General features: G+C 39.6%; 2 protein-coding genes across 3 annotated transcripts in view; both read right to left on the reverse strand.

Moving 5' to 3' along the window:
* Window positions 1–15,278: 15,278 nt before the first annotated feature.
* Window positions 15,279–45,178, reverse strand: LOC111158487 (cyclin dependent kinase like 4). Its single transcript, XM_022520535.1, has 9 exons — window positions 44,955–45,178; window positions 41,828–41,949; window positions 33,056–33,128; window positions 27,294–27,384; window positions 26,183–26,380; window positions 24,682–24,764; window positions 23,770–23,826; window positions 18,200–18,334; window positions 15,279–16,004 (listed from the first exon to the last, which is right to left on the reverse strand). Exons 1-9 carry the CDS (start codon window positions 45,120–45,122, stop codon window positions 15,903–15,905), a joined length of 1,029 nt encoding a protein of 342 aa, XP_022376243.1. The 5' UTR covers window positions 45,123–45,178; the 3' UTR covers window positions 15,279–15,902.
* A 15,845-nt stretch (window positions 45,179–61,023) lies between these two features.
* LOC111158411 (mitogen-activated protein kinase kinase kinase kinase 3) overlaps window positions 61,024–72,089 on the reverse strand; it is a 199,121-nt gene continuing 188,055 nt past the window's right edge. For both annotated transcript variants that reach the window (XM_022520409.1, XM_022520408.1), the window contains 6 exons: window positions 72,059–72,089; window positions 69,887–69,955; window positions 69,710–69,802; window positions 66,440–66,510; window positions 63,393–63,448; window positions 61,024–62,745 (listed from right to left, as the gene is read on the reverse strand). The exon at window positions 72,059–72,089 is cut by the window's right edge and continues 141 nt beyond it. In XM_022520409.1, coding sequence (XP_022376117.1) covers window positions 62,658–62,745; window positions 63,393–63,448; window positions 66,440–66,510; window positions 69,710–69,802; window positions 69,887–69,955; window positions 72,059–72,089 — 408 coding nt within the window. In that variant the 3' untranslated portion in view covers window positions 61,024–62,657. The remainder of the gene's footprint in view (window positions 62,746–63,392; window positions 63,449–66,439; window positions 66,511–69,709; window positions 69,803–69,886; window positions 69,956–72,058) is intronic.

Below are 72,089 nucleotides of genomic sequence, written 5' to 3' on the forward strand. Positions count from 1 at the left end.
CACACACACACACATCCTTTTAGTTAAAAGTAATAGCCTTGTTTAAGTAAAGGGGTTGGGTCAGTACTTATGCTTTTAGCAAAGTTGACTGCCTCTGTGACAGGGAATACAGACCCCTCTAGGGATTCCTAATGAATAAAAGAACAGGGACTCTAAAAAAGACAGTATAATCTCAGCTCTGCCACATATTAGCTATATTAACAAGGGCAAGTTTCTTAATCTCTCAGTTTTTCTTTTTAAAAAATGTACATATTATTTATTAAAAATACTGTGTAGGGGTACCTGGCTGGCTCAGTCGGTAGAGCATGTGATCCTTGATCCTGAGGTTGTTAAGTTCGAGCCCCACGTGGGTGTAGAGATTACTTAAACATAAAATCTTTAAAAAATACTATTTATAGAGGCATTTAATAAGGTAATTTAAATGCATAGCATAAGGTCTAATGAATAGTTAATGCTTAATAAATATTAGTGTTATTTATTACATGATTTGATTTTATTAAGTATATATGTAATATGCATATGGATACACACCTACACAAAGAATCAGTGGTTGATGACTTTCATTTTCTTCTCTCTGCTTGTTTGTACATTTTAAATTTTCTTCCCTTTTTTTTTTAAAGATTTTATTTATTTATTTGACAGACAGAGATCACAAATAGGCAGAGAGGCAGGCAGAGGGAGAGGAAGGGAAGCAGGCTCCCTGCTGAGCAGAGAGCCCGATGATGCGGGATGCAGGGCTCCATCCCAGGACCCTGGGATCATGACCTGAGCTGAAGGCAAAGGCTTTAACCCACTGAGCCACCCAAGTGCCCCTTTTAAATTTTCTATAATAAACATTTGTTTACTTTCCTAGTAAGAGAAAAAAATAATAAAAGTTTCCAGATAAATAACACCTGCCTCTGCCAGAAGTATGGAAAATGACCACGTTCTCATATCACTGCTGGGGAGAAGACTTGCTAAATCTTTTCTGAAGAATGTATTGGCAATAACTAGCAGAAGCACTAAAATTTTGCAGACTGTCTAACTCAGTAATTCCATTTCTAGCTATTTATCAGATGAAGATACTGTACAGAATATATACACAAAGATTTATCCTTATAAATGTTTAGTACATCAATTACAAAAGCAAAAACTGGCAGTAACTAAATCCTATGTATGCATTACAGTCTTGGGTAGCCAAAAGATCATTTTGTAGAAAATTATTTAATAAAATTATTAATATGTTGACAAAATATTTAAGTGACAAAGGGCAAAAATTATGACCAGTACAATTTCATTTTTGTAAAACACACACAAAGTTGTTTAAAAAATATATCTAAGTGGTGACAGTTATTATCTCTGTGTTGTTGGATCATGAGCAACTTCCTATTTTCTTATTTGGGTTTATCTGCATTTTCCAGATTGCTTACAAGGAACCTAAATTATTTTTGGAAATAGAAAAAGCCAATGCTATTTTTAACATGCTCATCATAGACAATTTAGAAACTATAAAATTTTATGTAGAAGGAAGTAAAGTAACAATCTTACCACTTAGGCCTATTACTAATAATGTATTGTATTTCTTTAATTCTTTTATGTAAATGTGTGTATAATCTTTGTTTGCCACCATCCCCCCACCCCCTGCCCAGGTTAGGATCATACCATATGGAATGTTTTATATTGCTTTTTTTTTTTTTTTTTTTTTAAGTAACACCGTATCATAAACATCGCCTTAAGTCTTGAATACTTTTAAAAACAATGTTAAAAAAAAATAGCAAACTAGTGGGGCAAAGGTACAGGAACTGATGTACAAAGATTCATTACAAAGTGCACAAAGCAGTTGCAAAGTCATTAAGGGGTGATCATACAAGATAGTCACCAAGCACATAGTTTTGATTATCTTAGGAGGAGGAATTATGGGGAAATAGTTGGAGGTTTAATATTTTAAAATAATGTGTATATTGTTATCTCTGTAATCGGAAAAATAATACAGATTTTAAAATAAAAACATTTTTAAAGGGCTGTACAATATTCCACTATACCGTAAAATTTCCTGTTGGACATTCAGATTTGTTTCCACCTTTTCATTATATACGTAATGATCATCCTAAGATGATACCTTTGCTTTCAAGCCCTTTCCTGAGCTCTTTATATCCTATGATAAATTTGAAGAAAAATTCCTAGGTCGATTTGTGTGTACTGATCTTAAAGGATTTTGCTTGAAACCTATGCTTATAGATAAATGTATGCCTGTATATAAAGAATAATAGATTTAACTTTCTGTTTCTTAATAGAATTCAGCAAGCCCACTTAGTTTATAGCCTCTGGTTTACTTAGAGAATTTCTCACGGGAAAAATGTACTCTCTTTTGAAATATATTCCAGAGTCTTATTTGAAAACTCCAGTAGAAACTTTGAAAAGTGGCTGAGAATCTACAACAGAGAAATGGAGACAATAGATTGATGTTCTAGATTCATTAAGCTAATGTGATGCAGGCCAATTCACCAAGAGTACTCTGACATGGAATTCATGAGAGACTGTAAAAAATAAATATAAAAAATTTAAAAAGTCATTACTCCATGGTCTTACCCTCTCTGCTATTTTAAAAAGTAAATATAGGGGTGCCTGGGGGGCTTGGTCTGTTAAGTGTCTGACTCTTGATTTTGTCTCAGGTCATGATCTTGGGGTCCTGGTATGGAACCCCCCTCCCCAGTTGAGCTCTTTCTCTCTCTCTCAAGTAAATAAATAATTTTAAAGTATATATAGCCCTACTCTTCTCAAAAAGTAAGTTTTATTGAGGAATAATTCATAGATCATAAAATTTAGCCTTTTAGAGTATAACATTTGATGGTTTTAGTATGCTATTACTGTGCAACCATCGCAATTGTATTTTAGAACATTTTCATCCTTCTTGCTTTTGGAAATTGTTTCCCCATTTTATGTTATAATTATTATATATAGAAGCTGCTTCAAATCCATTATCAAATGAGACAACAAGGAGATACCTGTAGGTAAATAAACTAATAACAGTTTTATTTTTTTTAATTTTTTTTTTATTTGACAGAGATCACAAGTAGGCAGGAGGCAGGCAGAGGGGCTGGGGGGGTGCGGGGGAGGGGGGAAGCAGGCCGAGCAGAGAGCCTGATGCAGGATCTATCCCAGGACCCTGAGATCATGACCTGAGCCAAAGGCAGAGGCTTTAACCCACTGAGCCACCCAGGCGCCCCCTAATAACAATTTTGACTACCCAGTTAATCTGTGTTTAACATTTCTTTGGGGCCTTGAACTTTTTCAAGGCCTTGGTTTTCTCATCTGTAAAATCAGATGTTTGGTGTGCCTCTCATCAAGGACTCTGATTTGCATTCTTTTTGCGTAGCACTCATATGACTTCATATTTCATGATAACTTCTGTCTCATCACTGGTTAGAGCCATGCCTTGCATATGCAGGGGAGGAATACACAGATGCCTTCATTACCAAAATCGGATGAGATGGACCCAAAAGAGACAACAGCTTGTTACAGTTTGGGGCTAGCCAGTTAGCTAAGGACACGTTTCTACATGGTTACTTTAGTTAGGATTGGCCTTAGAGAAATTACAAGTGTCATGATTTAAGAATTTAGTGAAATTTGAAAATGACTCAGTGTAAGGGACCTGGCTTCAGACAACTAATGCTTGCCTTTATTTATTTATTTATTTTTTTAAAGATTTTATTTATTTTTTGGACAGAGACACAGCAAGAGAGGGAACACAAGCAGGGGGAGTGGGAGGGGAGAAGCAGGCTTCCCGCTGAGCAGGGAGCCCGATGAGCGGCCGGATCCCAGGACCCTGGAATCATGACCTGAGCTGAAACGACCAAGCCACCCAGGCATCGCTGTTTGCCACCTTCAAATACAAGAATAAGTGAAAAGTTTGGTGGAAGTTTTCTGAAAATTTTAAAGCCAGCTCGGCCAGTTCCTGGCTACCTCTCTGAACCTGAGATTTCTTACTTGTAAAATGGGGCTAACAGTCCCTATTTGCTCCTGTGTTTGGGAGAGTGTGAGAGAGCAGGGGCGAAGCATCTGGTGTGACATCTGGGGAGGGGCTCACTGTAGTTTAGTTCCCTTGGACCAGTTAATCTACCAAGACCATAAAGGTCATCAGAAAAGAAGTGATGATACATAATGTAAATACATGACACATGTATAAATCAGTGAAATTAAGGATTAATTGAAAAAGCCATGGGGGCACCTGGGTGGCTCCGTTGGCTATCTGCCTTTGGCTCAGGTCCTGATCCCAGGGTCTTGGGATCGAACGTGGCATCAGCCCCCCTGCTCAGAGGGGAGCCTGCTTGTCTCTGTCCCTCTGCTTCTCCCCCACCCACCCTCCTGCTCGGGTTCGCACCCTCTCTCTCTTAAATAAATAAATGATATATTTTTTAAGGTAAAGCTGTTATTTGCCTCTGTAATGCATCAATCATTTGTATTTCAAGTATGATAGCTTCTTTATATTTAGAATATTGATTTAAAATATTTCTTTCCTTTCTACTACATAAGGTTTGAGATTTCTGTTATTACTTAATGTTTCTCTCTTGCTTTGATCCTATCAAATTTCCTAAAATATCCAACTGCTTTGGTCATTATTGCTCCCTTGTGGGTTTAGAAATTCTGAAAATTAAGGGGTGCCTGGCTGGCTCAGTCAGTAGAGCATGTGACTCTTGATCTTGGGGTCGTGAATTCCAGTAGGATGTATTAAAAAAAAACTTTAAAAAAAACCCCTCCAAGTTCTGACAATTAAAAAACAAACGGGCGCCTGGGTGGCTCAGTGGGTTAACCCTTTGCCTTCGGCTCAGGTCGTGATCTCAGGGTCATGGGATCGAGCCCCACATCGGGCTCTCTGCTCAGTAGGGAGCCTGCTTCATCCTCTCTCTCTGCCTGCCTCCCTGCCTACTTGTGATCTCCTTCTCTGTCAAAGAAATAAATAAAATCTTTAAAAACAAAAACACTTTGTAAATTTGTGAAGATAGGGTCTGATGGTTAACAAGTTGAGATAAAATAAAAATACTGTAAAAAATGTTCTAGGATTTTATATACTGAGAGCCCTGGAAGATCTCCTAGCAATGTAACTAAATGGAGTGTTCTTGGGGATCTTGGCCAAAGACTTACTTTAATCCTTAGGAATTGTGCAATTTGAAAATTGGAGTTTCAGTTTCACTTGTACTTAACGGCTGCCTTTCAGCCATACGTATTCCTCCTTGTCGATGTTATTGATCAAAGGGCATGTTGTGCACTTATTGGGCAAAAATGATATGCCTCCTCTTCAGAGCGGCATCCAGCTTATCTATTCATGGTGTGCCCTAATCTGTGGCAACAAGGAGTTTGAGGTGCTTACAAAGGCAAAACAAAACAACACAACAGCAATAACAAAACCAATACCAAGCCCACTGTCGAATCACATAAACGCTCTAATGCCTCCTATATATTTTTGGTTTGCTGAAAAATTGACAGCTGGGCTCTTGCAAAAGCACCTGCTCCGTCAGGATTTTGCGCTCGTCACCACGGAGCTGGCTCTCTGTAGCAGACAGGTTGGAGAAAGGAGACCTTAGAGCAGAGCGGGGAAGGTGGTGGAAGGACACAGGACTAGTCCCTTCCTTGTGCATCAGACAGAGCAGGATCCCTAGCTGGGCTCTGGCTCTGTCCTCACCTCTCTAGTCCGTCTGTGACAGACCTGAGAAAAGGAGGGAGGGAGGACACAGGTACAGGACAAGAGAACGGTGACAGCTGTTTGTCTATATCATTTCACCAGTGATCATAGCCAGAAGGAACCTTAAAAGCACGGAGCTGGCTACTCCTTATTACAGACTGAGGGGCCAGAGAGACACGAGAGAGGAAGCTCAGCACAGAGCAGTTTGCCGCAGCGTTGGCTCTACAGCCCTGCCCACGCTGCTGCTCCTGGCCTGCGAGGCTCTGTAAGAAATGATGGCTGGGAGTGGCACTAGTACATTTTTGAAGCCCACAGTTTGCTGTTGGCCTCTTTTCACCTCCATTTCTTACCCCCTGTGGTGGCCTTTCCTCCCAAGCCCTAAGGAGAGTGGGGGCTCTGATGTTGCCCTCCAGCCACTCAGTAGTGCCACCCACCGCAGCCCACACGCCCATTTTCTAGCTTACTGATAACCAGCAGCTCTTGGGAAAGCTATTCCTTTAAACAAATTCACATAAAAGTCAGAGCTGGAACTTTATCTCCTTAATCTTCTCAGTGGGATTACTCTGGAACCCAGATGGATTTCTTTTTTTTTTTTTTATTTAATTATTTGTCAGAGAGAGAGAGGGGGAGAGAGCAAGCACAGGCAGACAGAATGGCAGGCAGAGGCAGAGGGAGAAGCAGGCTCCCTGATGAGCAAGGAGCCCGATGTGGGACTCGATCCCAGGACGCTGGGATCATGACCTGAGCCGAAGGCAGCTGCTTAACCAACTGAGCCACCCAGGCGTCCCATCCCAGATGGATTTCTAAATGTTAAATATTTAAGTAGAATGAGGAAGAGATTTTTATCTCTTCTAGGCCAGTCAGCCTCTGGGCCGAATTAGTCATGTTCTTGCTCTATTTCAACTGTAAAGGCTCTAGATGCAGGGAAAGGCAAACTTGAAAGGCTCTAGATGCTGGGAAAGGCAAACTGGGGAGTACCAAGGCAAGAGGGAAGAGGTGCTTTGTCCTGGGTTGGAAGTGCTAGGAGCTGTCTAGATCTTAACCCAGAAGAGCTTTCTAGAGTTTGGCGCAACAGTAGCCCTGAGTTACATTATAGAATCTGGATTTGGAAATGGAAGAGGGGACCTCCAGTGGATCCCTTGAAGCCAACTCCTGGCTGAGAACCTGTGATTTAGAGGGAACATTTGATGGAATAGATTTTGGTGAGGGTTTTTTTCTTCTAAATGTGGTCACATTAAAGGAAGAATGAAGAGTATGGCATCTAAAGAGAAGTCAGAAGTCAGTCTCTAAAACAAATGTGTGTGTGTGTGTGTGTGTGTGTGTGTGTGTGTGTGTATTTATTTTAAAGTAAGCTCTACACCCAATGTGGGACTTGAAGTCATGACCCTTAGATCAAGATGCTCTACTGACCAAGCCAGCCAGTTGTCCCTCTAAAACAAATACATTTTAAAGATTTATTTGAATTCAATCTAAGATTATTTTCAAATTGAGTTTATATAAGGTAGTGCTGTTTTACAGGGGGTTCTTATACTTGTAAGATTAAATACAGTATGATGTTCTCTGACCTGAAAATTACAAGTAATAGAAGATTAGCCAAATCCAAGAGGAAGGAAATTGGATAATGGAGCAATTTCTGCTCTTTTCTGGCAGAGCAGAAAGTGATGTGATGGGTGCTTGGTGAAGGAAGAAACGAATGACGTAGGATAGGGATTTAAATCCAAGAAAAAGTAAACGTGTGGCTAGAAAGGAGGATAATTATGAAAGAGGAAGGGAGGAACTGTGGAAGGGTGCTCTTGAGACGGGGATGGTGGCAGGACAAGTGACAAATACGTTTTTCCCCTAGATGCACTTCTGACAGTTTCTCTCCTTTTTTTTCTTCTCACTGCAAGCATTTCTCAAAAATTAAGACTGACTTTTCTCCTCACTCACAGTACTTCCTCACTGCTTCATAAATATAAATTGTTCGTAGGATTTCAATTGCCAAAACACACACATTAAGACTTGTGTCTCTAGCATAAGTGTCTTGCTTTTTTCTCTAGTTGAGTTTCTAATAGCTAATCATGCTGGACAAACATGATATTCAATTTGTTTTGTGTATTCCCATACCTAAAACGCTTTTTCATCAACATATAGTTGTACCTCCCCAGCCAATTTTTCTATCTTTGATGATTCCAGCCCCTCAGGAAATCTCTTGGAGTTATGGTCAGATTATCTCATGGTGCTGATGTTGGTGTCTTCTCTAAGTTTTCTGGTGAGGTCTTAAATTGTGGTTAACCTCATCAGGCTGTTTCTTCTTGGTGGCTGTATATTCCTTTGAGGGCTTGTTTTCTTCTGTGTCTGCCCAGCATTTGATAACTTGATAGTGTTTGCTAGACAATAAGCAAACATTTTAAATAATGTCAATAAATTCAACTGATAGAAAAAAGAAAAACTTGACATTTTGTCTGCTGGAAGATAAGGGTCTTTTCATGTTGGAAATGCAAAAGCCACTACAGGAAGATATGAACGGTTAAGGAGGACGAGTTCTCATACTTTTTTGGGAGGTAACATGGCAACCACTGTATTAAAAAAAAAAAAGTCTAGATTGTTGCCAGAGGGGAGCATGGTGGAAGATGGACAAAACAGGTGAAGGGGATTAAGAAGTATAAATTTCTAGCTACAAAATAAATAAATCAGGGGGATGAAAAGTACAGCATAGGGAATATAGTAATAATATTATAATGACTTTATGGTGACAGCTGGTAATACACTTACTGTGGTGAACATTTCGAACTGTATATAAATGTCAAATCACTGTTATTGTACACCCAAGACTAATATAGTATTGTATGTCAACCATACTTCAATTTAAAAATAATAAGTGAAATAGTCAAACTAAAAAATATTCTATGGATTTCTTTCAAAGGACCACCTATAACTGTAGAAGTTAATACCTTCCCAAAGTTCTAGAGGGTAATAAAAGTAATAATCAATCACTATATATCTTGCTGTCACAAAGCACATTAACATCATCGTTTCATGTAATAGTTTTAACAACCTCAGGTGTTAAGATTCTCATTTCAGGTCAGTGTTATTCTCACTGTAGAGTTGGAGGCACTGATGATCAAAGGTCATGACCTGGAAGTGGCAAAGCCAAAATATGACCTGTGGTCAGATGTCTTTCTGGTTCAGAGAGAGGGAAAATGTGGAAAGACAGTGAAACCAGTCATCCTGAGTCCTCAAAGGTGCTAGAGACCTTTTTGAATGAGGAGACCTTTTCCTGCAATTAGATAAGCCTTTTCCCTAAGAGCAGAGATGATGATCGCTAGCCGAGGTCTGCTGAACCGGAGGGTACATGAGGAGCACTGGTTAAAAACACCTACCAGGACCCAAAACTGATTGATTCTTTTTTGGGGCAAAAGATAGAAAATGAATAGTTTGGCGCCTACCCAGTTGTCTAACACAGACATGAATATTTTTCTTGCAAGAAGAGGGGTAGTTTCCTCTTCTTAAAGTTTCCTCTCCTTGAAAGAGATCAGGTAAATTTCTACCAAGAATGTGTTCATGTATTTTGTAAAATCCAACGTTTGGGTCATTTCTTCATTATGTTGTTTTAGATTTCCTCCACAGGATACACATGTTTTACGAGAAGATGATGTCCTCGTTGGAAGCATAGTAGCTTTGACTAAAATAAATAATATCCAAAGAGAGGGGCCAAAGAGAGAGGGAAGAATGGTTTTCAGATTCCCTACAGTGTATTTATAGTTCTAGGCTAAATAATATCAGATCCCTGCCTTACGTTAAGTGTGCGTATTATTTGAGAACATGCTTCTCAACTTCAGTGATATACAATTGAACAGCATACTCTTTTCAGTCATCCACTGCTACAAAACAAATCACCCCAAAATGTAGTGGCTTAAAACAATTTATTCTCATAATTTTGTGGTTGAGCTGGGCACAGCTGGGCCGTTATGCTGTTCTACTTGACACTTACTTGGCTATATTCGGCTGGTGGCTGCACTGAGTTGGAAGGTCCAAGAAGGCTTTACTGGCCCCTTGGTGCTCCTCTGGTGGCCTCTTTCTCTTCACACCATATCTTGTCATCTGGAGGTCTAGCCTAAGCTGCTTTACAGCATGGTGGCTGGCTTACCCAGAGAGAGAAAGCAGAAGTTGCCAGGCCTTTTAAAGAGACCTAAGCTCCAAAATGGCACAGTGGGACAAGGGCTGCATTCTATTTGTCTCAGGAAGTCACTGGTCACAAGGTAGGGAGGAGGGAGGGAGACTTCACCTCTTGATAAAAGGAATGGCAAAGGGTCATTGCAAAAGGACCGTGGGATGGGAGAAACTTTTGCAGTCAGCACTGGAAAGAATCTTCTGCACTCTTCCAACATAGCACTACTAAAAATACTAACAGCAGAAAGGTTAATTCAAGAGAAAATAAAAGAATTGAAGCATCTTTAACAATGACCTCATTCCGTATTTTACTAATTGTTATTCTCTCTTTTGATCTCTGGTCTAAATTTGGTCTTGAGCCGCTTCAACCTTTGAAACCTACAACAGAAACTACTGTGATGACCTGGAATTGAAGTTGCAAGAAAATTTTGTGTTTTGTAGTTTATGTATTAGGAAGGGCCAGAGAAATATTTTGATGAGTTGGAAGAAAAAGAAACTTAACAACTTCAAAGTAAATGTTCTTGGGGATAAACATCTACTGGGTTGGACTGGAAAAGATTTTCTTAGTTTTTCTGTTTGTGAAAATTGCCAACCTAAGACACAAAAAGGAAGAGGTGCTGTATCAACTGTTCATATAGTCCAACTGGGAGGAAATGAAATAAGTTCTGAAAAAAATTTTTTAAATTTATTTTTAAAGATTATTTGTCAGAGAGAGAGAGAAAGAGAGAGAGAGCACAAGCAGAGGGAGAAGTAGGCAGAGGGAGAAGCAAGTGGGCCCCCCGCCGAACAGGGAGCCTGATGAGGGACTTGATCCCCGGACCCCGGGACCATGACCCAGGCCAAAGGCAGACACTTAACCGACTGAACCACCCAGGCGTCCCACAAGTTCTGAATATGTGAATACGACAGTTTTTCTCATTTAAATACAAAGTATATGGCAATGGACTAAGAGGTGAGTTGAATAGAAATAAGGAGACAGAAATATTTCTAACTTTTATTAAAATAAGCTAAAGAACGTATTCAGGTTAAGTTATATACACAAATATAAGATCACCAAAGTATTTAAGCCCATATTTAGGTTTTATAAATATCTGAAGCTAAATTTTAAAAATATTGTGTATATTTAACATAATAATAACTAAAACTGCTTTGTAGTGAATTGTTTTTATAGTTTAAGTTGCTGTTATGCTAATTATTGTGTGCTAATTAATATTACAGCTACAGTTTCATGTGATTTGTAATAGACCTGCTTCTATACTAATATATTCTAAAATCCTAAGTAGACACAACATCTTCAATGTGACAGTATTGAGAGACATGGTCAGTGACAAGTGTTCACAACAGAAAAGAAAATTTTAACTTTAATAAATACAAGTTGTTTCTACTCCTATTAAGTAGGATAACCAATTCTCAGCTTGAGTAGATTACAGGTTAAATATAAAGTAGACTGAAACTGAGTCTCTGCTACTCAAATATAAAACGAGTATAATTCAGATACATTTGTAGAATTCCCTTAAGTTACCATTTACTGAAAGCATTAAAAGTTTTGTTGAAGTTAGAAATGTCCTCAATGTTCTTTGCCTTAATGGATATCTTAAATTAGTGTTTCACAGCATATGTGTCATTTCCCAGCTAATTAGAGTTAGATTAAAACTTCAAAGAATGATTACATATTACTCTGCATTTTAAAAGCACACCTGTTTTATTTACATTAATTAAAATTTAGTGACAATTAGCTTTAAAATCCACTTTAGTTTATAAAATTTATAAATTTATAAAATGGAACCTCCACTAGACAGTTGTCTGCAAACTACTGTTGAAGTGATAGGACTAGGAGGGAGTGGTTGTGTGTGTGTTTGTGTGAGTGTGAAAGCAAGCAATCGAGGGAGAGATGAGAGACAGGGAGGCAGGGGGAGAGAGAGAGAGAGATCCATCTAGCCCCTGGTTAGATCATAAAACCCAAAATCTATCTTGCTGTTGTTAATGAAAAACAATCTCTGGAAAGCCTCTTCTAATGGGAGTAACGTCCAGCACAGATATGCCATGTGCTTTGGAGAATCACAGAAATCCACAGCTGAATGGGAGCCCTAGAAAACACCTAACTTATCTCTTCTACTTTTCAAATGAGAAAATGAAGGCACAGAACAGTTACACATTGTGACAAGGCTACACGGAGAATTGTAAGCCAGTCAAGAACCTGGTGTCCTAACGCCCAGACCAAATGCTAAGTCTATTATTCCTTAACCTACCACTCATACTTTGTCTTCTACCAGAACAAGAATGAAGTTGTTGAGTTCATGATTTTAATAGAAAACAAACACCCACACTCATACACACTTACATACACCTCCCCCCAAACATTACCTTATTATTGTATGGCATTTTTTTCTTTGTTTTAATTGCATGCATCACAAATTTATATGTAATGCATACATATACATTATAAATCAGAATCTGATTCAGCTAATATCTTATACTGACTCCCCAGTTTTTTCAAGATTTTAAGGTTTGTGCAGTTGTAGGATCATTCCTCTTCTGGTAGTTTGGTAGTATGTTTTAATTAACAAAAAGAGATTTTTGGTCTTTTCGCTGTTGTTGTTGTTGTTGTATTGTTTTGTTTTTTTTTTGTTTTGAGAATTCTGTGCCATTCAGGTTGTTCCAAAACCAGGAATGGAAGTCATTGGTGGTGACAAATGATTAAGAAAATACCATCTTTTTGAAAAACTAGAATTCTATGACAAGTAAGCTAAAGAACCGTAACAAATCTTCAGAGTCGAGAATTTTTTCAAAATAACATTAATTTTCTTAGGTCTTAGAGTTGGGAGATCTTCAGGAGCAATGAGGAGCAGTGATATGGCTGACTGAGAAGGGGGATAATCTGCTCTCTGCTCATCTCTTTCTTTCCTGTTCGAGAACTTTCTTTGCACCCCTTCTTCAGTTATCTCCCTAAGCCAAAGCAGGAAAAGCCTCCTGAATACAACTTTTTAATCATTCAGTCTAGTTAAAATAATCTTCAAAAAGTGAATCCATGGGGCACCTGGGTGGCTCAGTCGGTTAAGCACCTGCCTTCGGCTCAGGTCATGATCCTGGGGTCCTGGGAGTGAGCCCTGCATTGAGCACCCTGCTCAGCGGGGAGCCTGGTTCTCCTTCTCCCTCTGCTGCTCCCCCTGTTTGTGCTCTCTCCCTCTCCCAAATAAATAAAATTTTAAAAACAAAGTGGCCCCCTCGAAGGGCTTTGTGGTTGGGGGCAAATGGAATAAGTGCATCCAAATATCACTAGGACTGAAAGGGAGTTCAAAGGCAGAGTCCCAGCAAATAGCCTTCCAGGGCTGATAAAGGTCTAATGAAATGTCCTTTTCTGTGGTGTTATTTCCTTCTTCCCTGAAGAAGCAGCAGAAGCACAAAGAACTAAAGTCTACATTTTCGGTTCTCTATAAAGTGCTCTAAAAACAAAACAAAAATAACAAAACGAACTGCTTGGAGATTCTCAGGTACAATGTGATAAGTCGGGGGAAATCAGGGTGTGAAGAGATCACGCCCGGGGTGGAGAGAAGGGGTGCATTCAGGTGGTGCCGCTTACCACGATGGCGCAGTATTTGGATGGCAGCAGGAAAGAGCTGTATATAATAAATTTAAAAGCCTGGAAGCTGGCATGGGTGAGACAAGTCACAAGTGAGCCAGAAACCTTACTAGGATGTAAAGGAAACACGTGGTTACAGAATTGTGTGGGCTTCTGTAAAGAGCCTGATAGGGTTCACAGAAGTCAGTACTTAATTTGGGCACTAGATGTTCCAGCACAGCTGTCTTCTGTGTGGCTGAGAAATGCAAGGGAGTTTGTGTGCAGCTCCGAAGTGAGAAACAGGTACTTCAATCAGAGTAGAGTTGCAGGTTGAGGTCTGTGGGCTTGTGTGGTTCAGAGGCCGGTTGCCCAGGGAAAGGGCCAATGTGCAAGTGTTACTCAGATGATTTTCTTCATGGTAAAAGGACTGCAGCAGAGCATTTTCCTAAAGCATTAGATGCTTTCTCCCCCTGCTGCCCCGCCCACCCCGTGATCTCTAAATGATGGATTTGTCTATGGAAAAAAAAATTGAGAGAGAAAAATGCCAGTTTGCGTTAGTTCTTAAATGTAAGCAAAAATAAGGAAAGACAGTCACCCTATCAACCCTTGCCAAAAAGTCCATCGCTGTCTGAAGCATGATTATAAGCAAAATGGGAAGTGGAGTTGTGTGCTGTATTCTGAATTTCTACGTGTGCGTGTGTGTGTTATGTAGATACACAGGAGAGCTGGAGCAGGAGGAGTAGCCTGGCAATGAGAAGGCTTACCTGGTAAAAAAACACTATGAAAGTTAAAAAAAAATGTTTCAGCAAAGTTGCCTTTTGTCTTTTATTTCTCATTTTCCTTGTTCCTGTGGCCTCATTTAATTAAAAATGCGAGAAACATACAAATCTGAAGAGGCACATTCTTGATGATAAGATGACAAGAAGACCACCTTAGAAGCTTATAGTCACACTAAGCGTGTTAAATGGCCAAATAAGCCCACTTAGAACATCATTCCAGTGAGCAGGAAACTATTGTTGAGATACCGTAATTCCTAAGTAAAGAGATGCTCCTCCCAAATTACTGAAGATTCTCTAGAAGTTTCCATGGCCCTGTTTATAGGTGCAATAAACTTTTAGAGGTGAACAGAAGATGGTACTGTGTTTTCCTAAAAACAATTTATGCTTGGTGTAGGTGGGAGATAGCTGGTGTTTCTTGGAATTACGTGTATTTGCAAAATTTAACAACGTTCGGGTAAGCATGCCAGACCCAGGAGCAGAAAAGAGTTAATGCAATAATCTTAATATTTATTGAAACATCACTATTTTGTGCCTTTATGCCAGACAGCGATAGACAACCCCATATTATTTTACATGAGTTCCTTGCTAGCAAACGAAAAGCCCTTTAAACAGACTGCACCATTCTTCCATGTCTAGGATAAAAGGCATCTACTATGTTGTTTCAAAACTTTTAATTATAAACATATATATATATATATATATATATATAGATGGGTACATATGTGTATATGTAGGTGTATCTGTCAGGTTTACTCGAGAAAATATCCCAGTGTAAACTGGGCTCACCTATTGTGGTGTTTTGTTTGTTTGCTTCTTTTTTTTGGTAGGAGACACAAAGAAGGTAACTGAAAGATAATCTTTTTGCTGTTGGAAGCATTTATAAACCTGATCTGATCATGATACACAAGTTTAGGGCTGCACAAGTTCACAGAGGCTATGGATTCAAATGTTTGGAAGTGTATTGACCTTGAACCAAATATTTAGGACATACACCCAACAGGATATATCTAGACACTGAGGTGATCAAGCCAGGAAAAAGAAAAAGAAACCACGATGTTCTAAAGGACAGCATTAGAGTCAGCAGTCAATTATCACAGGGTATTATGTTCTGAGGATGGTAATTCCTCGTAGTTCCTTATTTGCTATGTAAATGTATGGAATTTTCTCTGGCTTGCTTTAAAATTGGAATCATCAATGTCTCATGAGACAGAGAAAGTAGAGTCTTCCCTGGAATCGAGGGATAAACCTACATGACATTTCCAGGTTCCCTTCCTACACCAATATAAAATCCAGCATTACTCAACAGACCTGGTTACAATAACTATGAATTAAAATGCAGAAACATAATGTCATTCCTTATACAAACAATAGTTAGGCAAGCTATTTGGTAATGCTCTAAGACATTATGTAGTCAGGTAAACCAAAATGACATATGTAACTCTTTTCCAAAAATCAACGTACAGGCCCACAAATTCTCTAAATTGCCTCTGGAAGGGCTGCTCTGATGAAATGGAAAATGTCTCCTCCATATGTGCAGTTTCAGACTCTAACATTTAAAGAAAATGTTCTAAAAGATAAAGTTGGCATGTAAAAAGCATGGGCAGAGGAATCAGTAATGATCAGAGCAAAACAATTCTAGAAGGCATCTTAATTTTCATATGGCTCATTTGCATTTGAAACACTGAGAATCCCTATCTCTCTTGTACAAAAATGTGTACATATTAAATTACTTTCCACTTGAAAGAACATTTTCCTAAATGTTTGGAAGATGATCAAATTTTAACTGGAGGACTTGTTTTCTTCCATCAGGTGTGGGGGAGATGTGGCTTCCTGGTATGAGAGGCAACAGTTGATTCTAATAGCAGAACAAGACAAAAATAAGAAAGTAAATGGAAAAGAACTCCTATTTGTATAGTTTGATTTAATGATGGTAAAACAAAAAGGATACATATGATACAAAGATGTCAGAAGAGATCAATTTAAAAATCAAGCAGGGTTACCTTTCCTAAAATTGTGATATGCTGATACTTGAAAATTAGGTTCTATTACTTATTCTAGGATTCTCATGGATATAGTTGATTTATTTCAGAATGTTCTTTTCTGAGTATCTAGTCAGTGTTTAAAAGCTAGATACCCACCAGCTATTAGACAATAATTTCTGAGCATCTACATTCTACCTATCTTAAATTATTAATTTTAGGATATTTGGCAAAACAGTAAAGATTTAATACCTCTTTACTAACAATACTAAACAATATTTAGTGTTAAGGAAATTGTTGGGTTACTCACTCAGAGATCTAGAAGTTGGTATCCAGGGGGGAATTTGAACTCACAAAGTGAAAGCACATTGGATGAAAAGATCTTTTTGAATTTTTAGTTTATTTTCTGATAACGGTAAAACGTTTAGGGAAGAGGCCCATGTTTTGAAAGAAAACCAGAACCTGAAAGACATCCCTGCCTTCCTCTTGGCCTTGCTCTCCAGAGAGTTCACCTGGTGGCGGGAGAGGGTTAGGCATGGTCTCAATGGTGGGGGCTCTAGTAAGTCTTCCTCATGAAGTGGGGACAGGATGCAGTTGACTAAGGACAGATAACATGACCTAAGTTCTGTAAATGAGATTATTTAGGTCTATGCTGCTCTTTGTGCTCCTTTTCCTTTGGGAGAAATAAAGTCCCTGAACTGTATCAGCTGGGCTACCGGGTTTTAAGGAATGGGGAACACAGCTGTGTAAGTCTCCAGACTTACAGGAAGGGCAGCATTCTCCACCCCACCCTCCAGGCCAGGCTGGGAGAACGGCCATTAGGAACCTAGGGGCAGGATGGGGCAGTGCTGCTGTTCACCCTCCCAGGCCGAGCATGGGGAATCTGGTGAGATGTTTCCAAGGGGACAGTGTTTTTACACACAGCTCACCCTGCATTTCGAACAGCTGGCTCAGACTTACTTGAGCAAACCCTAATCTTTTGGTTAAGCAAAGCGCATTGGGTTTGACCTGCAAACACATAACTTAAAACAGTAGAAGATAAAATGGTCTATGTAGTAAAAATTTGAAAATCATCTTAACATGTCATCTTATTAATTTGATCTTTCTCAATAAACTTTGATTTTAATGATCAAAAGGTTGAAAAATAAACCCCTGCTTTCTTCCTTTATGGTAGACATGCTAATAAGAAGATAAATGACCAATAAGTAGATCCAAGGTGGACCCTGAAGCAAACAGAATGGGATGATTGTCCGTCTGCTAACTTGAAAGTTACATTTTTTTTTTTATTAATAAGCAGCGTTCAGCTATTTATTTGGATAATATTTACTGAGTACCTTCTATAGGTCAGACACTGTTTTAGGTGCTGGGACACAAGATAAAAAGTAACACCCAAACCAAAACAAATCTACTTCCATGGGGCTTATGTTTTAATTTCAAAGTTTTTCTGAAACCAAGTAAAGCAATAGTAAACCGAGAAACTGCAGAATCAAGGCTTGTCATATTCATCATGTTGTTCTATGATGTTGATATTGGCTACATTTTAGGATAGAATTTGGTTCTCAGACCTTTGAGTTTCATCTCTTAGTATCTGCCAGAGCTTGTCCTTGGTTTTTGAGGAAAAGCCTAGGGAAGGCAGGCTTAGGTGCCTGCCATCAGTAAGAAGAAGGGAAGAGTTGAGTTTTCTTTATGGTGTGTCTGGAGGCGACAGAGGGTCCTGGAATTCCTTGGTAACATTCAAACTCAGTCCTGCTGTTTTGGGGGGTTTTATTGTATGAAGTTGCTGTATTTTGCGTCCGTGATCTGGCAGGTGAACTATCCAATCAGCATAGCAAAAAGTTGAGCAATACTTTGATTCAAGTATATTTGGAATAAGATTTTGCAACAAATTTGTATATTTTCATAGTTTTTATGGTTTTATTACATCAATCACCAAAATTTATTAAGATAAACAAATACAACTAACCCAGTGCAAAGAAAGGTCTTGGTGTCCATCTAGTCTCACTTTGAAAGGCAGAAAAAGAAAAAAAAAAAGAATAATTTTTATAGCGCTTTAACTTTTGAACAGAGGTACCTGCTGGCGTCTTCTGTTTCTTCCTTCAGTACGTGCTTTTCTTTTAATTTGGTCTTCATGAAAAGAATCAAAGTAGGGGCTCTCCAGGAGTTGGGCACAGGTTAATCTGTCATCAGGATTCATCTTTAGACACTCCTTTGGAAAAAAATAAAGTGTGAAAAGAGCGGCCTGTTTTTGTTTTTTTTTTGTTACTATGACCTGAAACTGAATAACTTGTTAGAACAAATATGAGCTTAGAAAATTTTCAGGTTTGGGGTGCCTGGGTGGCTCAGTGGGTTAAGCCTCTGCCTTCGGCTCAGGTCATGATCTCAGGGTCTTGGGATTGAGCCCCGCATTGGGCTCTCTGCTCAGCAGGGAGCCTGCTTCCCCCTCTCTCTGCCTGCTTCTCTGCCTACTTGTGATCTCTGTCTGTCAAATAAATAAAATCTTAAAAAAAAAGAAAATTTTCAGGTTTGTATATTATCAAGTACTTGAAACTCGTTAATAACTATAATTACTTTTTTTGTTTTTGCCATTCAAAGTCTTGAGGGTGGAATTGAATATTCAATGTCTCTGGAAGGGGGCTACAAGTACAGCAGGTGTTTCTTTCCTTTTTTTTTTTCTTCAAAGACTTGATTTGTCAGAGAGAAAGAGAGAGATACAGAGCACAAGCAGGGGGAGTGGCAGGCAGAGGCAGAAGGAGGAAATGACTCCCTGCTGAGCACGGAGCCTGATATGGGATGTGATCCCAGGACCCTGAGATCATGACCTGAGCCAAAGGCAGATGCTTAACTGAGCCACCCAGGCATCCCATAGATCAGGTGTTTCTACCAATGACATCTTTTCACTACTTGTCAAAGCAAATAGTTTGTGGGACACTTTAAGTGTGATACTGGGTGTGATCCCAGGACCAGCTGCATTAGCATTCTGGAGCAACTTCTTGTAAATGCAGTTCCTGCTCCATCAAAAGCACTGGGGTGGGAGCCCACCAGTCTGCATTTGATAAGCTCTCTGGGTGATTCTGATACCTGCTCAAGTTTGAGAACCACCGGTTTAGGGAGATGGCTAAAGTATCTGTCTTTAAAGTCTTCATAATCGGGGCGCCTGGGTGGCTCCGTGGGTTAAGCCTCTGAGCCTCAGTGGGTTAAGCCTCACTGCTCAGTGGGGAGCCTGCTTCCTCCTCTCTCTGTCTGCCTGCCTCTCTGCTTACTTGTGATCTTTGTCTAATAAATACATAAAACCTTTTAAAAAATTAAAAAAATAAAGTCTTCATAATGAAACAAATCTAAAACCTGGATAATTGGTATATATTTATATAAGAATAACTAGAGGCAAAAAGGAAAAGGTAGCATCATGACCCTTTATATTAGAGACTACTGCAAGCCTCTAGCTTTGCCTCCAAGAGAGGGGAGGACTCTGGCAGCAGCAGGGTTGGTGGAATCCTGTCGCAGAGATTTTCAAGAAGCCCTGATACTCTTTGGCCCGAGAATGGGGCTTTTCCCATGGAGAAAGATCGTGATCCCTAAGGAATTAGAACCGCCTTAGAACATCCAGGCACAGGAGCCCTGAAATTTCTTGCCTTATGACCATAATAGAGAATTAACACTTACAACATAACAGACTTATTTTTGAGGCATTTGGGTGTCCAGATAATTATGCCGACTGTGGCTGCCCCAGCCACGGCTGCCCTGTGGTGTCTGGGCCTCCCTAACCCCAGCTGACAGGTCTCTGAGACCCTTGCGAATGCCACCACCCCTACAGTCTCACCTGCCCCTTAGAGCCATGTCTGATTAGACCTGGTTTTAGGAAACAGTCCTGCTCGGCATACTCAAGTTCACTTGTCCCTCCAGAGCTGCCGCCTGCTCCAAGCAGGTCCCACCCACGCCCATGTTGATGATCCCTACCAGAATTAAGTATAACTGCTACTGGGGTCTGTCTCCTCAAACCCTAACACTGTCGGGACTATAACCAGCACAGAAAGACTTATATTCAAAGATTCTGTGTATAAACTGTGGTAGTCTATTTCTTCATCACTCTGTTCTGGCTTTTGCCTCCATCATTCCACTTAAGTGACTTCTGTTATTCATACCTAGACTTCCATATTCATACATCCAGTGGGTAGATCATGTTCTCATCTCCACAATGTTAGACACTACTGACCACATCCTCCTCCTTGAATCTCCCTTTGGCTTCTTGATGCCTCCCTTTCCTTCTTCTTACCTCGTGACCACCCCTTCTCAAACCAGCCTGTGTTAGTTTACCTTCTTCTTTACAGTGGGTGGGTGGGACTCCTCCAGGCTCAGTCCTAGGTTCTCCTTTCTCCTCTCTGTTTCCAGATAATCTCACTGATTCTTAAGTCTTCAATTACTAAGGTTTATCAGAGACTTCCACATGTATATTTCTAGTCCAGACCTCTCCTTTGAACTCCAGACCCACATATGCTGTGGTCTACTTAACAGTTCTATCTCAAGGGCACTGTTACTGATTGACTTGCGTTCCCACCAAACCATGTTGAAGCCCTAAGCCCCAGAACTGTATCATGTTGACCTTGTTTGGAAATAGGGTCTTTGCAAATGTAAATTGTTAACATGAGATCATACTGGAACAGGTTGGGCCCTAACCCAATGGGATGGTGTTCTTATAAGAGAGAAGGTAGTGCAAAGACAGACACAGAGAAAACACCAGAAGACAGAAGCAGAAGTTGAAGTTCTGCTTTCACAAGCTCAAGAATGTCTGGAGCTACCAGAAGCTGGTAGAGGCCAGGAAGGACCCACCCTGAAGACTTCAGAGAGAGCATCAACACCTATCAACACCTTGGTTTGAGACCTCTAGTTTCCAGAACTGTGAGAATAAATTTCTGTTGCTTGCAGTCACCCAGCTGGTGGTACTTTGTTACAATAGCTCTAGGAAACTGGAACAGATATCTCATGGTTGCGGCCCTCCTCTACTTACTCCCCAGATCTGAATTATAACTAAGTCCTATCAGTTTAATTTCCAATAATTTGTTGAATTCATCAACTTTCTTTAACGGGCTTTCAATCTATTGAAATACAGTCTATTAAATACCTATTGGTTTTTACTTTAAAGAACATTTTTAGATTCTAAAAAGAGGCTGCTAATGCTGAGCTGTTCCATGGGACCTGGGCGAGAATGACCTCCTATTTTGTCAGTTCTAGAAGTAATGAGATGAATTGGGTGGAGTTGAGGCTTCTGAGTTATTGGCTGCCTAGATTAATACCTTTCTATACACCAGGAGGCCGATGAATTTTCAGAGGTGTTCCCTGATCAGAGTGTCCCCAACAAGAGAAAGGTTTTTAAGATGAGGGATAAGAAATTGGAACTGCGGGGGCACCTGGGTGGCTCAGTTGGTTAAGCCTCTACCTTTGGCTCATGGTCATGGTCTCAGGGTCTTGGGATCGAGCCCCGTATCAGGCTCTCTGCTCAGCAGGGAGACTGCTTCCCCCTTTCCCTCTGCCTGCTGCTCTGCCTACTTGTGATCTCTCTCTGTCAAATAAATAAATAAAACCTTAAAAAAAAAAAAGAAAGAAATTGGAACTGCAAAGTACATGTCAAGATCCTTTTCTTGAAACTTCAGATTTCACAGAAAAGCCTTAAAAATATTTCCAGGAGCCTACAGACTTCTTCTCTGGCCAGATTAAACTGAGAGAGTGATAAGATGTTACTGCTATGAAAGCAACTGAGAAATAAATAATACTGTGTCTGCTGTCTCATTTAAAACCTACTAAAAAGAAACACACAAGCTCTGCTGTAGATTGGCTACTCCAAGCCACCACTGGCTTTGGCACTGTCATTGGCTGGCACTTCACCCATTTGAGCAGATGCCTGCATAGATGATGCCCTAGTCCCATGGGATGACTACCTGTTATGGGACCTGGGTCTTATTTGTTATTAAAGATGTCTCAATTGCAATTAGTGAAAGAAAGCCTTTCTTCATCTAGCCTGGAGCAGGAATCTAGGAGATAGGGTGTGACCCATGCAGCAGTGCAACCCCTGATGCACTTAGAGAATCCTTGGGTCTGGTCAGACATTACAGGTATAAATCAAATGGTTGAGTGACAAAACTAGCTTCATCCAGAATTGGGCAGACAAATAAGGCACTTCACCTTTGGAACTAATGACAGGGGGTTTGTCCTAGACCTTGGAGTTTTTCTGCCCTGGAATTGCCTTCCAGGAAGTTTTCTCTGTCCTTGGTTAGAGGAGTAACCAGCAGAAGGTTTGGCCGGCACCTGAGAATGGGTTGGGATTGCAGTGCTGGACAGACAGACACCCTCACCGCAGGAGGTCTTGCTAAAGTGCAGGTGGGTCAGAACGGCCTGTCCAGAACAAGGCTGGGAAACTGGAGTTCTAGGACAGGGCATGCAGAGTGCTGGGTTAAGGTAGGTCAGAGCAGGGAGACAGAGAGAAGGCAGCTGAGGGCCAGTAAAGTTCTGGTAAGTGCTGTCTGAGGGTACAGACGTCAGGCTTTCAGGAGGACTCAGACCAAAGGAATCCAGCACCCTGGATAGCACCTTGGCAGCGACCACCACTAGCACAACGGCTAGTCTACACAATGGACTCTAGGTCATCCAGGTGGCTCTACCTTCTAGATCAGGTAACTTCTGAGCTAGGCTGTGTATCATAATCACCTAGGGGGATGTTTAAAGATACAAATTCCAAGGTCCTATACAGAGATTTTGCTTCTGTAGCTCTTGAGGTTAGATACTGGAATGTATATTTTTGAAAAGCCCATTTTGATGAGTAGTCATTTTGATGAATAATATGGAAACCACTGCTATAGATAGAACTTAATTGGTTGCTAAAAATAGACACTGTTACTGATATCTTCATCTGTATCCCAGTAAGAGCTTTCAGTATCCACAGTGGTTTTAAGAGTCACATCTTCTAGCATGGGACAGTTGGTTAAGCATGAATGGCAGACTAGTCATAGGTGAATTTCTTCTGCTTTTTATTAGAATTTGTGCTTTGTTTGACTATTTCTTTCAGGCCTAGTGAAAGAGCTATATCTGGTGTCTGCATGTTTCTGAGTTTGCCTGGTCTACCAATTTTTTTAAAATAATGATTTTAAAGTTTATTTAACCCAATGTATCTAAAATGTAATCAGTTCAACATGTAATTAATATCATAAAACTTCTGAGTGAAATATTTAATATTCTTTATTATAGCAATTTTCTTAGAAATCTAGTACATCTTCATTCTAATTAGCCATATTTCAAGTGTTCAATAGTAATATATAACTACTGACTACGATATTGGACAGTACTGTTCTAGACCTTCATCCTCATAAATTTACGGACTTAACAGTTAAATTTCTTAATAAATGCAAAAGAAGTAATAGTGTTCATGACAGCAAATGCTAATTTACTCTTCTGTCTTTGACTAGTTTTAATGGATATGTTAGAAAGATTAGTCTTTCACTTACTGATGTTCTTTAACTATAATTATTTTATAGTTCCTTATTATTTTCAGTGACTACTTGGCATTATCTGCCCTGTTGTCAATCCCTCCCAGAGCTACTAGCTACAATTACTACATTTTGCAGGCAGCAATGGTTATAATTGATTCTTAAGTACCTTCATGAAATTCAAAGACATGGGATGAGCATCTGAGAACTTTTCTTCAAGAGTTTCCTAGAAAACAAAATAAAGAATTTCAGTTTACATGACAACAAAGTTATGTTTATTCTGACTATATTAGAAATAAGAACACTTTGGAGAAAGACCTCCCCTAGTAGGTTAGATGATTCCTTTTAAGGACTTTTTAAAAGTTCTATTTTTATATAATTTTACACTATAGTATAAGATTTAAAAGACAAAAACTGGAATTATTTTTTAAATTTCACAATGTCTTGCAATTGATGCTTGGTAAATGTGAGCTCCAAGTGTCCCTGAAATCCTACAACAGTACTTTATTTTATTTTATTTTTTAGAGATTTTATTTATTTGACAGAGAGAGAGAGAGAGCGAGTGAGCAGGGGGAATGACAAGCAGAGGGAGAGGGAGAAGCCGGTTTGGAGTTTTGATTTTGGATACAATGAAGATCATTTTGTAGAATGACTTTCCACTTGAAAATATCCATTACCAAGAAATTGTTTTTATGGACTTGAGCTTTGTTTTATAAGCCAAAAAAATCGAGAATGCATGTTTTCAAAATAAAGAAGACTACAGTAAGTACTGTTAAACAGTAGATAATTACTTCAGGGAAAGGTACTGAGTATTTTGACTAAAAGGATCAAGGTATTTTTGTAAGGAACTAAATATATCTCCACTTCAAATTTAACATTAAGTTAATCTTTGACTAGATAGGGCAAGTAGATTTTTAAAGCATTCTCTTGGTTAATTTATGCTGTTTTATACAACTTCTTTGATCTGTGTCAATGTGCTAGAAGGAAGACAGGAGCCAAAAGTAGAGATACTTAAAAAAAAATACCCCTTTAAAGAAAGTTGCAACACAAATAATAAAATATCCAAGATTGAGCAGTTTACCATGTCTTCTGGCTCAGGAATACTGATGCCATGGAAAAACTGGTTACTTTTGAAGATAGATTGATGTCTTGGGATTAGTTTTCCTGCAAAATACAAACCATGTAACTCATGACAAATTTAATAAAAATGAAAATGTTTAAAAGATTAACTTCTGAAGTCCAGATATACAAGAAATACTGAGCCTGATCATTACTTCCAGATTTGGGAGGAGCAAGTCACTGCAAAAACGAGGCTCCTCAGGGAAGGGGCGATCCTCCCATGCAACTCTCTTTGCCATGTGTGGCTCGGTCTGCCACTCAGCTCCCGCCAGAAGATGAGGCAAGAAGACCGTGCTGAGGGCTTTACAACAGATCTCATAACTATCTCACAGTAGTTGCTATTTTTAATGAGCGAAATGAGGCTTAGAAGTTCAATAACCTGTTAAAGTCACATGGTCATTAAGGGACAGATGCAGGATTCAAACTCAGGTCTGTCTCATGTCTGCTTAATGTAAATTTCCACAGTCCTTTTCAGCAATCAGTCAAACAATATATACTTAACATGTGGCCTGTGGTGATCCTCTACCCTACATTTTTCATGCTGTAGAATTCTCGGAAAGAATGTGTTGGAACCAAACAGGGACCAGCATCAGACCAAAGAGCAGGGCTTCCATTGCCCAGGAGTTGGGCTGTCAGGATAGGCTTGGGGCAGGGATTAATAAATACCATTGGGTGTGTAAATGTATCACTTTCCTTGTGTCCGTGCTGCTTCGTGTAAAGCTGCAGCCAACCTTCTGGGTCACATCCTCTTTCAACTGCCCACGGATGCTGACACATGGTGGAAGCTTATGGAAGGGGCCCTTGAGTCCTATTCCTTGAGTCCTATTCCTGCTCTGCATCTAACTTTTATATGACTTCAAGCCAATCATGGAAGCTCCCTGAGCCTCAGTTTCCTCACTTGTAACATAGGCACAATTAAAAATATTATAATCCTTAATGGGTTTTTCTTAAGACTGGGAGAGATTAAGTGTGTGAAAGTAATTTATAAATTCTTAAGTGCTGTACAAAGTAGCAGAGTTGAGAAGTTGCAACAGAGACAGTATAGCCTACAAAAACTAAAATATTTATCATTGGGCCCTTTGTAGAAGGTCTGTTGACTCCTGCTCTAGAGTAAAGGGGGGAAAGCCCTCCTTTGCAGTGGGCAGAAATGACATTTGATCAAATATCTCTTTGAGTCTGCTCTATGCACATGACTCCTATCCTTGTCCCTGTCTTAGCCTGACATGGAAAGTAAGTGGATAGTTATTCCAAGGCTAATTGACTTGACTCGAAAAGGCACCTGAGAGCCACTCGCTGAGCAGAATCATGACTCCACATGGAGAAAATGGTTGGGTTCTGGCAACAACCCAGCACAAGCAACCGAGTAGCACTTAGGAGAAGCAAGAAGGCTCTTGTTCGGTACAGTGACGTCCTATCTCTCTAACAATTGAGCAGCTCTGTAAGCCATAAAATGCAACACCTACCCAGTGTTCTGATGATCAGATAAAGCTGGTCCACATCTGATTTTCCAGGCCAGAGTGGCTGGCCTGTCAGAAGCTCTGCAAAAACACAGCCAGCGGCCCATACGTCCACGGAGGAACCGTACTGCGTGTCTCCCACAAGAAGTTCCGGAGCTCGGTACCACCGTGTCGCCACGTAATCAGTGTAGGCATCTCCTGGAACTGCAAATGCGTCAGTCAGATCAGGTGGGTCACATTCCTGTGACATGTGGAGCAGGTCAGGCATTCAGGCAAGCTTCAGTAACTCCAAGGCCACAACACTCCTCACTCTGGAGGCAGCAAAGGCCCAACTGCCCAAATACTTCCACTGTGCGCTCAGACTGTCAGCTCAACTCCCAAGGGTGCCTCGGCTTAGTGAACACATGTGTTGGCCCACCCAGAGGGGGGGGCAGGAGTGAGGGTTTCTGTAGTGTAACCTCAGGTTGAAGCCAACTTCCAGGTGCACTGTGAAGCCCCCTGTGTCTGTCCTGCCAGAGTAGTGGTTGTGTACACCTACCTTGCAGTGGGTTTTTGCCTCCCATACAGTTCTAGATTCAGGGAGGAATAATGATTTGTTCCCTTTTCCCTTTGGTTCCCAACCCCCACCCCCCCCACCAGTGTGGAATGACTTCCTTTATCTTAGCACTGTCTCTGAAGGCTCTCCAGAATTTTCCGCTTAGTCTTCTAGTCTTATGAACCCCACAGGGTTTTCCTGACGTCTCTGGGACACAGTAATGTCTGCCTCCAAGGAACCACCTCACCCTCGCTTTTGTACTTCATTGTGAACCATCTTGTATTGTATTTTGTTTCTTTTACTTCAGATTATAAGTGCATGAAGAGCAGAAATGCATCTTATAATTCTTTTCCTTTGTGAGGCAAAGCACATAAACATGACATCCAGTGAATTCGACTGGAATGGAGTGGAATGGAATTGCAGAGCGAATTAAGGTACTGGGTAAAAGGTAAAAGTGAACTTTTCCTCTTTGAATAATCACAGTGTCACATTTAGCATCTGTTCAATATCTAAAACAAGTAAGAGTTTGTATCATTTCATAATCATCTGAACTGGATAGGTAAGTGAAAAATTCCTACTTACTCAGAATTCGTGCAAACCCAAAGTCACAGATCTTGATTATTCCTTGCTTAGTTATTAGAATATTTTCAGGTTTTACATCTCTGTGAATACACTGTAAGATAATATTTGATTATTTCTCTGGGTCATCAAATTACAAAGATAATAAACATTAAATATTAGTTTAGATGATAAACACAGCTTGTGAGATAAAGATGCTTTTCCTTCATCTTTCTAGAAAAACTTTAATTGGCAAATTTTCACTTGTAAATCTTATCCCACCAAAAGAAAAAAGTCAGAATGCTGCTATATAAGTGAAGGAATTGAAATTATAATTGTTGGATAAGAAAACTTTTTTTTTTTTAAGAAGGCCGTGTCATGCAATTATTTCTTCCACATTTTATGGGCTCTACTTAAGCTGCAAGAAGTAAAACTCTAGATGAGATTAGACTCAGTGTACCTCTGATAAGAACTGCCACCCAGGAATCCCAATTCAGGTTGAATAAGTATTACAGATTTGAGAAATTGGAAAAACATTTGTATGATAACAAAAAAAATGCTTAAAAAATCGACTTATAACTAGAGTGACCATATTATTTATTGCTCAAATTGGGATATGTGAAAGGAGCTCTGCTAGTTAATTACGCAGGGGCAACAGGACCACACCACAACTGTCCTGGGTAAGCTGGGAGGTATGGTCACCTACTGCTCAAGAGACGCTGAGGCTTCCGCATCAGGGGACAAGGACCACTGCTACTTCCTCAGCAGTGAGCTAAGCTGGGAGCATTAGCAGCTCTCCTGAGAGATGACTACACAGCGCTGTCGGCCGGGGTCCCTCCTGGGAGAGCAGGACACCCCCGTGAGGCATTCTCCCCTCACAGAGGCTCCCACTATTCCTCTGCAGGCAGGGACCTCACAATGTGCTGCACTGCTGTAAAGGCCCTGAATGGAACACGTGCTCCTTGCTGGACGTGCGAGGGCCACGCTAGGGTAAGGCAGGCTGTGTGAGCCTCACTCTTTGTTCTTCCAGAAGTGGCCGCTTCATGGTGTGGAGGCCCTCCAAGAACACAACTCAGGCCCTATTCTTCAGCACTTTATCTTTCCAGTTCTTCCCCCTCCCAGACAAGCAAAGCGACAAAACAGATGGTGCTCAGCCCTCATCTAGAGCTCTGTCCTTTCCACAGTCCTTGCGCGTGAATTCCTTCATTCCTGCCACTACCTTGTGACGGCAGGTGGCCACTGACAGGGTCTCTGGATTGAGTGTCACAGTAACCGGCTCCTTTTGCCTCACTCCTCTGTATTCTGTCAGTCCCTTTATATATTCCTGCCACATTGACAATTCTGAAGTAATTTTTCTTTGCTTCTGTGGTAGCTATCTGGGAAGAGAAAAGGCTGAGTCCCAAATTCATTTTAGGTCACAAAAATGGCAGTGGTAGTAGAAGCTTGTTCCTAGTTAGTCTCAGTTATTGTCAACTATCTCATAATTGGTATGACCAACAGAAGAAACGTCTAGGCCTCTTTAAAGTCCTAAGGCCTTAGATACTGATTTTTAAAAAATACACCGCTGTAGCATAAACCAACATAGTTTTGAGGTCCTGCCTTTTAAGCAACACATTTACGAAACTCGGATGAACACTTCTGAGTCCTAGTGACAACAGTGACAATAGCCGGTGACTTACTAGGAATGGGTTATGTCCCAAGAGAGTTTGCATCAAATTCTAAAATTTCTGGACTACATGTGCCATTATCAAGGAAATAGACTTAAATCGACACTAGTCTTTTGGCCTATTTAAATACAATTTTTGGATCTAATGCAAATCCATGTGAAATTTTTAGCAATTTATTTTCCACCAAAAAACCCACAAAGTCAAATCAAGTACTGATGTTTCCCAAGGAAACAGAAAAATTACTGGTGTAGGTACAGGTAAGAGAAGCTACTGATAGAGGGGAAGAGGATACTGAAGAAAGCTAAAGAGGGCAAAACTGCCTGGAACAGTAGGAAGTCAAGCACGGAGAACGGCAGACGCTTAGTCATACCGCATTCGCTTTCTCTGCTGCCAAGCTGTGCTCAGTGCGCACTCACGGTGCCTCTGGCAATCAGCTTGCTTTACACCAAAGACCAAAAAACCTGCAAGTCAGTGTGACAGAAGCAGGTTTGTTTTTTTTTTTTTAATTTTTAAAATAACTTGGGTTGCATACACAGCATTTAGAAAATATTGTTCAAGTTGGGTTATTTTGGCTAATGTGTAATCTCATATTTAATGGCTCGCAAGTCAATAAGAAGAGGTTGACCCTCAACTTTAAGAAATTCCAGAACTTTCACAAATTGCTTCTTGTACAACCTGATCAAATAATAGTTTTCTTTTCTTTTTTAAAGATTTTACTTTTAAAGTAATCTCTACACCCCACGTGGGGCTCGAACTTACGACCCCAAGATCAGGAATCGCACACTCCACCAACTGAGCCAGCCAGACACTCCTAAATAATAGTTTTCTATTATCTCAGAAGGTTGTCCTCTTTGAGCTTTAGAGATGGATACCGATACAGCAGTGAGGAAAAGGACTTCCTTCTTCACAACCAGAACATTAGTATTAACCAGATAATGATGGATGTTGCAGCCTGATACGCACATCCTGGAAGTCACTGCAATTTTGTCATTTTGAGAGGAAGTTCTTTTTGTCTCATATATCAGGTATACACAAATCCACGAGTTCATAATGACACTAAATGGGTCACTTTAGTTAACTCATTCTAGCAATGTTAGAGGGTAAGAAAGAACAAAAAGAAAGAACTGGACTTTCTTAAGTCCAGTGCTTCTCAAATATAATAAGCATATGAATCTCTTGGAGATCTTGTTAAAATGCAGATTCTGATTCAGTAGATCTAGTGTGGGCCTGAGGTTCTGCATTTCTAATGAGCTTCCAGGTGGTCTCTATTAATAAGACCTTAATCCCTTATTACTTTAACCTTCCTTGTCTTGGTTAGGATCACCACTCTGGAGAGAATAAGGTAGTCATGGTCTCCATAGGTTGAAAGCTGTGAATTTTCAGCAACGCCATTGGGGCAGATTGCCTTTTCTATTGAGAATATCATGAGGGTTCCTTTAAAAATAAGGAGAGGATAAAGATTTTAGATGTAGTGTTGTAACAGCTTTCATCTGACCTAAATTTTTTCCTTTGCATGCACTTTAGGCTAACCATAGCATAACCAGAGTTCAGAAATAATTCCCATGTTGGAGGAGGGAAGTTCATCTGAAAAATTATCCTTTTTTTAATAGAGGTCATGGATTATCAACGGGAGGCTTTAAAACTTAAGATACAGAACCTGTTGTTCTGAGGAGAGAAATGATGGCAGTTGCATTGAGCTCTAATAATGTTTGGGTCTGGTGGGAATAGTAAGTCACAACTAGTAGGTAAGTTGTATGACTCATTCATTCATTCATCCAGTTATTCAATAAATATTTATATAAAAAGATCCATGCTAGGTGTTGAGGAGATACAAAGAGAAATCAGCACAGACACTGCATTCAAGTGTATAACCCAGTACAGAGGAAAGTGTCTGACTACAGAGATAAAGGACAAACACTTATGGTATACAGAATTTCAAAAAATAATTTTAATTACCCATAAGACTCCTACAAGAACCTTAGGTAAGCTTTAATACTTCTGATAACATGGTAGAAAGAAACAGAGATGTGGTTTAATTAATTTTTAAAAAGATTTTATTTACTTATTTGAAAGGGAGAGAGAGTGAGAGAGCACAAGCAGCGGAGCAGCAGAGGGAGAGGGAGAAGCAGGCTTTCTGCTGAGTGGGGAGCCTGATGCAGAGCTCAATCCCAGGTCCCCGGGATCATGACCTGAGCTGAAGGCAGGCGCTTAACTGACTGAGCCACCCAGGTGCCCTGAGATGTGGTTTTTTTTTTTTTAAAGATTTCATTTATTTATTTGACAGAGAGAGATCACAAGTAGACTGAGAGGCAGGCAGAGAGAGAGAGAGAGGGAAGCAGACACCCTGCTGAGCAGGGAGCCCGATGCGGGACTCGATCCCAGGACCCTGAGATCATGACCTGAGCCGAAGGCAGCGGCCCAATCCATTGAACCACCCAGGTGCCCCAGAGATGTGGTTTTAATTCAGTGTCATCTTTAGTATGTATTTGAAAGCATTTGCATCATGAAGACCAGGCTTATGTATCTTGTGAACAAAATATTTTTTATTTTTATTTTTTTTAAGTAGGCTCCACGTCCAGCATTGAGCCCAATGCGGGGCTTGAACTAACCACCCTGAGGTTAAGACCTGGGCTGAGATCAAGAGTCTGATGTTTAACCGAATGAGCCACCCAGGTGCCCCAGCTCAATACTTTACTAATAGAAAATGTAAGCTTTTGATTGTTCCTAACAAACTCTTCATTGACTTTCTTAAAACTAAGGGAAGCTTCCTCTAAGTATTGAAATTTATTTCCATGATTTTGCATTCTTTTCCAGCAATCCTAGACTATGATAGACATTCTGCTGGCATCAAAACTGACCATATTGGTAGCCTGTATCCCTGCCCAGGTACTGCCTCTCTCTAGGCACCAACTCAAAAGGTCTAGAGTTATTTTTTAAAAACTATCATTATAGCAATGATTCCCCAGAAACCAACTTAAAGAAGCTCCCATTGGCCCAAGATGGGACAATTTGAACATCAGAGAGAACCATGATTGCAAAGGATTGAAATACATCAAATGTATAAGATCTATAAATTTGTAATGATGCTTACATTCCTCTAAAACCTTCATTGTTCACTCTTGGAGGCTGCTAAGATACGAACTTATCATTCTGAATAGTATATTTTACAGTATATTTTACAGTCCATCAGGGTGGGTTCTTCTCCATAGAATTAAAATTAATAAATGCAGAAGAGATAATAGAATTTGAAAATCACCGTCTTTTAACCCTAATGAAATACTAGATACAGGCAGTCATCATCAATGAAGGCTAAAGTCATCAAGTAAAAAGGTTGACCAGGAAATTCATAGTGGAGAGGATCAAACTAATAGCTCTTAAACCCACTACTCTATTTCAAGATGATCAAAAGTGAGACAAGCTGACATATGCCTCATGATGTTGACGCAAGAAGACATGTACAGCATTACATATGAAATATTCTTGTCTGAAAAACTGAACCCGAAATGATCAAGTCTCTAGACACGAAGACTAATTTACTGGAAATACAGGTGAAAGAACAAGTTAAATAACACATACAAAACAATCAGCTGCAATGATTTCTAGAACACAGTAGTATCCAAAGTGTGTTTCTTGGACCAGCAGCTTCAGTATTAACTGGGCAAATGTTAGAAATGCAAATTCTTGGGGCCCTACCCTGGACCTATGGAATTAGAAACTCTGCGGGTGGGCCCAGCAAACCGTATCTTAATGAGACCTCCAGGGGTGTTGATGCATGATCAAGTTTGAGAACAATGGATCTAAAAAACTAATGCTAAATATATATATATTTTAAAGGATAGAGGAAGGGGGCCTGTTGGAGAATAAAAGACTCAAAAAACATAAAAACAAAATCAAACCAAGTGCCATGGGCAGAAGGAACACTGAGTTCACACAAGCTTCTAATTCATAAGGAATATTTGGTTTTCAGGGAAATTGGAAAAAAAAAAAAAAGCCATGGATTACGTTTCTCATATTTTGTGACTTTCTTCCTTTCCCTCCATCTTTAGCTCTTTAAGGTGATCCCTGAGCTATTTAGAAGAAAAGAAGACATTAACAAATATGTTGGAAAATGTTACTTACGTTATGTTTATGACAGAAATTAAGAGCTTGAAGTGTTTGCCATAATACACTTTTGATCACTCCATCAGCAACTCTGGGGGAAAGAAAATTAAAAAGGAAATAAAAACTCCTAAGAAGGGGAGCCAGGAACAGGAGCTGGGCACAGAAATGCAGTGGGTGAGGGCCTGCAGTGGCCAACAAACACGGTGCAAAGGGTGCTGGGGATATTTTTTTTGCACGTGTTCATGGAAGTTGGTTTACTGTGTTTTCATTATAGATACATAATTTTCTTTTGTAATTAGAAAATTTTAGATATCTGTAGAAATAGTATATGCTTATCACAAAAATCCAAACAGTCTTGCAAAGTAAAGGAGTAGAAAGTGTTGACTCAGAACTTGTTACCCCAAACTTTCTCTTCAGGCAGGCACCTCTGTTTCTTTCCCTCTCTCTGTCTCTCTCTGCATTTATTACTTTTTTTCCTCTGCATTTACTTTTTAACTTCAATTTATTTTTAGAGAGGGGGAGAGGGAGAGAGAGCATCTTAAGCAGGCTCCATGCCCAGTGCAAAGGCCAGTGTGGGGCTCGATTTCACGACCCTGAGATCATGACCTGAGCCGAAAGAGTCAGATGCTTAACAGATTGAGCCACACAGATGTTCCTTTAATTTTAAATAAATGCATTCATATGGCTCAAAATTTAGAGTATAAATTTAAAATTTAAAGAGTATATCCATGAAGAACTGTCTCTCACAGCTGGCTAGTCACACATTTCATTCTCTGCAACTTCCCCCTCCTCTTTCAGGAAGCATATATATGTGTAGAGGTATAAGTACTAATGCGTTTACGTCTATTTCGTGGTCTCATTACAGGGATGTGTCATAATCTACTTAGTTAGTTCCCACTGGTGAACAATTAGGTTGACTCAATTTCGTTCCTAGAAACAAAATATGTATAATCATCCATCTTACTACAGTTGTGCCATTATCTTTTTAAGGCAAGTTCTAGAAGTGGGATTTCTAGGACCAATGGTAGGCACATGTTGAATTTTGATCCTGCAGATGTGACCTTCAGATAGACCTAAAACCTGGTTTTTCAGGGAGGAAGGCATACTTAAAGACTGACTTCCAGCAATTTGGAAACACACTCGAGTATGTACTGCAGTTGTGTAAGTTTCTTACACCTGTTGAGCAGGCAGGTGCGCAGCCGGGGAGGCCAGGGAGAACCCGTGTCCCATGAGAATGAGAGGCTGGGTGCTTCTTGTTCCTGCAGGATCTTGGAAATACTGGAAGGTATTTTTCACTGGGGAATTGGAGATCTGGGCAATTCACATTTGTCTGGGAGTAGTCTACTTGGTGTCACCATCTCTATAAATTATAGCAATTACATTCCCTTTAACTTTCCCTTGATGCCTTTCCATGGCTCACATCACTGTCCCATGATGGCACCTTCAGTTGCATATTGCCCACCGAACCTCTGTGCGTTCAAGTCCCTATCTCCTCACTGTCTTGCCGACATCTGGTTTTACCATTGTTGTTCGTCAGACTGTGGTTAAAATAAAAAGATAGCTCATTTTGGTTTTCGTTGACATTTCACTATTAGCGACTTTTGTTTTCACATGATTATTGGACATGACATGTCTTCTTTTGAGTATTTCGTGTTCATGGTCTTTATGTCTTTCTTGACTGGGGTCTGTTTACCCTTTTTAAAACTGATTCATGAAGACTCATTATATACCAGAGTCTGCATATGTGCTGCACATATTTTTACCCACGCGTTGTTTTTCAACTGTGTTTGTGGGGATGGGGTGGCTGTTTGTATAGTTTCGAAAATCTGAAACACAAGATGTCTTTTGCTAAGTGTCTACTGTAAGAATTTTTTAATTAAAAAGTTTCAAATGATCTAATATTCCAAACATAGCCATCACTCGGCCTTAATGTTTTATCATATTTGGAAATTTAAATCATATGTTTAGATCGCTTTTTAAAAATTAAACTCATCCTGCAGGTGATGCTGGTCTCATAGAGGCGTGGGACAGCCTGTGTGTGACTTGGGCATCGAACCAGATACAATACCTCACTGTGCAAATCTGCAGTACTTGCTGAGAAACAACAACAGTGTGTGGAAGGATTTTCCTCAGGGCAGTTTTCTGACTTCAGGTCACAGTTATGGCGGCACAGTCCTGATATCCTGTGGTCTGGTGGCAGCCCTCTGACTCCAGCTCTTCTTCTTCTTCTTTTTTTTTTTTTTTTAAAGATTTTATTTATTTATTTGTCAGGGACAGAGGGAGAGAGAGCGAGCGAGCACAGGCAGACAGAAAGGCAGGCAGAGGCAGAGGGAGAAGCAGGCTCCCCGCCGAGCAAGGAGCCCGATGTGGGACTCGATCCCAGGACACTGGGATCATGACCTGAGCCAAAGGCAGCCGCTCAACCAACTGAGCCACCCAGGCGTCCCTGACTCCAGCTCTTCTAATTATTAAGTATTACTAATATTGTGAAAGCCCCAAATTCTCAATATTAAATCTCTTTCTGCTAGAAGTGTCTAGAGCCATTTCTATTTCCTGCACTGAATTCTTTTTTTTTTTTTAAGGCTGTTTGTTTTAATTTAATTAATTTATTTATTTGACAGAGAGAGAAAGACAGATAGAGAGCACAAGCAGAGGGAGTGGCAGAGGCAGAGGGAGAAGCAGGCTCCCTACTGAGAAGGGAGCCCAATACGGGACTCAAAACCAAGACTTCGGGATCCTGACCTGAGCTGAAGGCAGAGGCTTAACTGACTGAGCCACCCAGGCGCCCCTACCTGAATTCTGATAAACCTGATCTTTCTCCCCTCTTTGCCTAGCCATGCCACAGACAACATTGCTTTAATGTTTTTATAAGAAAAAGATGAGTATAGCCATTTTGAGCCCTATGAGGCAGAGTTCAAATCCCAGCTGTGCTGCTTCCAAGTTTTAGAACCTTGGGTAAGTTATTTGTGCCTGCAGTTTTCCTCATGTGTACAGATGGAACAATGCCACATAAGTTCATTAAGACTATCTCCTGAGAGGGGCACCTGGGTGGCTCAGTGGGTTAGGCCTCTGCCTTCAGCTCAGGTCATGGTCCCAGGATCCTGGGATCGAACCCCACATCGGGCTCCCTGCTTAGTGGGGAGCCTGCTTTCCCCCTCTCTCTGCCTGCCTCTCTGCCTAGTTGTGATCTCTCTCTGTCAAATAAATAAAATATTAAAAAAAAAAAAGACTATCTCCTGAGAGTCTGGGTTTTCATATCTCCATAGGTTTAGGAAATGAGGGTCTGAGATCAGGTGAGGCCAGTGGATGGGCCTGAAGGACGAGAAGACCCCCATGAGAATGGCAAAAGCCCCAAGGTGAGAAAGAACGGGTATGTGGGAGCAACAGTTAGGAGGCCAGTGTGGCCAAAGCATGAGTGAAGAGGTTGGTGAGGCTGGCAGGGCCCAAACCATGGAGGGCCTTACAGATCTGGGTAGGTAGTCTAAAGGAAAGTCATTGAAAGGACTCAAGAAGACAAGTGGCAGAATATGGAGAGTGGATTTCTGCACGCTGAGTGGAGACAGGACGGTTTATGAGGCAGCTGACTTAACAATGCAGGTGAGATGTGGTGATGTTGGTTAGAGCGGTGGTGGTGGAGGGAAGGGAAATGGATTTCAGGTCTTGCAAGAGCCTGCAAGCGAAACACGAGCCCGATTCATGTAGACATGGAATGCTGGGGGGGATCCAAGCACTGCAGGAACGGGGGGATCAAGTCCTGGAATCAGGAAACGAGTTAGGGTGAGGGTTCAGAGACTGGTGGAACTGAAGTTTCTATGTTAATAACATCGATTTGGACATGAACGAATGCTGTAGCAAAGTCCTGAACTCTTGCTGTGGAAGAGAAACATTTGCTTCGTGGCATCTCCCGGGATGAGTCACGGCTCTGCTCGGAACAGAAGAGCTCCGATTCCCAGAAGACAGGTTCCATCACAGGCAACACAACATCTGTACAAAATACCGTCTACAAACACATACCACCGATCTTATAAAGAAAAGATAGTTATCGGAGAGAAGACAGATTCGCACAGGGCTCATTCCAGAAAGATAGAGGATTGCAACACGTTTCAGCCACAGGCAGCAGGTTTCAAAGTGTTTTGGGGTGAAATAAAAGCTTCAGAAGAAGTCAGCCGCCCCTCAGTGTTCAAGTATTAGACGCTGGGTGAGGGCAGAGACAAATACTGCAAGGAGCAGTGAAGGCCTGAGAGCAAACACTAGATGTCCTGGCGCAAGACGAAGGAGGGGGTCACGATGGGGGAATTCAGACCGGACTGCTCAGGGGCTGTGCTCTGTCACTTGGAGGGATGCTGCTGCTGCCATCAGGACTCCTCATCTTTGCCTTAATTCGTTTATGACTTCACCATGGGAAAACCTGATGTCCACTGTCCATACCCCAGACAAAATGAGTCCTCAGTAAACTCTTGCTATCTGAGACTACAAGCCAACCTTGTCTCAGGTCTGCCAGCCCCTTCACGTGGTCACTTGGGTTAACCTCCTTCCCTTCTGTCCCCTCCCGTCTTCCCACAGATATTCCTCCCCAGCCCCACTGGTTTCCGTTCCCTGAGCAGGCCCGGCCTGTTTACGCCTCCAGATCTTTGTGTTTATTGTTCCTTCTCCTCCCCTCCCGAGGCATTCTCTGACCCCTCCCTGTGCCTTCCTTCATTTCAGGGCTCAGTTCAGGGACTCTGTCTTGTTCACTAGTGTAGCTCTGGGGTCGAGGGTGGTACCTGGTATCTAGTAGCTACTTCACTAAGCGCGTTTCTCTGGCACTCTCGGAAATTATAAACTAGCACCCTGTCATAAATCCCTTTCTGCTTAAGCCAGTTGGAGTGAATTCTCCTGTGGAATCCTGAACCGTTCAGAATGCGATACCAGAAGTGGATGTGGGCCAGGAACTAAGGCCTTGGGGATTGGGGATTGGCTATCTGATTTAATCACTAACTACCATTAGGGACTCAACTAGCTGGTAGATAGGCACCCAGAGATGAACTAGTTGTTAAATCATCTGTCATCATCTGGAGTAAAATGCCTACTCAAGGCAAGCCTGTCACTGAATGTGACAGAACAATATGGGAAACATAAATAATACAAGAAAAGTAGGGCGGGTTGGCTCTAACTTAATGAAAATTTAAGAAGGACAGGGTTAGGGCTCTAATATCTTTGTTCAACACACAGTTAGGAAAACGAAAGTTTCAATGCTCGCCGTAAAAGAACCCGTTATTGCTTGTATCTATAGGACTCACTTCATGGACCTATAAGAATAACGTGAAATGACTGAAGAATCAAACACGGAGAATAATCCTGCAGGGTGCTAAGTGACAACACAAATTTAACTTATGTGAGGTTAATTAATTTCTCAGTTAATTAACTGAGAAAGAGCTGCCTATACCTCAAGAATTGAAATGTGACCCTCGGGAGTGTTCATGAAACTGAGAGCACCCCAGCTCCCACCAACCATCCCGTCTCAGGCAAACCAGTCCCCCAACTCGAATGATGAGGCTGGTTTTGCCTTGATGAGAACTTTCTAATGCTCTCACTTGAGTAGCTGTGCCGCACGGGGATTCTTCTCAGACCTTGAGAGGTCTCCAAACCTTAACTAAAGTCATAGTCCAGCATGTCTCAGGGGGCCTGCTACAAAGTCAAACAGAGGAAAAGGTTTACACGGCAAAAAGGACTCTGAGATGCTGCTAATTTACAATGGGGAATGCCTGTGAGCATGGATTTCACTGACGTAGGACCAGAGAGGAAGAAATAGAGTTCAGCCTGGGCCGATTGTAACACTATGGGTGCACTTCCTAGAGATTCCAGTTTCACCAGACTACCTGGAGCAGCTAGCAATGAGTCGAGCTGATTGCTAAACTGGTGATTGAAACTTGACTAATGGTTGCCGATGGCAATTGAAGTTGAACGCCAGAAATTCATTAGTAAAATGAGGAGGAGGAGATCCAAAGATCCGAGGCGATATGAGCGTTGGAGAGGATTTTTTGTACGCATCAAGCTCACCTACCTCCCAGCTGTGCCTCCTCAAGGTCCTCACAGCGTCAAGCCCTGCTCTTCCCCAGACGCGTAGTATGGCTTTTGGTTTTCTAGTTTGGTAAAGAAAACGCAGCACAGCAGCCCCTTCCACTGGGCTCTTCCTACCATGGTAGCTTTCATTCCTTGGCCCAGAGCCAGCTGGCTCTTCTTCCATCTGCTGGTGTATCTCTCTCAACTATCCAGTTAGGAAAGGGGGAAATAATCTCAAGGATGGATTTGTGGACCTACTAGGACTTCGGTGAGGTGGATTTGAGTCAAGATTTCATTCACCACCACACTTCCTGCTTCCTGCTCCCCATTACCCCCAAACTGACCTCAGTGGCTTTTAAGGTCATTGGTGACTGGTTTTACCTCAGAGCCTGGCCATTAATTCCTGAAAGATAGGCTATTTTTCTTTTCCCAGCACGTGTTCTGGTGAATGGCTGCAGAGTACTTTGGGGCAGGCTCAGAGGAAGAATTAAGTGCGGATGTGTGATGTTATTGCCGGTCCACTCCTCAAGGAAAGCCATCTTCCCTTAAGTCACAAGGCCCGGGTTCTGTGAACTGCCTATTGTGGTGACACAAGTTAAGCCTCTAGTTACTAGTTTTTATAGAAAAATAGAACCTTAGTGATCTGCCCATCTGTTTTGGTTCGAGAGAACGTATAATCAATTAAACCATTTTGATCATCACTATGGCTCTGTTGCCTGTCACCGCAATTCTCAAAATGAAGAACTACCACTTGGCCTCTGTCATCCAGGGATCCCATGATCCCCACTGAAATCAGGAAGCCATTTCAAAGAAAGGATAATCTGGGACGTGCTGCTTGTGCAACCCTCACTAATGTACTTCTCAGTACTCATGATTCACGGCCATCTTTCCACCAAACCACACCCTGTCTTACGGGAAATTTTCTATGAACAGTTAACTGGGAGAGAAATTCAAACCTTTTATATGTCAATTATACCTCAATAAAGCTAAAATTAAGCTGAAGTCTGACTTATGGGTGTGTATAACATGCTCCTATCAGCCAGAAGTGGAGTGGACAGCTGAAGTTTGGTAAACCTGTTAGTTTTATAACGCTATAATCGCTTATAATTGTTTCTTTGTATTTCTGGTTCCTCATTAGATCCTAAGCTTCTTGAAGGAGGGATTATTCCATTATACATAGTGCAACGGGAAGGAAAATCCTTCCTCCGGCAGGGAGGCAGTTTCTGTCACATTACTAATTAACTTACCCTTTGTACTTACTGTAGGACTCAGAGGGTCTTAGAGAATGGGAATAGATCATTTTAAGTTTAATCAGGTGATGCCAATTTCGGCTGCTGCACATACATGCAGTTTCTTTGCTTGAGCAAATCCAACACAGTGTCAGTACTCAGCACTCAGCTGTTGATCTAACAAGTGCTTTTCTTCTCTATCCAAAAAGTAGAGGACACCAAAGGTTTCATCGGGCAGGTAGCAGTACACTTCCACCATCTTGGTGTTAAATCAGATCTTCTGAATGAGATAATTGAGTCCTCGGGTCTCTTGATCTTCAGCTCACCACCCCACAGCTCATCCCACATGTCCTCTAGGTTGATTGTCTCATATCTCACACCAGTGTTTGCTCCAAACTGTGAATTTACCCCCAATAAACAAAGGGCTCAAATAGGGTTGGTATGTATGCAGTCTGGTTGTTTACCTCAGTTTGCTATTCGCAGGGTTTACACTCTCTTGGCTATTATTCAAGTAGGTTTTAGGAAGGGAGTGGAGGCAGGTGGATGTTCTAAATTAATCACTGTTATATGGAAGTACCTGGCATTTCATAAAAAGGGTGGCATGTTCTGCACTGTTCCTAGTTGTATTCCCCTATGTAAATCCAAGTCTCAGGTGGGCCAAAAGCACATGTATACACTTATAAGACTAAAAATACACTTACACACTTTTAAGACTCAAAAAGAGTGAAAAGTGGGTAGTTCAGAGATCCCTGTGGGGGCGCCTGGCTGGCTCAGGTGGAAGAGTGTGAGACTCTTGGTCTCAGGGTCATGAGTTTGAGCCTCATGTTGGGAATAGAGATTACTTAAAAAATAAAACTTAAAAAGAGACAGAGAGGGGAAGAGAGACAGAGAGAGAGAATCCTTGCTGCTAAATACATCCTGAAGGAAAGGTTGTTACTTTTCCAATAGCATTTGCTCACTTTGAATCTCTGTGTTTGGTAATTCTCATATTTCATACTTTTTCATTATTATTGTATTTCATGCTGATCTGCAATCAGTGATCATGACTCGCTGAAAGTTCAGATGATAGCATTTTTAGAGCAATATGATATTTTTAAATTAAGGTATATACTTTTTTTTAGATGTAACGCTATCGTACACTTAATAGACTACCATATAGTGTAAACAACTTTTACATGCACTAGGAAACCAAAAAATTTGACTCCCTTTATTGCAATATTTGTTTTATTGCAGTGATCTGAAACCAAATCTGCGATATCTCCAAGGTAAGCCTGTACACAAGTTAGCCTCGAAATGTATTATGATTTGTATCTGCAGTTGATTTGTTTTCCTAATGTTTTCACTCTAGGTTAATATTTGTTTCCCTCTGAGCACATCCTAACTAAGATGGGAGGGGATAGCCAGAAGATGCATCTTGGTAGAAAGAGAAGTGTGCTTCAGATCTGAAATTTGCTACAGTTAATTTCACATATAATGAAATCGAGTAGCCATACAGAGCTTCAGTTTCCAGATTACTTACCCTTTGGGGTTTCTTTCCAGCTCGTTTAAAAGTGTGTGATCACAGTATTCAAAAACTAAATGCATTTTCCTTTTTCTTCTGAACACCTCAATGAGGTTCACAAGGTTTGGGTGTTTTAATTGCTGCAAAGGAATTGAAATAAAAGTTCAGTGATTTGTTTTTCCTGATAGTTTTTCCTCAGATCCCTACAGTTTAAACAACAGAAGGCCTTGTTTATCATTCTCTGTGCATCTCTTGTGGATAATTTTATTATAGTTACTCACAAGAGAAACTACTCTTAGTAAGAATCATAGACACTTAAGGTTGAAAAAAAAAGGAGACATTTTTCTTCTTCTCCTTCTAATGTACCTGTAACAGATGGTAATTAAACTGCTTGAATCTCTCCGGAGACAGCAAGTAAAGCACACAACATAAAATATAGGCACTGATACCATAAATACTTTATGGATTTAGTGAAAATTCTAAATATCCAAGTCATAAAGGAACCTGGATAAAAAACTGAGGAGATGGAGTTATTGAGTAAAAGGCTATAAAAATTATCAATCCCCATTTAGCCTGCATATTGCCACGGATTTAATATAAATGTCAAGAGGTTTAAACAGAGTCTGGATTTTAGTGTTGGCTCTCAGAAATACTAGATCCCAACTTCCAAATCTGATTAAATTGCCTATTGAGTCCCTACAGTATATTTTTAATTTGTTTATATTTTCAGCTCTGTTGTCTGATTCTATTGTTTTCTCTTATGCTTAGATTTCTTTTATGTATTAAATTCTATCTCAAGATGAAACATTTCACAGGCAGCCTCCGTTTAATGTTGTAAACCAGAGGAAAAATTCTAATTATGTAAGATAACCTACCATAGAGTAACTATATAATTTACCATCCTATTAGGGTACGGAGTATTAGACAAGACTGTCCCAGGCAAACAGGGATATAGTCACCCTGCCTAAGTCTAGGGTGACCATACAATTTAGCATACAAACCAGGAGGCTTTCGAAAGAGGGTGCTAATTAGACTGGACTCTGGGACAAAAGCTATAAGCCAGGATATCTGATCACTCCCACTTATATATAACTCACTTTCCCTGTTTTTTCCCTGGTGTATTAGATACATCACTTTTCAAACCCTATACTACTTACTCAGGGGGGATATCTATATAGAGGGAACACAGTATTTTGCATATAGTGAGAGCTGCATAAATATTTTGCAGGCCCAAGACTGATAGCATCCTTTACTTTAGTATCTGTAAACATGGTGTGAGGGGGAAAAAATTACCTTGCGACTATGTGCTCAACAGTTTGGGTAAAAGGACTCTATTACATATTAAAAATATGCCTAGAGCACAAAATCGATTTGCCGAGAGCAGAAACGCAAAATGGAGGAAACAGTTCACACAGGTAAGCCAGGGGCTTTGTGCTACACTGAAAACCACACGACGGAAGTGAAACAGTGTCTTTACCAGGAGAGCTCAGGATTCGTAGATGCTAGCCTGGTCAAATCTGTCTTTGGGTAGATAAGCAATTTGTATCCCCTTTGCAAACGAAATCAACTTAGCCCAGAGAAAGAGTGCCTTATATAAGTAAAGCAGGTAATAAGGAGGACAGAAATCAAATCACATTTAAATAAATAATAGGAGGATGTGAGGAAGGTTAGGTAAATCTATCACGGAAGGAGTCTGCTCAGGGCCTGCAGCGTGTAACATATCAAAGCTGGCAAGAGGTACGTTAAGAGAACCATCACCAGGCACCAAGCTGAAGTGGAATCTGGCTACTTTTTACCTTAATGTCCATTCTTACATTTGGGCATTGTGACCCGGGAGGTACTTCCTGAGCGTTAACCTTCCTTGCAGTCTTGAAGAGGAGGGAGGTGGTGGACAAAAATCATTGCTAGTATTGGAAAACAACGCACAGCGCGTTCAGACACACCCTGTAGCTTAGCGCTGGGACAGAGTTGGCTGGCTAACCAGCGCCCTCTGCGGGCTGTGAGGTAACAGCGGACCGGTTTTCATGATGGATGTGCTCTTGAAAACCCCATGTATACTAACTTATATTTTAAACTACTATTAGTTTGAGGAAACCTACTGCAAATAATACTTAGAAGGACAGATAATATGATCATTATTATCTTCCCCTAAAAACCGATTTCTGGGGTTTTCCTAAAAAAAGATGACCCACGTCGAAAGTAAATGTCAGCTGTGTGTTCTTGAGGAAATCACACTTTTATTATTTAGAGTGTGGTCTACCAGCACCTTCTTTGCCATCGGGCAGTTTGCTGGAAATGCCATATCTCAGGCTGACCATGGACCTTTGACTCAGAATCTGCGTTTTAGCAAAGTCCCCTGGGGAATTCCCACATTAATTCTCCACATTAATGTTTGAGAAGTGCTGTCTGTGCCTCACTTTCTTCTCTGATAAGATAAGGATGCTGGATGAGAAGCATCCCCAGTTCTTTTATGGGTCTAAACAGAAGAGTTCTAGGATAGGAAAGCATTTACATTGAAGACCTACAAATGTTACATGTCAAATCCTTTCAGAGTAAAAACAACTTTAGGGGTACCTACTGGGTTGACTCAGTCTGTAGAGACTGTGATTTGATCTCTGGGTCCTGAGTTCAAGCCTCACATTGGGCATAGAGCTTACTTAAAACAAAACAAAACAACTAACAAAATCGTTGTGGAAAATGTGTATACATAGATGGGGGAGATACTTAATATGCCTAAGAACCAGTGGAGAGCAGGAAGGACCACTCCATCTCGATGCCTACAGGGGCACCGGTACAGTCCTGTGGGCTCCTGTGCCAGGAGATGTTCTTCTAGTTGCTGGTTTGTGGGGAGAAGGATCTGGGAGGGGGATGGGCAGAGAAAGGCCAAGGAAGGGGACAGGGAGGGCAAACACTGGGCTGAAGGACTTAGGACAGTGAATATTTACCAACCAGAATAGAGGTACTTCAATATCAGAACTGCCAAGTCCAAAGTAATAATCAATTTATTTTCCATAGTTGCTGATACCAAGAAATTTAAGTCCAATGAGAAAAAAAATCACTTTAAAATTCATTGAAATTGTAATTTTGGCATACATAGGTCTTCCAGTACCATGATGTTATAGATATACAGAGAAAGTCAACCTACCTTCAACATCCGTATTTCTCTTAGTGCTATTTTCTTAACAACTGGATCATCCTCAGATTCCACAAACTTTTTAATAGCTACCACTTGTCCAGAGGTTTTGTTTCTGCACTTGAATACAACGCCATAGGACCCTTCTCCAATCTTGGCTAATTTTTCATACTTTTCCATTATAGTTGACAGGACTTAAATTACTGTATTGACTGACTTGCAGCACAATGTTACACCTGGAAAATAAGATGACTCAGCTTAGTTAAGTGATCAAGGACAATGTTCTCACAGTCTTGTCGTACATGAAACCGATTTACTCAGGGTGCCAAAGGCTTATTTCCATCAATTACTTTTAAATATACCCAAAAAACATTTGAACATTATTTTGGGAATTTGGTCGGCTTAATGTGGTTCTTCCAGCTACTGCAAAGATTTCACATATTTCTTATAATAGGTCTGCATTTACCTCAGTTGAATTAAAGGATTTGTGGAAAGAAACCTTGTCTAGTCTATTTTCATTATCCTCAAGTAAATGATTAAAATATGGTGCTGTAAAATCCAGCTAAGGAACATCTCATACTCTCACATTCAGTGTTTATCTTTTCCTTCCTCACCCCTGGGATTTGGAGAACTAGAAAGACCTGAGAACAAGACACATACAAAGTACTATACTTCCCCCTGGTGGAGAGACGGAGGAGTGAATGTGGACTGTAGAACAAAGCAGCCATTACAAAGAGTAACATCTTTTTAGCTCATCATTTATTGCTCTTAGCTTTTACATGTATGAAAGAACAGATCCTTAAATTTCCCAAAGAAAATAAAAAGCACAAAAAAAGAAGACAGGTTTCTCTAATTTTTCATGAATGCTTTCTTTCATCTAGATTTCCATGGAAATATTTAATTTTTCTGTCCTGCCTCACCCACTCATGAATTATGTGGCGATCGGATTGCATATTAAATAACAAATAAGGCCAACATTATTAACTAAATGAGTCTAGGAACTAAAAATACTTAACTAACATTGTCCTATGAAAATTACATCTTATCTGTACAACTATTCTATGAAGCAAGTACTATTTTTTTTTCATTTTTAAAAGTTTAATCATTTGACTAGTACAGTAGATATGTGGCAGCCTAATGCTGTTTGAGCATTACATTTGCAGGTGGTAAAGTCCAACCTCTTAACATAGCTCTTTCCCACTAAGGCAGTGAATGGTCATACTCTATAAAAATTAATAATGCCATCTGCAAGGAGCTCCTTGGTCTTGAAATTTATTTTAACTACATGCCTAATTGTCATTAACCACTGTTACATATCATTTGTTAGACGTTGTCCCTGGAAGTTCCCATTCATACCATGCTACAGTCCTAAACACACTGTGTTCCCTCCCTACTTCCTTAACTTCAAGAAAAATGGCTTCTCTGACAATGTCAATGAACACTTGTATTCTGAAATTCTCATTTAACTTAGTAGGTTCCTCAGCCATCTGTCCAAAGCATCTTATTTCAATTCCTATTTTAACATTAGATCTTTATTATATTATAACCATTGAAAAGGGTTTAGCAATCCATCTGTCTTCTTTTTCTCCTCATTTCCATTACTAGCATTGTCCTTTAGGAACATCTCTGTTGGCAATCCCATCGTGTTGCTTGGTGCTCCCACCTGCCCAAGTGGTAGTAGATAAGCTTATTTGGCAGAGACAACAAAGGGTTGAAAGAGTGGGGCTTCAGAGTTAGGGCTTTCTGAGTTTGAGATCTCTTGTGTTGAATAGTCACATGATCTTGGGCAAAGGTCAAATAAGAGCTGAGCCTTACTTTCCTGATTTGCAGAACAGACCTCAGGGCCAGGATTTTAGTGAGGTGAGTGAGGCATTCCCTTCAGGTGCAAAATTGAAGGGGGCATCAAAAACTCTGTAAGCAAGTACTATTTTTATTCAATTATGTGGATGAGAAAATCAAGGCAAAATGAAGCTAATACGGAGTTCAAACCCAGGCAGTCAGATTCCAGAGATGCCAACTTGAATCATTATGCTATGCTGCCTCTCAGTTAATTCAAAAGAATGCACAATCCGGGTCTTAGTAAAAATGTCAAGTGAAAGAGTTGACCACTTTTTAAATTTCTCATGTTTCAAATGAGTACCCTTTTCTTTTTTTTTCCTTTCCTTCACTAACATCTTTTCCATCTGTAGATTGTCTCAATGAGAAAGAAATCATCTACACTCACTTGCCACCACAGGAATACACAACTGAGAAAAGTGTTTGCCTGGGTAAATGACTATTACTAAACTATTCTACAATGCTATATATATTTTTTTTTGTAAATTTTATTCTCTCTCTTATGAAAGGGAGAAAACGGAAGCATACACACTTTAAAAACATGGAAAATTCATCACAGATTAAGTTCTGAAAACTCTATTAGTTATACTGAATTGTTACATAGATATTATTCTCTTAAATGTATTTAGATACAAACATGTATATATTCGTTCTTTAGCCTAGTTTTAAGTGACAGGGAAGAAAACAGTAGAAATTAGGAATTTGCTTTAGAAAGTTATTGGTATAAATCTTTGTGGATTTATTAATTTAACCAGCTTGATAAGCCCTACGGTTACTGGAATAAACTATGAATATACCAAAAAGCTTAATTATGATATTTAAGTCTGTACTACTTTATTTCCCTATAGGTAGATGATTTGATCTATTGATCTAAGATTTTCTTTTTTTTCCCCAAGTGGCTTATTAGTGATTGAGTTCTCAGAATAATAATTAGATCTCTCACAGTCATATCAACCAAACTTCTGAATATGATGAAACAAAGCACCAGAAAATAGTACTTTATCTGGAAACATCTAAATAGTACCTGTTTTCTGAAGCCCTTATATATTCCTGGAAGATGACTGTGAGCATGCAGGCAGGAATTAGACCAAGGCAGAAATTCCTCAAAGGGATTAATGGATCTAATCGCAGCTTACTAGGGACTCTACCAGAGTAAGAAGCAGTAATTCCTAATATCTTACCTGAGGTACAGACCAACTATCTGTTTGATGACTATCTCTACACAAATAGAATCATCTCAAAATCCATTTGTTTTAAATTGCCTTCTTTCTTATCCTCTACCCCTACTCAAAGTTCTCAAACCTGTTCCACATTATACCTAAATGGCTTGTGAAGATGTATATGTTGGAGAACTTTGAGAGAGCTGAGGATAATGGCAGCTGTCTAAATCAAATCTTTTCACATAGCTTTCTCAAAGCTGTAGAAATCAACCAGAACAATAAAACCAGATAAATGCAATGCTTGCAAAATAACAGGAAGACAGAGGAATTTAAAAACTTAAGTAGAAAAGTAAACTCCAAATTCTGGAAGAGATCTCTCTTAAGGTTCCACTATAAGCCTTTGCAAAGAGCAGATACAGGAATGGGTGGGATCTGGAAAAACTGTAAAGAAGAGAGAAGAGGAAACGAAGGGCCCAAGATAGACTTAAAATCATTCTCCCTCCATCCCCTGAAGAGAAAATACATCACAAGTGTAAAAATATTAAGTGTGTCCTGGTAGATCAGAGCATTTGCCATCAGGAAGGGATGTAAAAGTCATGGAAACTGAGGGAGCATCAGTTAGCGGGACACTAATCTTGATCAAGAGGGAAAGGAGAGGCTTATCCGATCTCTGTCAGAGACTGGATAGGAAAGGAAAGGAAAGGAAAAAGAAGCAAGAGGGATATCCGATCTCTGTCAGAGACTTATCCGACCTCTGTCAGAGACTGGATAGGAAAGGAAAGGAAAAAGAAGCAAGAGGGATAAATTTGTGCCACTGCAAGACAAAAGAGAACCCCAAAACTGAAGGACATGCAAATCTCTTTACCACTAAGATAAAAAAAAAGAAAGAAAGTGTGCCACTCATTAAAGAAGCTGTACTTTGTTACAGTGACAGAAAGGACTTTCTTAAGCTAGGATTACTGTCAATTATTACAGGACAAAATCTGCCTAGGAAATTATAAAATAGAGAAAAGCAGTCTCCAAATAAATCTACTATTAGAAGAAAATAGAAATGAGAATTGGACATTTTCATTGATAAAAATCATTCCCAAAAAACCTAACAATGAAGCAGAAGAAAACTAACACAATACTCCAAACTGATTTAAATATCTTCTAACATTCATTCGGAAATATGAAAAGCCACTTTTTTTTTTTTTTAAAGATTTTATTTTTTGAGAGAGAAACAGGGAGAGAAAGCACAAGTGGCTGGGAAGCAGGGGGAGAGGAAGAATCAGGTTCCGTGGTGCTCAATCCCAGGACCCAGGAATTATGGCCTGAGCTGAAGGCAGAGCTTACCTGACTGAGCCACACAGATGCTCCATGAGAAGCCACTTTGAATCAGAAATTCAAATAAGACTAGAAGTAAACCAAACCAAAAAAAAAAAAAAAAAAAAGAGAGAGAGAGAGAGAGAAAAAGAAAAAGAAAAAAAAGAGTTGATTGAACTTAGGAAAGAAAGAGAAGAAAAAGACAAAATAAGGGACAAAGTAAGAGACGAAAGATCTAAAAGACAGAAGAGACAAAGACAAAGTAAGAGAGTTTAGAGAGAAAGTGTTTGAAATGGAAGACAGGCAAAGAAGACCCGACATATGTATCTAGAGTCTCTGAAGAAAACAAAACAGTGGAACAGAACCAATAGTTGAAACTATAAACTATGAAATTTCTCTGGCAACAAAATAAGATCAGATTATACATACTGAAAAGGCCCATCAGTAGTTGGGAAAATGGAATCAGAACAATCAACTCAAAGATGTATTTGAATAAAACTATAAAAGAAAATACTCTCATAGCCTGTAGGCACAAAGACTAAACTGAAAGTAGGAAAATGAGGGTGACATCAAACTTGTCAAGAGAATATACCATGCCACAGAAAAATATAGCAGCCTTTTGAAGAAATTCAAGAGAAGAAAGTGAAAGCCAGGATTTTACATTCAACCAAGCTGTCCTTCAAGTACCAAAGTCATAGATACAGTTTAAATATGCAGGACCTCCAGGAATACTGTATTCATGAACCTTCTCAAAGAATCTACAAGGTGATAACTTTCAACCAAGAGCTGATTGGGAAAACTTCAGGAAGAGATTTACAGTAAGCGTTTAACATACTTCATTGAAGGCTATAGCAAAGGTGAGGACAAGGGTGGAAGAATAACATATAAATGTTAGAAATGTTTCTATATGTTAGAAATGTTATGTTTCTACACTGTTACACACTACTGCTGACAGTGTAGAAAGTAATGCAATTAAAAATATGTTTAAGAAATGGAAGGGGAAAGAAGAAAGCAGAATAAACTCATTGATAACTGAATAGATGGAGGAGTAAAATATACCATTAAAAACAGACAAACCAGAGAATAAAAGTTAAATAAGAAAGCAGGGACTGGGGCGCCTGGGAGGCTCAGTGGGTTAAGCTCAGGTCATGATCCCAGGGAGCCTGCTTCCTCCTCTCTCTCTCTCTGCCTGCCTCTCTGCCTACTTGTAATCTCTGTCAAATAAATAAATAAATAAATCTTAAAAAAGAAAAAAAAAACAGAAAGCAGGAACTAAAAGTGTTAAGAATATACCCGAAGAAGTGTAAGAAATAAAAATCAAACATAATACATAGAGAAAGAAACACAGATTAACATTGTACACATAAAAATTATAAAACAATATGATAAAGACTGAGGCTACTTTGCAGGCATCTATAAAGCATCTATAAAGATGAATCTGAGAACTTAGATGAAATGGGTAATTATGAAATGGGTAACTTTATTTTATTTTATTTTATTTTTTTTAAAGATTTATTTATTTATTTATTTGACAGACAGAGATCACAAGTAGGCAGAGAGGCAGGCGGAGAGAGAGGAAGGGAAGCAGGCTCCCCGCTGAGCAGAGAGCCCGACGTGGGACTCGATCCCAGGACCCTGGGATCATGACCTGAGCCGAAGGCAGCGGCTTAACCCACTGAGCCACCCAGGCGCCTGGTAATTTTATTTTTTTTAAAGATTTTATTTATTTATTTGACAGAGAGAGAGGTCACAAGTAGGCAGAGAGGCAGGCGGGGGGGGGGGGGAAGCAGGCCCCCTGCTGAGCCACCCAGGCACCCCGGAAATGGATAATTTTCCAGAAAAACAGAGTTTACAAAAATTTACCTAGAGACTGAGAATTTAGAATGGTTTCTATATAAGAAATACTTTTTTTTTTTTTTTTTTAAATCCCATGAAAAAGCACCAGGGGTCTTTGACTACTGTGGGGTAAAGAGGTTGGTGAATCCTCTTCCTAAAACACAAGACCAGAGAAAATTTAAAAAACAACAACAACAACAACAAAACTAAAACCAAAACCAAAACTAACCCATAATAATTTGCAGGCTCTGGAAATCAACCAAAGGCAAAAAACAAATTGAGAAGTATTTATTCATGATAAATTAGAATTCCACTAAGTACAGTGGGAGTCTGTGGCTTCTTACCAGGGTCTGCTGCCTTTCTTCCTCTACCCCGTCCCTCAGCTCAGCAGGTGCATTAGTTCTACCACTGTGAACTGGCCATGAACCAGAAGCCTTACTCCAAGAGAAAATGTGCTCGACATAGCTCAAACCTGTGACAGGCTGAAAACCTGTGACAATACTGTCAGTAAAATTCTTACAAATTCAGTAGGAAACAAACAGGAAAACACCCACAGCTTTGCAAACCTAAGGATGTGGTCCAATAGGGGTGAGCTACAGACTAGCCAAAAATTTATGGGAAGATCATGGAAATGAAAGAACCATAGAAGGGTTAGGTTGGCTTTGCATATCTCTGGCTAACTGGGAAACTATGAGGAATGCACAGGGAAGATAAGGGAAGGCCCTGAGGGAAGTTAAGGCTGAAGCAGCTTTGAGGATTGACTGAACTATGAATGTATAATGAATGCAGTCTCCAACCCACGCAAGGATCCACTGGAAGAGGGTGAAAGACTATGGCTAGAGTTATTTAGGTAATGCTGCTGCCCAAATTATTGGGCAGACAATGGTGAATCCTAGAGAGCCAGGCTAAAAAATAAAAAACTTAACACAGACATCAACAGTCCCACACTTGGAAGGAGATAGATTCTGGAATACAGGCAAGTTGCAAAAACAAAAAACAAACCCACAAAAAAAAAAGCCCTCAGGAGAAAATTGGAATCCAGCATGGATAAAGTATCTAAAGTGTCCGGTTTTCAGTTAAAAAAATAATGAGACATACTAAGAAAAACGAGTGTGCCTGATATTCAGGGGAAAAAAAAGACGATAAAGATGGATTCTGAATGGACCCAGCTATTTTATTTAGCTGACAAAGACTTTAAAGTGACAAATGAAGAAATTGAATAATAATAAAAAATATGCCCATAAAGAAAAGGGTCAGATGGCTTCAAAAGTGAATTCTACCAAGTATTCAAAAGAAGAATTAATACTAATTCTTCACAAACTAGTCCCGAAAATAAAAGAGAGGAGATATTTCCTAACTCAATCCATAAGGCCAATATTACTTTGATACACAGACTAAGAAATTACTAGAAAACTACAGATCATTATTCTCATGAGTATAGATACAAGAATCCCCAACAAAATAATTGGCAAACCAAATCCAGACATATATGAAAAGGATTATATGTTTGGTTATGTGGAATTTATTTCAAGAATGCAAGGTTGGTTTAATATCTAAAAATCAGTTATGTGTAACACCATAATAACAGAATAAAAGATGAAACTACATGACCATCCCAATAGACCTGAAAAAAGCATTTGACAAAAGCCAACACTTTCAACAAACCAGGAATAGAAGGGAACTTCTTCAAAGTCATTTGTGAAAAATGTACAGTTAACCTGCTTAAGGGTGAGAGACAATGCTTTCCCCCTAAGACTGGGAAAATGATTTTGCTTTTACCACTTATATTTAACATTGTTTTGGAAGTTCTTGCCACTGCAACAAAGCAAGAAAAAGAAATTAAACGTTGTACAGATTGGAAATGGAAACTAATGCTGTCATTATTTGGAAATGCCATGTCACTATAAGCAAACAATCCTAATGAATCTATGAAAAAACTTGAACTAATGAACAAGTTTGCAATGTAGTAGGATAGATGATCAATACAGTAACATTGTGTTTCTATGCACTAGCAACAATTTGAAGATGAAATGAAACTAATTCTACTTATCATAACATCAAAAGAATAAAATATTTTGAAATGAATTTAACAAGTGAAGTATAAGACCTCTACACTGAAAATTAAAAATACTGCTCATGAAATGAAAGAAGAGATAAAGGAGATAAATGTCAAGTTCATGGATTGGAAAACTCAATTACGATGTCAGTTCTGAATAAACTCACTGACAGATTAAATTCAATCCCTATAAAAACCCCAACAGACTTTTTTGGGGGTAGAAATTAACAAGATGAACCTTAGATTGATATGTAAATGCACAGTAACAAGAATAGCCAAAGCAACCTGGAATTAAAAACAAACTGGGAAGACTTATAATACCTGACTTCAAATTTTACCATAAAGTTATAGTAAATCAAAAGAATATGGTATTGGCGTAAAGACACATATATATCAGTGAACAGAGCAGAGCATCAAGAAATGACCCTTTTTATTTATAGCTAATTGATTTCAACAAAGATGCCCTGGCAATTCAATGAAGAGAGAATGTTTTCAACAAATGATGCTAGGAAAATTGAGGTCCATATGTAACAAACAAGCAAACAAACAAAAACTTAGATACCTATGCAATATACCAAAATTAACTCAAAATGAATCACAGACCAAAATGTAAGAGCTGCAACTACTACTGACTTCTAATAAAAACAAAGGAGAAAAATCTTTCTGATCTTAAGTTAGGCAAAAATTTCTAAGATATGACACTAAAAGCATGATAAAAGAAAAAGTTGATAAAATGGAATTCATCAAAATTATAATCTTTTGCTCTCCAAAAAATTGTTTTATTAAGAAAATGAAAAAATAAGCCTCAGACTGAAGAAAATATTAAAGGATTTGTATACACAATACATAAAGCCCTCTTATAATTCAACAGGCAGCCAGATAACCCAAGTTAAAAAGGACAAAAGATTTTTTTCAAGTGAACTCTACCCCCAACATGGGGCTCAAACTCATAAACCCAAGATCAAGAGTTGCATGCTCTACCAACTGAGCCAGCCAGTCACCCCCAAAATGGACAAAAGATTAATAGAGATATTTTACCAAAGAAGATATACAGATGTTTAATAAGTGCATGAAAGGATGCTATTAGTCATTAGGAAATATGAATTAAAACCAAAATAAGATACCACCACACATCCACCAGAACGGGTAAAATCCAAAAGACTGACAATATCAAGGATTGATAAAGATGTATAGAAGCTGGAACTCTCACACATTAATGGTGGGAATGTTAAGTGGCACAGCCCCACTGGAAAACAGTTTGGTAGTATCTTAAAAATTAAACATAAATTTAACATAAAAGTTAAACATAAACAGCAATTCCACTCTTTGGTATCTACTCAGGAAAAATAAAAATATATGCCTATACGAAGATATGCATACAAATGTTATAGTACCCTTATTCATAAGAGCTTCAATTGAAAACAAACTAAATATCCATTAGTCAATGAATGAAAATCCACACAATGAAATACTCATTCAACATTAAAAGGAAAGTACTGATACATGCTATTATGTGATAAGCATTAAAAAAAAAAAAAAGCTGAAGACATGCCATGTGAAAGAAGTCAGACAACTCCCCCCAACACACATATTGTATAGTTCCATTTACATGAAATTGTAGAAAAGACAATGCACCACTGAGAAGGACGCAGCATCTCCTTAGTGGTACTGTTGCCTGAAATGCAAAACCTGAATTGAATCATGAGAAAAAACTGGACAAAACTGGGGCACCTGGGGGGCTCAGTGGGTTAAAGCCTCTGCCTTCAGCTCAGGTCATGATCCTGGGGTCCTGGGATTGAGCCCCTCCCCACCACGTGGGCTCTCTGCTCAGCAGGGAGCCTGCTTCCCTTCTTCTCTGCCTACTTGTGATCTCTGTCTCTGTCAAATAAACAAATAAAATCTTAATAAAATAAAAAAATTTAAAAAATAGACAAAACTTTGGCATCCTACAAATTACTGGCCTGTATTTTTAAAAAAATGGTAAGGTCATAAAAGATAAAGGTAAGATAAAGGTCAAGGTACTGTTCCAGAAGGAAGGAGACTAAAAAAATATGAAAAGGAAATGTAATGTGTGATCCTAAAATGAATCTTAGAATGGGATAACTGTCAAGAGTGATAGTGGGATAACTGGTGAAATCTAACCATTGACTGTGGACGAGGTACTAAATTTCCTGATTCTGGCAATCTGTACTGTGGTTATGTAAGAAAATGTCCTGATTCTTAGGAAATAGACACTGAACTACTTAAGGGTAAAGGCACATGGTATCTGTAACACTATCAAAAGGTACAAAAAATAAATGTGAAAGTATTTATATATGGAGAGACAGAAAAGAAATGATAAAACAAACGGAGCACAATTAATGAATGTAGATGTATGGGAGTTCATTGTACTTTTCCTGCAAGTTTGAAATTATGTTAAAATTAAACTATTTAAAAAATCTACATTTGGTGGGAATGAAGTGTCATAACTCACTTTTCTTCTGCATATCTACATTGAATACACCAAAAACATCTTTCTCAAACATCAAGATAATCATATATTATCCTTCCTCAAGAGTGTCTTATGGCCTCTGATGCCACAGAATGAAAAAAAGATTATAGTAGGATACTTACAGTCTTTTACACTCTGGTCCCAATGTACCTTTCCCACATTGCTTCTGAGATTCTTTCCTAAACACTTTCAGATCTGTCTCTGCTTATGTCACTGCTGAGAAGGTCTGACCCCCAATTCCTCATCTTCTGCAGTTCAACTCAAATGTCCTTTTTTTTATCCTTCCCCAATTCCTTTTTTTTTTTTTTAAGATTTTATTTATTCATTTGACAGACAGAGATCAGAAGTAGGCAGAGAGAGAGGAGGAAGCAGGCTCCCTGCTGATCAGAGAGCCTGTTGCGGGGCTCGATCCCAGGATCCCAGGACTCCAGGACTCCGGGACTCCGGGACTCCGGGATCATGACCTGAGCTGAAGGCAGAGGCTCTAACCCACTGAGCCACCCAGGCATCCCATCCTTCCCCAATTCCTAAAGGCAAGCTCTTTCTCTGTACACATCCTGTGTTCACAACTCCTGCCACTCCTTTTTTATACATTATTCATCACAGCTGACTTGCATTCTCAGCCCAGTGGCTGGCACGTGCCAGGTGCTCACCCTGTTGGAAGTGCTGCCATAATTTTATTCTCGAACCTTGCCACTTAATTCGAAAAATAATTTTCTATTTTCAGCAAAGGAAATAATCACATTTTGATGGTTAATACAGTATCTGGGCAGCAAATCAAGATCAAGCAGTGATAGAGCCATTGACAGGGAATAGATAAAACTGGTTGGAAATATTGTACATAGTCATTAGTGACCTTCAGCTGAGCCTATGTATCTCTGGGCTATGGGGCCTCCTGACTTCAAAATTTACCAAACACTTGACTGTTAAATTAATCAAGTTCTGTGTACAAAGGCAAAAACAGATATAGACTTGGACCCACTGGTAAATATAGAAAGATATTCGAGTAGATACGGTACTTGGGTGGATCATTAAATTCTTTGAGTTTCCTATTTAATTTCCTTAGTCAGAAGGAAATGATGGACACAGAAACAGGAAACACTGGGAGGCAGATTATTTTCCATGATTGTATCACAAAGCACGGCCTGAGGGCTCAAGCACGCCTATGGAACGCACTGGGGGAAGAAAAACAAAATTAAGAAGGGGAGAGTAATGGGGTGAAAAAAAAGTCATCAATTTCCTAATCTTAAGTTTATAAGAAACTGGTGTAAACAGTGGTGTTAGGAGCGAGGGAAGCAAGGAGACATTTTCAAGACCGGGCAAGCCCAGTTCAAATCTGCAGGCTTAAAGTCACAATGTGCGATGTTGTTTTACTGTTGTTTCCAGTGCACCCAAACTTGGTAGCATTCATATTTAACAGAACTGATCAAGAAAATGGGCTGCAAACGCATTCTGCATCTGTCTTATGAACATAATTTGAATTACAGAACTTCAAAAGTACATGCACCTGTTAATAAGTCTTGGCGGTAGTACAGAGTCATTAAAAGCATCCCCGGGGAAACCAGAAGACCATATAATTCACATAACCCAAGAAACTCATTTTGCTTAAAACATCGCATTTCACATGTACACGTATCTGGAAGCTTGGCACAGTCCACCTTGCTTCCAGGCCTCTAAAGAGATCTTGACCTTTTAAAGGCAGTCCGGCTTCTCGGCCACATACGGTTTCCCAGCGCGCGGGTGCGCCCCCGCTGTCCCCTCTGCCACCACCTCAGCACTCGCCGCCCCCGGGCCGCACCTCCCTCTCGCCCCTAGGGAGCCGCAGCAGGTGGGGCGTGCGGCCGGCGGGAGCACCCCGTCACCTCCGGCCCTCGCCTCCGCCCTGCCTGCCACCCCCCTTCTTCCCCCACAACCCGCTCTCCTGCCCTCAGGAACTTTCCCTCACCTGGGCGCGTCCTGCAGACCCCGGCCCTCTCTCCGTCAGCACCCCCACTTACGGTGTGGTCTGGGGGCGCCCGCGACGCCGTCTCGCGCAACCCGGAGCGGTCCGGACCCGGGGGAGGTCGCTGCGCGCCGGCCGCCACCCGCCCAGCAACTGAGGAGCGAAGGGCCGCGGCGTCTCCGGGGCAACTGGATGCTCAGGGCTCGCGGGCCGGGCGGCTTCCGGAGCGGTCCCCCGGCGCACGCCGCACTGGAAGCCGGGGCCGCGCCGCCTGGCCTCGGGAGGGGCAGCCTCCGGGCGGAGCCGTGACGTCCCGGGTGCCCACGCCGCGGCAGTTTCTGCTCCGGAGCCCATGAAGACGCCCTGGAAGGCGCTCGGGAAACAAACTACTTTTCCATGAACGCCGTGACTGTAGCAAGTCCGGTTCCTTTCCAAGTTCTCAGCAGCGCTTCAGAGGAAGCCCGCGTCACCGTGACACGAGGCCGCTTCCCTGCCCGCGCGGAGACCTTCAGCTTGTCAGATCATACGTCCCAGTCTTGCTTTACGGTCCACACAGCCTTTCGACAAACCTGTGGAGGCTTTGCCGTGACAGGCAGCTGTGAGCTGTGGGACACACCGCTGCCGTGTTCGCGGCTCAGCAGGCGCGCGCGCGAGGGGGGAGGGGCGGGGTGGTATCTGAGCGGATTCAGAAGGAGACAGATGGGCCACCCAGGGGGCAGCAAGTCGAACCAATCATGTGATGAATGTCATATCGAAGTAAACGTGTTCACGCTGGACGAGATCATTTTTGCCAAAGCTAACCCTCTCGTTCCCAAATGTGAACTTAAAAATACTGGATGTTGACGAGCACATACATACTTGCTCGGCGTCAGTAACGCGCTTCCCACCGCGCGGGGGTTTAGGGTGGGCACACTTCCCCCTCTCCCTTCAGGTGGCTGTACTCTTCATCTTGTTTTTCCATTTGCTTCAAGTGCTTTGGAAATAAAACCAGAAACCACCTTTGTCTCCGTTCTCTTTCAAGACCAAACATCCTCCCAATAAACTCAAATCTACATGAACTCACACCTCCTCGTTTCTGCCCTCATCATGCTATAGAAAATATTCTCAGGAAGGATACAAGGCACAAACCCAGCGGCCTGTTTCCACGGGCGTATGTCCGATCGCTGCAGTTCCGAAAACTCTTGACTGTGGAGCTTCTCGCTCCTTTTCTCGTTGGAAAGCTCTCCACAGTCAGGCGCCACCCTGTTTTCTAGCTTTGTGCCCGTTGCTGTGCTCCAGGCTCGCTAAACAGCTCAGCTGCGTTTATCCTTAAGGTCCTGGAACCCTAGTCTAGCCTACAGCTTTCTACCCTTTTGTCCGGCGCGCCTTAAACTCTTCATCTGTTAACAACACGGTTCATTCCAAACAAAGGCTTTCTTTTTCCCCCAAAGTATAATTATGTGCAGTCTTTTGTACCTTTTTTCATCCAAGTAGGCTTCTTGAATATTGGAAATGATGTCTTTTCCATCTTTTTTCCAGTGCCAGTGAGGTGCCTGGGTACACTGCAATATATAAATTGGTTAAATAACTAGCTCGCAAAAGTAAAAAGTCTTTGCAATAAGTTTTGATTACACTTACTGAATAAGCTTCAGCTGTAATTTTATGCAAATCCTTTTATTCTAATACAAAACACTTTGAATAAAGAAAATGCTTTTTGGTAAAGCCACAAAATTAAGATAGGAAGTTAATTTCTCTTGTTGCAAGAGACTGTGAAAATCAGCATTTGAAATCCAACTCCTGGAGAAAATAAATCTAATTTCTGGGAGAAAAAAATGCTTCATGTATATTAGAGGGCAGGGGATATACTGCTTGTGTTCTGTGTAATTCGTACTTTAGTATAGTACTTACGGGTATACAATTTGAACGAAGTGGCCTGGGTTCAAGTTATAGCTCTACCACTTATTAGTTATATTCTTTGGCAAGTTATTTAAGCTTTCTGTGCCTCCGTTTCTTTACTTGTAAAGTGGCATTGACTTTGTTCTTTGCTTCTTGTGTTTTTCAATTTCCCTTTATGCACGTTAACTTTTAAAAAATACTTTTTTTAAAACCTTAAAAAAAACACACAATACAATACCTACCCCACTGGGCTGTTCTGGGGCTTCTGTAAGACAATCTATGTAAAGCATGTAGAATCATCACACCTAGCACAGACATATGCACGGGGCACTTACTATATTCCCTCGAGCAATACTCTGAGTGCTTACCCATTATTTTGTATAGCACACATTTTCATCTTTCTTCTAGTAATGGTAAAAACTGCTATCTATCTGTCCTTTCTTCTGCGATCTCTCCTGAAATCAGCATAACCTGAATGACAGCCAGCAGGTCCAGAAACAACTGATCTCATTCTTTTCAACACGACTAAGAAACCAGCTATTAAGATAGACAGCCTGAATTTCAATGAAGTATATTGTCTCTAACATTTAGGTGAGTAGCTCTTTTCCTTTTGAGCGAATAAAGATCCTTAATCAAAAGTTACTAGGTGGAGCTATAAAATTTGCATTTTTAAGAGTCATCAAAGATTATTCTGAGGTGTATGAGCCTTGGACCACCCTCAGAAAACTGATTTAAATTCAGGCCCACCAATGTTTTCCATATAGGGACTGCACATCAGAATAATCTGCATGACTTTATAGAAATAACAGGTAATTGAGCTTGGCCCCCAAAGATTGATTACAGGGGTCTATGTTTTTAAAGAGCCCATGAGTAACACATAAACCACTTGTATATTTTCCGGGAATAATTCCAAGTGTTTGACAGTTAAATTGTTAAATTTTTTGAGGTGTGACCCTTTATATAATTTACAGGACTTGGAAATTAGAAAAAACTGGCCAAGAAAAAGGACCAACAACCTGGTCAACAAATGCCAAGAACAGAATCTTGATGTCTTGAAAATCTTTTCTATGAGTCTCTGTTTTTCAATAAGTTGATGATAATGTTATATTGGCAAAGATGTGTTTTTAAAACAGCCGTTATTCAGTCATTAATGCTAAGATCAGTGACAATGTATTTATTGGGGAAAAGCCATATATATACACAACTGTTTTGACAACACCTGATTTCGAAGTCATGTTTTTAGATTAGGAAACTGTTGCAGTCAATAAACTACATAAGTCACAGAGAAGGGTAGTGCAGTAGCAAAGGGAGAAATGGTGCCTCATGATCCACCATCCAGTTCTTCTCACCTAATTGTCCCTTTCTTCAGTCTCTAGAACTGCATTCTCCAACACTCTCCTGTTCCTTTCTGTGACCTAGGAGTTGGCAAACTTTTTCTATACAGGGTCAGATGGTAAATATTTAAGGCTCTATAAGCCATACGACTTTCTTGCAACCACTCACCTCTGTCACTATAGTGCAAACACAGCCACAGATAACACATAAATGAGTATGTGGTGTGGTGTTCCAATAAAACTTTATTTACAAAAACAGGCAGTGAGCAGGATGAGGCTGAGGTATGTTTGCTGACACCTGCTCCATTAAGACTATGAATGTTTCACTGATTTTCCTGATCAAAAAGTTGAAGAGTCTGTAAAAGATACCCCTTTAAGAAACTGAGATGACAGATCAAATAAAAATATGATCTGAGGGACCAGAATGGGTATGTAGGATTCAATGCAGAATAATTAAAAAACTGTTTTTCTTCTTAATAAATTTTAGTTTTACTCTATACAGAGATTAAGCCAGATGACAAGCTACTGTACAACCGCATGTTAAAAAACATGTTTATTTTACACTATGTACAATCAGAAACATATTTAAAAGCATTATCAATTAAAATAAATGAAGACCATAAATCACAATTTAGTTTGTTCCTAGTGTATATACCCACATTAAAATATAAAGAACATATACCAAAAAAGAGCCAAAGTGTGCATTTTGCTAAAACTTGGTATATACATATTCCATTGGAAAAAAGCAATCAAAAATGACTTTAAACCAAAACTAAGTTCCTGCGATGTGTAGTAACCATTATATTGTTTATATGAGGTAGTAACTAAATTATTTTGGCCATGTGTTAATACTCTAAGTCAAAAGAAATATGAAAATGATCATAAAATAAGGCCAACCAAAGTAAAAAATTTCACTAGAAATTTGAACCACTCCCCTCTATGGAATGTTATAGTTCTTCAATGTGATTTTATGAAATGTTTAGTGTGGGCTCTTTAATAACGCTCATTTATCCTTTGTGCAACTGTAATTCAGAGAACTGCAGTGTTATATCATGGTACCACTATTCTGTGATTCAAAATTTTTTCGAAGGTGTGTTTTTTAAGCACAGACAAACAATCTTACAGGATTCTGCTTAAATATAAAAAGACCAGTTACTACAACAGGTGGTTAATTGGGTTGTTTCACACAGAAAACCACCCAAATACATTTAAAAAAGATGTTGTGGAGCCAAATGCATATTGACAGTGTCACAGCTTACTTTTGTGACAATACATCACATATCAATACTTTGTGCAAATATAAACACCAGTGTACTTGCATTAAAATTAAAAACAAGATTATAAAATGATTATAGCCTCCATTACAATTTTGAAAGTTACAAGATTTGTATTCATATTACTAAATTACATATAATAAAAATACAATAGTGTTAAATGTGCGGTTTCATTGCCAGCATCCCATTTTATAATACAGCCACACCTAAGAATATACTAAGAATTCTTAAAATATTAACCCCAATTGCATTTTCATCAACATTTACATCTGTACAGATAAGACACTTACTTGTACATCTCATAAAAGTACATTATCTACATAAATTCTTAGTGTATGTCTTCAGCAATATGAAGTTTCACAGAAAAATACTGCCTGTATGTACAAAGATTACATAACAATGAATTAAGCACTTGTGTGGTTCAATACGCTAAATCTATCCATACCACTTAAAACAAAACTTCTCCCCATCTTGTCTCATGCCACAATAAATTACAAGTGACCGAAGCCCGGTGACGGAGGCTTTGTCCAGCCTCAAAGCACTCAACGACGACGGTGCAGTCATGCTTGCTCATTTCTCACAGTAGCTGTTGAAGCACAGCCGTCCTCAGTAACTGTTCTCGTGGCCCGCCAGGATGTATAAATTGCTGTTTGCTGTGGGATTATCAGTTGGCCTACTTTCCAAAACCACGACCCTAAAGGGGACAAACATACAAAAGTTATTCTTGAAAACTAATGTAAGCAGAAACATTTTCCATTGCTTCTTCATTTTATGCCTCTATAAATGCTGTTCGATTTGTGGGTAGAAAATGACTTGCAAATCACTATGACTAAAGAACCAGTTGCAGCTCCAGGAAGTACTTTTGCTGCCCACTGTCTCCCACGGCTCAGCCAGTGTTGTTTGAAGAGCCAGAGGTGCGGAAAACCTGTATTTGGAATAATTTGGGGGAACTTAATTCTCACGAAGTACAGAACAACCTGTTGTTTGAGAATCAGAAAGTATATCAGAATAGAACCCAAAAATTCTATTTGGCACTAAAACCAAAAAGATTTATTTGTTAGCATATGGTATTTCCTCTTTCTTGTGCTGTAAATCATACTTTAGACAGCACATTTAATGCAAAATAAGTATCGGCAGATCTATATATTCCTGTTACTTAGAAGATCAGGCACAGTCTCAAAGGCTTTAGAACTTCCTGACTTGTGAATTCTTTAGTGTGAAAAATACAAAGTTGAATATATTACTGTAGAAATTTCAATTCCCTTGAAAAAGAAATCAGTTTCATGCTGGATTTATAAAACGCATTTAGTACTATGTGTTTAATACAACCTCTTTCCATACCTGTCAGATCCAAGCAGTCTGAAAATTCTTGTGTTATCTGAAATTTCTTGTGTTACCTGTTCAATTAAAATATAAACTTAATTTCTGGAATTAAAGGCACAAAATTTTATATGGGCATTTAATTTATAACTCTATAGAAAAGAAACATAATTCCTAAGATGAAAATAGATCCCTGCATGACTGTTAGTCTGTTAAGTCAGCACACAGACACATCAGTTTGCTAGTCTAGGAAAAAGGTGCCTAATTTTGAATTAATCAAAAAGAGGAGAGTAGGAAAACTATTTACTTACTAAATTATAGACCTCAAGGGAAAAATTTATCAGAAACCGCTGTCGGTCCTGTTAATGCTGACAGCAAAGCCACTGCAGCAGCAAGCCACTTAGATCTGGTCCTTTTACTTCAAAGGCTGCACTGTAGTATGATGGGACAAACTCAAGACTGGAATTTGAATCCCGGTTCTCCCACTTAGCGGCTAGGACACGGGCCAAGTAGTAATTTGCTGAAAATGGTTCTGTCTTCAGTGAAACAGGAGGGAAAAGCTCTGCCCTGCACTAGTGTTGTGCAGGGCTCTCAGAAGTAGCAGTGGGTACAATGCCTAGCGAAGGCAGAGCTCTACAGATGACTTTTCTTTCCTGTATCTCCCCCAGTCTCCTGAAATAGTATTTGCTGATGGCAGATATCCTTTAAGAAGTCCTCAGTGTGACCCATTACCAGTTGGGGAGTTAAAGATAAGTCTATGGGAGAAAGAAAAACCCACGATTTGTTGCTTACTGAGTGCAAAACATTCCAAATTATAATGGCAGTAACGTCTCCCCACAATTTTGTAGGCTGAAAAAACAATTTGCTTTCCAAACTAAAAGTATTCTCTTAGTATCTCCACAATTAGTTATTCTGGAAACACCAGCGATTCTCAACCTCTTTCGGAACCCAGCACACCTGAAGAATCCAACATGCTCACTACAGTAACAGTGGGTCACCATGACTGATCTTCCATGTGTTTTGGGGTTTGCCTATTAGAAGGACACAACACTTTTGGAGAAGCAGTAAGGGCTGCCAGCACAGTTTGAAAAAGCCCCTCAGGGACTCCTGGGTGGCTCAGTGGGGTAAGCATCTGCCTTCAGCTCAGGTCATGATCTCAGGGTCCTGGGATGGAGCCCCACATAGGGCTCTCTGCTCAGTGGGGAGCCTGCTTCTTCCTCTCTCTCTGCCCCTTCACCTGCTTGTGCTCTTTCTGTCTCCCTCAAATAATTACAATCTTTAAAAAAAGAAAAGAGGGGCGCCTGGGTGGCTCAGTGGATTAAGCCGCTGCCTTCGGCTCAGGTCATGATCTCAGGGTCCTGGGATCGAGCCCCATATCTGCCTCAGCATCCCTGCTGAGCAGAGAGCCTGCTTCCCCCTCTCTCTCTGCCTACTTGTGATCTATCAAATAAATAAATTTAAAAAATCTTTAAAAAAAATAAAAAATAAAAAAAGAAAAGAAAAGAAAAAGCCCCTCAGCTCAGGTGCTTTTTTGGATTTCTTTTTCTTAAACTGCTCTCTGGTATCCTGCCTACAGTGTCTTTCTTTCTCTGCCTAGTATTTATTAGATTGTTCTTATTTCCCTGCTCAATTCCCCCAGGTGATTTTAAAACATCTTCCTGAGAAGCCCTCTTGTGGGAATAACTACTAGAAACCTATTATCTATGAAGTTTTTCTTTTCTTTTCTTCAAAGATTTTATTTTTAAGTAGTCTCTACAACCCAAATGGGGCTCGAACTTACAACCCTGTGGTCAAAGTCACATGCATGCTCTACTGACTGGCCACCAAGGTGCCCCTCTTTTCCTAAATACCTACTGTAAGCCGGGCATTATGCCGAGCACATTATATGCTTCCTTTCAATTAATCTTAATAACCAATGAAGTAAGTGCCATTTTGTTATCCTCAATTCACAAATGGGAAGTAAAGGCAAAGAGAAGTTAAGTGATATGCCACAGCTACGGATACAAAACAGCAGGGTGGAGAACTGAACCCAGTGTTTCAACTCTGGAACCCGTGCTCATGGTCACTCTGCTATAACGTCCACGTGCTTAGAAGAAATACTCTGAGCTTAGAATGATAGTTTAGGACACAAATGAGCTACTTCTTGCTTGAGGCACCTAAGGTTCTCCTTTCCTTCTAATGCTCAAGTGAAAGTTATACTATTGAGGTTGGTTTTGGGGGTCCTGGGAGAATTTCTGATGATTTCACTTGCCTGTGATATTCCTCGGGGAAAGTACCACATCTTGCTCACATTTGTAAGCTCAGCGCTTTCTGGTGGAAATGCTGAGCAGAACTGAGTATGTCCTAGGACTTGGGAGCTGGGAGTTAAACTGTTCCTGAGGTTAAATTAAGGTAGGAAGAAACGGGGCAGGGTGCCTGGGTGGCTCAGTCAGAGCCTGACTCTTGGTTTCAGCTCAGGTCATGAGATCAAGCCCTGTGTTGGATTCTGCACTCAAATCCCAACCTGCTTGGGATTGTCTCTCCCTTTGTCCCCCTCCTTCTCATGCTTTCTTTTTCTAAAATTAAAAAAAAAAAAAAAAAGATGAATGAATGAATAAATAAATAAAATCTTAAACCAATCAGAATATACAATTGGCATGTCTCTACCAAGGTATCTATTATTAAAAGGGCGGGGGGCAAAGAATCTTACAAATGTCAAGTGAATCAGGCTAAGAGAGACAGGAGACGTAGTGGCTGAAAAGTAATGTGCAATCCTTTACCTATAAGCCCACTCTGGTCATTATTTCTGAAATACAAAGTAGAAAGGTGCCTCAAGACAGAAAGAATCAGCATCCATGCTGTTGTTCCAAGTGATGTTTTTAATTTATTTATTTGAGAAAGAGACAGAGAGACCATGAGCTGCAGCAGGTGGACGGGCAGAGGGAAAAGCAGACTCCCTGCTGAGCAGGGAGCAGGAAGTGGGGCTCAATCCCAGGACCCCGAGATCACAACCTGAGCCGAAGGTAGAGGCTTAACCAACTAAGTACCCAGGCAACCGTAATGTACACAGTTTTTAAAAGATTACTTACCTCATTAGATCTAAAACTTCTACCTTGCATTCCGTGTTTCCAGAAAGCTAGCACACTGTCTTGTAGGCAAACTAGCAGGCAAGAACAGCTCAGTTACTGTTAATAGTACAAAAGTTCAACCAATAAGCATCATTTTGTCCCTCTATCTTGCATAGTAACACTTCATTTAATAACTAATGTCAGCTATTCCATATTTATATGGCATCTTTACTTTTGAAATTTAAAACATACATATACCAGACAGACTTTATTCATCTTTTAGGCAAGAAAAAAGAAAATTCTTCAAAAATATTGTTTTATTAAAATTTTTGTTTTGATAAAATGGAAATATTTGAAATAAGGTATTTTAAATATATAGAAAAATATGAAAATAGCACAGAAACCTATGTATCTACCACGTAACTATCAAATCTTAACATTTTACCATATTTGCCTTTTGTTTTAAATAAAACCAAATACAGCTGGCATCCATTTACAACCCCCTGTAATCCCATTCCAGTCCTTCCTTCCTCCCTGACATAACTACTATTATAAATTTAGTGTCTGTCATTCTCATGCCTGTTTTTATTACTACTACACAATATCAAACTTTATACTGAATGTTTCCAACTTTCATACATGTGATCTGATGAACATTTAAGTTGTTTCTAGTTTTTTGTTATTACCATCTATAATAAACACTCTGTGCCTCTTTTTGAATACATGTGCAAAATTTTCTAATTCTAGAAAAAGAATTACTGGGACATAGGCATATGTACTTAATAAAAATATTAGTTTTGTTTTTAATATTTACATATTTAAATACACATTATTGTGTGTATCCAGTGAGGAAAACATTCAGTTTTGTTTCCTGCAGATAACCAATTGTACCAGCATCATTTGCTGAACGTCTACCATTTTCCACTGACATATCACGCTGTGAATTTCCATTTACATGTAGGTGCATTTCTGAGCCTTCTCTTCTAGTGCCACTGTTCTATTTATTTATCTCTGTGTTGATCTCACACTGTCTTAATCACTATGGCTTTGTCAAAGTTTCAATACTCAGGAGGGCAAGTATTTATTTTTATTTACTTATTTTACTATTTATTATTCTTGGCATTTGGTTCTTCCATTAAATTTTCAGGTAAGTTTATCAAGTGGCACAAAACATCTTTGTGGTTTAACTTATAAAGAACTGAAACCTTTCTTGTAGTCCGTCTATCCATGGACATGGTATGGTTCTTCATTTGTTCTTTTATGTTTTTAAACAATAATTTGGAATTTCCTAGATAATGGTTTTAAACATGTTTGGATTACATTTATTTCCACATATTTTATTGCCATTGTCAATGAGATCTTTTTTCCTATCAAAAATTTCTTAATTTCTGGCACACTGAAAAGCTATTCATTTGTGTTAGTCACATCCAGAAACTCCAAATTCTCCTACTGGTTCAGTAGTTTATTTAAAGAGCTATACATTCTATACAGATAATTGTACTATTGGCCAAAAAGGATCTTTTACTTTTTTCTTTCTAATCCTCTTAGTTTCCTTTTCTTATCTTTTCTTATAAGATGATGTTGAAATATGAGGACAGCAGGTATTCTTATCTTGTTCTTGACTTTAATGGGAGAGTTTGACCACTGAAGTATGTATATTTTTTAATAACCTTTGCTAGATGAAGAAGATTTCCTTCTATTTCTAATTTTCTAAGAAGCTGTTTTTTTTCTTAAATCACGAATAACTTGGATTCTTTCTGTGTTGTGTATTTACTGAAAAATTATGTGACCTTTTACTTTGAAATGTAAAGTGCTATATTACATAAACAAATTTTCTGATGCTGAATGAACCATCCTTGCTTTCCTGAGATAAAGTCTATTATTTGATGATGTGGAATTCTAATTGCTAGTACTTCGTTTAAATTTTTTCAAAATCTGTTTTCGTAAGACTGGAAAATTTTGTTTTCTGTACTCCTCTTGCTTGATTTTAGTATCAGTGTTAAACACTAATTTGTTCAATAATCTGAAATAGTTTGTACAGGATAGGGAACCTCTCTCTTTTTCAAGGGCGGATAAAAATCTCCTATAAAGCCATTAGACCTCAGTGGGGAGAATCTTGGTTACTAGGCACCTCAAGCAAGGAATCTGGTTCCCATATTCTGTGGGATACTTTTAGTCTTCTTTATCACCAGGAGCCCAGCATGTCTGTTGGCTTCAGGCCTGCATACTGCTTAGAGTTTCTGTTCTTTGTCTTGCTTTTTGGCCCTGGCTATGTGTTTTTAAGCATGGATTCCTTTCTAACATCTTGAAGAGATTTCCCTCATTATTACCATCAGCATTTGCTTGCTGGCAGAGAGACATTCTAGTTGGAGGAGAGAGTAAAAACAGATCTAGGATTAAAACAAATGAACTAACTGCTCTTGGCCCTACCCTCGACCAACGTATATAGGTGCAAGTATCTTTCCCTGATAATGAAGACCAAAAAAATTGTGTCTAGTTAAATACTGAATTAGCTCTCCTTCATTTTCTCAGCACGATCTCATATATGATCATTCTTACCCAATTCTTCTGGAATCTAATCATTTTAGAATACTGATTCTGTATGAAATCCTTTTTTAGAAAATACTTTAGTCAAACAAAATGTGAGAATGCCAGAGAGATTCCATAATATCCTTATGGAGATGCCTAAAATGCTCTGATCAGCAGATACAATAGCAAAAATACAAGAGAGTACCGTAAGTCCTAAATTTTAAAGTACTTACAGGGAAACTCTACAGGAGTTTGGAGGAAATGAGAATTCATAACTGTGTTATGAAAAATAAGATTTATTTATTTCTTTTGAAATGTCAGATCTCAGGGCACCTGGGTGGCTCAGTGGGTTAAAGCCTCTGTCTTTGGCTCAGGTCATGATCTCAGGGTCCTGAAATCGAGCCCTGCATTGGCCTCTCTACTCAGCGGGGAGCCTGCTTCCCTTCCTCACTCTGCCTGCCTCTCTGCCTACTTGTGATCTGTCTGTCAAATAAGTGAATAAAATATAAAAAAAAAAAAAAAAAGAAAGAAATGTCAGATCTCTAAGGAGGATACCATTAACTATAGATTATATCAGTTATTAAATGATTTCACAGAATGTATAAAGTGAAGACTGCTACTGACCTCATATTCATTATATTCTGTATTTTAAAAAACATGTGTCCTTAGCAATATCTTTCTGTAATTTCAGATAATTATCAGGTAAGTTACTTTAAGCAGCTCTTGCTGTAATCAAACAAGAAATACAAAACTTTCACTTACCTATTGATTCAATCTGGAAATCAAAGGTGAGTTCAGATGATAATTTTCTGCTAGATTTTAATCTTCCTTGAAGATTTACTATTTTTATACAACCTAAAGAAGGTGGGGGAAAAGTCACTCAGAAACTAAGCTTAAAAAAAATGTGTTAAAATAAGATGCTCATAAATAAAAACTTACAGTCCAAGCATACAAGAATGGTATCTCTCTCCAGCTGGGTAACATGAGTAACGCTTGTCTGAGGGCTATCTGTAACACAAACAAACTCAATGAACTTATACATAAAGTAACACTGAAAGCACACAGATGTAAAAACAAGAATTCTGAACATCACTGAATTGGAAATGGATTTAAATTTTTAGTTATACATGTGCAGTGGTTGAGCAAGTCTGCTTGGGTCTAAATTCCAAGGCGGCGCTAAACGAAGTGAGCACTCGGTGGAGGGCTGACTGTTGTAACCGTTGTCCTTCCTACCGGTGATGTCATTATTTCCATTACTATATGAAATCAGGAGTCTAATCTTCCACATTATGGTTATGAATGATTTCTGCTTTTAAGCTCAGAAGGCCAGGAACTAGGATTTGTACATCACTATATGGAAGTGCCCAGTACCACGTGCAGTAAATACTTATTGAGTGAATGAATGAAACTCAAATTATTTCAAGTAAAAATGAATTAAAACTGAAGTATTTTGAGAAGTGTGAAGTATTACCAAAATGCAAAGAGGCATTATTATTATAATGATTTATCAAAGTTCTTACAAACTGAGAATATTTAAATGATTTGCCATAAAGTGAAAAGTAGGATATCCCAAACTTCGTATGAACATCAAAACTGAAAATGCTGAGCTATAGGCCTTTGTTTCTGGCCTTCTATTTCCTGCAGAATGAGTCTGATAATCCATAGTCTACCGTTTTCTATTTCCCATAGTGTTCAGTCTTAGGCCATCCCAGCAAGGACTGCTGTATTTCAGACGTTCAAATGTGTTTTAGACCTGGTACTTCTGTAACCAACCAGGGCTGAAAGAACATGGAATAGGCCTCCTGCAAATCCGATCTTTGTAGCTCTTTGTGATTTTTTTCACTGCCAAAAAAGCCTCAACACTTAATTTCTTTCCTTCTGTGAACATTCAGGCTTCCAACAAACTCCTGAAAAATCAGTATCTATTGCCAAATTGGCTTCTTAATATTTCCCTAAGAACCCAAAGACTCTGACAAAGGGCCTCTGCAAAACCTTTAAAAACTGCCTTTTAGGGGCACCTGGGTGGCTAGGTCAGTTAAGTGTGACTCTTGATTTTGGCTCAGGCCATGATCTCAGGTCATGAGATTGAGCCCTGCGTCGGGCTCTGCACTGCACACAGCGCCCAGTTAAGGTTTTCCCTAACTTCCCCCGTCCCTCTTGCCCCTTGCTCTTCCCTCCAATTCTCTAAATACATAAAAAGTGCCTTCTAAAACTAAGCCACTATTTTATAGCAAAACATTGTACAATGTTATTTTTAAGGGAAAAACATCAAAAAGAGCTCTGTAGTAAAAACAGTGCTTTAAACGTAAGAAAAAAGATTGTTCAGGTCACTTTTTCTAAAGTGTAAAAGTTCAATCAGATTTATTTACCATGAAACACAAGTTTTATTAATGTACTGACTATAACAACAAAATTGAAGGTTTCAACTATCACCAACTTTCTGTAAAAAGTTCATTAATTGGAAATATTTCCTAAGATACTATGAAGGAAAGATCTACTATGCAACTGGACAACACAGATCAAAATTTAAGGAAACAACTTATATAAAAGAATTATTTTCAAGTACCCTCTAATATTTCAGAAATCGCTGTTTAGTTATAATTTATATCCTAGTTACAAATCAATAAACATTTATTAAAGTTATTGCACAGTACCCGTGTATCAATTACAGGAGTATAATGGAAAATAAACTATACTCAATGCAGTTTTTCCTTTTATTTCAATCAACTTTTCTAGGCCTGGATGTATGTGTATATGTGTAGTTCTCAAAGTGTGGCTGCTGTATCAACACCATCAGCGCTACCTGGGAACACACAGAAATGAAAATTCACAGGCCCCACTCCAGAGCTAGTGAATGAAGGGCTCTGGCAGTGGGGGCCAGCAAGTCTCTGGGTGATTCCGATGCACACTCAGGTTGGGGGAATACATGATGTTTCAAATGCTTCAAACAAATTTGCTATTTTAAAGCAAGCCATCTTCTCTTTTTCCAGTTTAATAAGTTATTCTAGATTGGATTTTTATGCACTGTTTTTGCCTAATAAGAGATATGGTCAATTTATTACTTATAAAATCAAATATATTGGCCTTAATAATTCAGTAAAAATCACAAACCTGATTCTGTAAACCACGAAGAGGTAGAGTT

Source organism: Enhydra lutris, unplaced genomic scaffold (assembly GCF_002288905.1).
Source record: "Enhydra lutris kenyoni isolate GAN:26980312 unplaced genomic scaffold, ASM228890v2 scaffoldscaffold59, whole genome shotgun sequence".
NCBI lineage: Eukaryota > Metazoa > Chordata > Mammalia > Carnivora > Mustelidae > Enhydra > Enhydra lutris.

Coding starts and splice junctions, on each gene's coding strand:
- LOC111158487 (XM_022520535.1), bottom strand. CDS start 45,122: ATGGAAAAGTATGAAAAATTAGCCAAGATTGGAGAAGGGTCCTATGGC. Junction 27,385..33,055: donor ATTTCTGTCATAAACATAAC/GTAAGTAACATT, acceptor ATTATCTTACAG/TGTATTCACAGAGATGTAAA. Junction 26,381..27,293: donor TGGGTTTGCACGAATTCTGA/GTAAGTAGGAAT, acceptor ACGCATTTGCAG/TTCCAGGAGATGCCTACACT.